Consider the following 72,089-nt stretch of genomic DNA (forward strand, 5'->3'; position numbering starts at 1 on the left):
ATTTTCAGAGATCCCTGCTTGAATGTTGTGTGGAGGGCATTTCAAGCGCAACACTGCGTCAGTTGGATGGGACGTTAAGCCGTGGTCCCCTTGGCGCCTTTCGATAAGAGCAGGCTAATGCCGACGCCGGGTTTCTCTCCAACCTTCCTTCCATACCCTTCCCTCATGGAGCAAATGACCTCAGCTGTCGGTCGCCTCCTCCAAGTACCATACTTTTCATAATCGAAAAAAATTCATTTTTTATAGAGATCTTTTGTAAATTCATAGTTTTTCAATATTTTGTTTTCTTTCATGAAGGAAAGTAATTGTTTTTATATTTTGGGGGGGTCCGGACCTCCTGGAATTCCCCCCTTGCTACACCACTTATTTATGGTTTATCTGAAGATTTTTCCTATTTTCATTTCCTAACCCAAGTGTAACAGTTTGGGTCCTGAGCACATACAGATGTTTTAAAAAAAAACAACTTGAAAGCCTGTAAAATGATTTACAATGCATAAAAATATTAAAATGTGTATGAAAATCTAAAAGGCATACCTTTGATTGTATGTACCCAGAAGAAACCTGAATAATTGCTTCGTTTTACAGCATGAATTTGAAAATGCATTTGGATCCGAAAATATCCGAAGATCCGGCTCCAAAAATCAAGGATCCGATCCGAATTCAGATCAAAAAATCCAGGATCTGTGCATCCCTATTAAATATTCTGAACAGAGAATATGAATACGTTGTATCAGGTGTGTTTTTTTTCTATACATTGACACTCAAAAGCAAGTAACAGTCTCATGTCTGTTGTAAAGGCCGCTTAGATTGGTGAATGATCTTGCGAATGAATTTGCTGAATGATCAAGCAAATGAAATCATTCACTGTGTATATGATCATTCAGTGAAGACCAGAACATGTTCTATTTTGTTCACACGTTCCCGTGAATGATGGCATGATCATTCACCATAAATAGCAACCTTAAGAGAGCCAAAATTCCCTTTCTCCGATGGACGTAAGCTGTGAGACAGGTGCCTTAAGAAAGATGGCCTTATTGGTACCTTGATTCTAAACATTTGTAAGTACCTTAATTTTGAGGAGAGCATCATTCAAAATTCACGAAAGAATAAAAAATAGCCGATTCTTAATATTAATCTTTTCAGTATTTCAAAGATTAACTATGTAACGTCCAGTCTGACAAACCATCCATAACCTATAATAAATTTGCTGTTGTTTCATTGTATACCCAATCATTTTGGATTCCTGTTTGGAGATGCAACACAATAATCTCGATGGCAGCAAAGTGATAATAAAAATATGCATGATAATGTTACCTAAATGATTAACTACCACCAGAATTATTTGGCAAAGTAAATTTTAAGATGAGTTAAGTAGAAAATGTCTCTGGCAACAATTAATGCAAATACATATTTTGACATATTGCCAACGCATGCATCTGTTAGGACTAATGCCCATGTTTTTTAAGCTTAGTTCTTTTTTCAATTTATTGCATATCTTTGGGCTAGCATTGAAAATTTGTCACTGATAAATCATAAATAGCTATATAAGCTTTCAAATTTCAATGCATACTCCTTGCCTGAGGGTGTATATTACACAACCTTTTTAATCAGCTAAAACACAAAAAAGGGATTTTTTTGATAATAGTTCCTCAATACCTTCCCATTCTTGAGTTGGACAGACTTTCCACTCCCTCCATACAGCGGTATATGATCGGCTGCAGCCCTGATTCGTGCCCAGATGTAGTTGACGTTGACTGAGATGATGACAATGTCAGACGAACAATCAACTCCTCTATATCATCCTGTGAATTATAACCATGTCAATGTCTTCCTCTACTTTCTAGGATTGCTCGACAGTTTTTCCTGTTCTCCGAAGTAATAGCATTAAAGCTTTTTGCTATAAGAATTTCCATCTCATTCTTCTTGAAAGTTGAATTCTTCATCCTGATATAATGTTATACTTGAGCCCAAACCATCTCCATTGGATTTAACTTGCAAAGATATAGTGATATCTTTAGTGCTGTACAGCCATATTTCATAGGTAATTCATCAATTAGAGATGTGCGAATAGTATCCGCGAATACTAGAAAGTGTTCGATATTCGAGGTCTCAAATAATTATGCTAAAGGTACGCTCTCGAATACTTTGAATCTCGCATCGTTCACTGTCGTTGGTGGTTGACTCGGAAAATAAGAGAATCGTGTTTCACCCTTCCCTCTTTCTCCCCCACTGACCTTTTTCTGCCTACCTGCTTCGAAGTTCCCCATTTCTGGAAGTCAACTGCTGCATTGGTACCGTGGGATCCCAGCCGGCACAGCCCATATTGCATCTATTTGAAGTGGATACAATGTGTGACATGATGCGCTAAGTACCAAACGTACCAAACCGCACCGCCGCCGCACGTAAAGAGATGCCGAGAGGATGCACGAATGTGCTGCCATCTACCGACCGAAAATTGAACTCGGTCGAAATAGCATTTCTGCATTGCTTGCTTGGTTCTCTTTGTGTCAGGATTGTTTTAAAGGTTTTAAACAACTCAGGATAAATCAGAGCACGTTTATTTCAAAAGTATAACTTAAATGACTCAGCATAAAACAAGAGACAGACGAACACTGGACTACATATGAGCAATACAGGCGTACAAAATACAACATGAGAACTTCAGTACAACATTAAAGTGTGGCTTGGATTTTTGGCGGACACGTTGTGAAACCCGATTGGCCGCTGTGAGCCAGCGGGAATGGAGCACTTTTCCCGGAGTTATTTTGGCCAAAAGTTTGGATAAAATTCCTAGAGACACAGCAATGCAAACTTCCAAAGTACACTGCCAATCTGTGTTCAGCGTATTCAAGGAAATTTCGGGAGACAATTTTGATCTCAAACCCCACGAAATCATCGTTGTGACAGTCTTGAAGTAAGGAGGAAATAGTTCCTCCATATAAATTTGGACCCCTATTTGACCCTTCCAATTTTTCTGTTGCAATTTTAAGTCAATCCATGTCTGTGGAAGTGACAAGTAGACCTATGTATTATGGAGAGATAGGTGCTTGTAGAAGGTGGATGATGCCTCCTTTCTGGCCGGTATTCACCTACAGGGGCGCAGCCAGGAATTGAGGCTGGGGGGGGGGGGGGGGGGGGGGGTTAGGTGCAACTAATACCGGGGTGTTTTGGGGTGTGGAATACTCACCAGGATAGGCGGTAGGTGCGTGATTAATTAATTGCGGATTTTTAAGATAAATGGTTCAAAATGGTGAGTTTTACGGCTTTCTGAGGGATATTTTGTTAATACTTACGCTATTATATTAGTAATATAAATCCAATTAAGTAAATGGATTAAAGTTAAGCATTTCTCTGAGCTCTGGAGGGGGGTTTTAACCCCCAAACCCCTCCCCCCCTCGCTGCGCCACTGTTCACCTAGGTACCATAGTATCCAACTCCTTTTGAATTTGCTGCATCCATTTTTTTTCCTTCGCAAAGAAATCAAGAATAACTGATTTGATGACTATTGCTGATCCTTCTGCAGTTGAGACCAGTAGTGGATACAGAAACAACTCTAGGGGTGGGCGCAAAAGATACCTTGAGTTACTTACCTTTACTTTTATCGTAATAAAAATAATCATGTCACATTCAAAGTTTAAGGAGGTTTTAATTAAAGTATGATTATGTAAAAATACAAGTCAATGCCATCTTATAATAAAAAGGAGTTAAAACTGTGTTTCTGCAATGTTATGCAATACGGGCGGTCCCGCAAGGGGAGGGCGCGCGATCCCTGAGCGATTCCCCCATCAGAATCCGCCACTGGGTGAGACAAACCCCAAATGGTGGAACACCGCAGTTCTTTTACGAACACCACATGTTCCTCTCTAACCTTTGATTGATAAGACCTCTTGCCAGTTTTTATCAGCATTAGTGTATAGTTCTTCCTCCCATCAAAATGGAGCCTTTTGATGATGCATTTTGATTCCTCTCTTTGTATTTTCACAGTAGGTATCTAAAATGTTCTTCTCCTTGCGCAAATAATGCCAATCCACTACCTTGGATATGTGTCTTCCGGGGTATTAAATTTTGCGCTTTCTATAGCTGCGCTGACGAAATTTGCTGCTTCTCTGTTCTTGTACATGCTCCTGCAACAGTTGGTATTGGCAGACACATTTTCCCCACAGAAGGTCCAGGCTGATTTGCGTGCCTAATATTCATTTGATGATGAGCGTAGAGATCCAAATCGGATGATTCCTCGTCTGCTGACTTTTCTTCGGATGTTGATGGAGAAAATTCCTGGTACTCACTATTTTCCCTATAAAAATTGCGGTAATAACTCAGCGCTCTACGAAGATTCACTTTTTGGTTTCTTCCTCATCATGAAAATTATTTCAGAGGTAGTTTCAGCGACGTTTAGGCAATGTTGCTCTTGGGTTTTGTTGTAGTTGATTCTTTTTGCTAATTAAAATTATCTCATAGATATCTGTAGCATACATTGATGACACATGCACCAGGTGACACGCTCCATCTTAATAATGGAATCTACCTGATTAGGATCTCACATACCAGTAGCGTGCTCCAAATAATAATTCAAAACATATGAAACAATTTTATTTTCATAACTTACAGTGATCGCTCAATCAATCAGTTTTCAATATTGAATCAACTATTGAAAATTTAACGGTTTAATATCGATATCTGTGTCCTTGGTTTCCACTGTGTGAATGTGTATGTGAAAACCGTCACCCTCCTTCCTGCAAACAATGCCGTCATCTTCGTAGCCATCCACGCACTGACAACTATATTCCCCGCTCTGCGTCTGCTTACACTCCATTGTTGGATCGTCGCACCCAATAGAAGGCGAGCATGGATTTCCTAGAACTTAAAATAGCCATTTCATACATTCATGCCCACGAAAAGTAATATATATGTTAATTATAATAACTGAAGTTTAAGAAGCTCTCTCATATCGCGTAATGATGTCATTTGCCATGTTTCTCACTCGTACCTTACATTTTGACGATGATTAGGATAAAAAATGTACATTTTGAATTTCCGAAGAAAATCATGATATTATGGAATAGGAAAAATGAATTTATATGTACATTTTTGGTGATACTCTCGTCTTGGGCGAACAGTCACGTAATATACAAGTACATATTTCCAAGAATCACGCATCTGTGGCTGCCCGATGGCGGCGAGATCACGGACCCAGGAAAGTGACTTGCAAGAATGCATCAAAATCAATGCGCGACGTCGGAAACTACAGGCACCACGCCACGCAGTTGAAACACGCACGAGTTGCCCGGGAGGCCACTGCTGCGCGATGCGACAGCGTCATCAATCGTGCCGTCGTGCATCGCGCAGCATCTCTAGGAACCGCAGGGATAATAGGGTAGTTTCCTTCATCAAAGAAAACGAAAGGCATTGATTGCGATTCGTTACCTACCATCAGTGTATTCATAGTTAACAAATTATTTGGTTTTAGAAATACCCGTTTAGACGAATGCATTGGTCAATTTTTATCCTCATTTGAAAAAGACCAGATTGGCGCCCATGCGATGCCACTCCACATGATGTCACAGGGACCTAGTTTCTATACGAATAGATAGGAGTTATACATCGTATGAGATTACCAATGCATGTATGAGATACAGAGCTCAGGGAAACATGTCTCAATAATCACTTATTAAAACTGGCTAAGGTCGGAAAGTTTTCTTCGTTTGATAAGGTATTAATAATCCTTATTTAAGCCAAGCGCTACCTGCTAACAGGGTACTCTGCTACCTGCTAGCAGCCTGCATCGTAGCAGCGCACATACCCTCGTCACAAGGTCACCTCACACGGCGACAGCGGGAACCAGAATGAAGTCACACAGGGTTTTCCCAGCATTCATACTTAGCCGTCGCGTTTTCGCGCGCTTGAATATGTTCACTTTTCATTTAATCGCGAAAAATAGATGTCGTCATTTAAAAATCTAAATTCGTGAAATACGTACTCCAGGAGTAATAATCCTTCGATTAAGGCAATAAAAAATAATAGGAAACCACCCTATCCAGAAGCTCAGAGCGTCAAGGCCGTTTCACACGGTACACGGAATTGCGCAATCTGGCGTAAGTGCGAAGGCGCAATCAAAATTGCCTCGTGTAAAGCGGTGAATTGCTAGAACACATGCGAGAATGCATGTATGCGAGACGGCAAAATAGCCCCTGTTCTAATTTCGTTCATGCATTCGCGAAATCCACGCCAATTTAGAAATTAATGCAGCTCTAACCTGCGCGATTCCGTGCCCCGTATAAAACGGCCTTCAGAGCTGAGAAGGATACATTTTCTTCAATTTCTGATAGAAATGAAAATAGGTATTGAAATCCTTTTCGTGAATTGGTTATCGAGTGTAGAGGGGAAACTTACTGGCTCGGCAAGTTTTACCGTCTTCATGGAATCCATCAGCACACTGGCATGTTGCGGTCACGTTTCCTTTGCAAAGCATGTGCGGCAAATACTGGCAGTCTTCCTGAGTACGGCAAGGATCTCCAAGTCCGCCTCCTAAAAAACAAATTCACAGTCAAGACTTTTATCGGGAACAACTCGGAATATTTGCTCATACCCGAAATAGACACTCCATTCCTAAATGTGATCTAAGGTTCCGCAATATCAGCAGTCAACAATCTGAAGATTGGATTGAAGTTGCTTCCCACTCACAAAGTTCTCCCAAGGTTAATGTTATATTTTAAGTTCGCAGAGACAAAAAGAATAATATTTTTGAATGAGTAATTAAGCGATTACTTTCTCGCGTAAAAGACTCAACGCATCTTTGATGACATTAGCACTAAAAGGTAAAGGAATAATTTCCGCAGAAATCTGTAAGTTTAATGTAGAGGCGTTTGTATTGAGAGTACAACAATGCACCAGTCACTATAATGGCTCACAAGTATGGCTATACACATGAAGAAACCTTCTTGATATACTTATTTTATGTGAGCTACCGAAGTTAAAATGAAAACGCATCTCTGAAGGCAGTCGCAGCGAGAATTTTTATTTTGAGCCAAAGAACTACCTAAGACTTAAACTAATCAGAAATAAAGATATTCTTAACATGAAAAGCAGCCGTTCTAACAGAACGATGACATTTGAATCGTAAATGATGAGAATGTAATAATAAATAGCTCGGCATAAAGTAAGGAAGCTCTAATGAAGGCCTTAAATATGTAAAGGGGTGTAGGTGAAGTATTTTTATGTCATATATTCGCAAAAAATTGTTTGTCATTATTTAATTTCAATGAGCTCGCTGACCCAGCGAACTTCTCACCGCATAATAATCAATGAACAATTTAGTTACTCCTATTGTTGTTCCGTTTCCACTCCATCTCACCTGAAACCTCAGATTATATTCGTAATGCCAGCATGGCAGAAAAGTCGGACCAATGTGTGTGTTAACTTCTTAATTAAGTTCCGTAATGCCTCCCTCAACATTACCTTCATCAGTCTTCCCGTCTTACCACCCCCATCCTGCTTTCCTATTTAACCTTTATTTAGCCTTTATTGTTATATGTACAATGTACAGTTGTAAGCATCTGATGATGCTGTAAGCGAAATCGGTCGTACAATAAATATAAAATTGTGGAAATTGCTCCTGCTTCTTTTTTTTCGCTCTTGGTGGCCAAAATCGCTCGTTCATCAACCATTAGTGATTATTGTGGTTATCAATCATTTTCGGGAACACATTTTGTTGATGAAATCATGTTATGATGAAACGAAATTGCAAAAATTCCGAGAAAGTTTCATCAGTCTTCTCGATTTGTCGACCGGAACACTTTCATTTTCGATAGTCAACAATTGGTCATAGATTTGTTTACAACACACGGTAGTGACGTTGTTGACGATTCAACTCGAGGTGGGGTTAGCTCGAATTAAATTATTTAAATATTTTAAGTATATTTAACTATGAAAATATTTTTGATTTTTTAAATGAAGTTAGGAATAAGAGAACAATAACATTATGAAATGACCTTTCATAAACCCACATCTTACTCAAACTAAAAGAAGAAAATAATTTTCGTGAGAACCTGGAAACAGCTCTGAATAAATTACTTCATATGCAACGAAAACCGTTATTTGGTATAAACTTATAGCTCTGTAAAGGAGTTTTGAGAATATATAATGAAATATGTACCATACTAAAACTACATGTGCCCTACATATTTCGTAGTATATGACGAAACTGAGTTCGTGTGAGGCTCAAATTAAAATTATTTTATACTTTTTTACGAGAAAAAAGTTGTTTTACAAATGTTTTTGGCGATAAATTGTTATAATTGGCGATACATTTATTTTTTGGTGTTTTTTTCAAGTTGATATGTTTTTATTCACGACAACGAATGTGATACTAGTTTGGTTCTTGAATTTCTAAATTGAATTCTTTTCATGGTATCAAGTTTCTTCTTTTTGCAACGTCTTCCCAATGCATTCGAGTATACCATTTAGCAACATTTGTAGTCCACACATGTTCTTTTCCACTTACTTTTCACGCAACGTTGATCTTCGAGGCGGAATCCATCTTTGCATTCACAAAATCCAGTTCCATTTTCCACATTGCAATATGCATTTTCAACTTCTTTGCAGTCCCCATTATTCGTGCAGGAATCTCCCCAACCCGCTGACAATAAACAAAAAAGCACATTAGTATGGTGATTCGAAAAACATAATTTTAGCATTGTAATTTGTGGTGGCTCAGCTAAAAATAAAAAATACGCACTTAAAGTTCATAAAAATTATGTGTTTCCCCAGTGTTTCAGGCCTTAACAATGGAAATTAACCCTAAAAAAATTGAAACACGATTTTTAGTTTTTTAAATCATATCTCTAGTTTTTATTAATGTAAAATCGTTTTCTTGGTTTTAAAATGTAAATAATATTACCTTCTACCATCTTGATTTTTTCAAACATTTTGACAGAAAACTAAACTCTTACATATGTTAGCAATTTTCAAAATCTAATTAAAAATTTTTAGGAACAATAGACGCGCCGAAAAAAATATGTTTCGTCGCCCCTGCATCAAAGCATAATTGTCATTTTTTTCAGATTTTTAAAATTGGCGAAACACAGTCAAAAACACGAATAACTGCTTTAATTTTAAAAATCTGAAAAAATTAGAATTATACATACACCCATGACTGCGCAATTTCGATACGGCGCAATATCGTTCATCGGGGAAACATCGTAACGCAGGGTAGCCTAATCAAATAACTTTAACGCTCTCATGATAAAACGTGAACTTGCGCTAAGTACCTACGAAATTGCTATCATTTTACGCATATAAATAGTATTGCTTGCCTCAAATCTTCCTCTTTGTTCGTGTTCTCGTTAATCGAAATCCTTTGCTGAGCAATCATTGCTCGTCATATGGTCCAGATAGCCGGCCTACCGAAGGAATTTATCTGTTCTCCTTAACAGAATGACATTAGTTTATTTAGATGATTAATTAAGCGTGGAGCTAGAGGAAATGAGTTGCTTTGAAATCAATGCGGTTTGAGACGTAATTTTTGCCGTCATAGATTATTGGGCGAATTGACTTCCACGTAGAGAATATACGCCGTCTACGCTAAAACCATGGCCCTTATATAGGGCCATGGCTAAAACCTTCAAGGTCATCGGTATTCACGGGGGAGAAATGGAGTGGTGGCCGAGTTGTGTATGAATAGTATCAACCCGTAATAGGATCCGCTAGACAGTCTCAAGCACAATGGCTTCATTCCCTCCCAGCTGTCGTAGACCTTCTGCATCTTAGGAATACAGGGCAGCAGTTGCTCATTAGGAGGAGGTGATTTCGATAGAGCCAAACCACCAAGAGGGCAATGGCAAAAAATAGGAATGCGGAGAGAAAAATCAATAAGTTATCACGAAAAAGCAGAAACCTAGAAGAGAAATTAAAAGTGATCAATTTCTTTGAAAATGGAGAGCGTCAAATCGATAATGCATGTTTATAAGTTTAAACTCAAAAGGTCTTACTCTGAATTAAGACGTAGTTAAAACGTCAGTGACCAACGTCAACCAAGCGGTCAACACATAGGGAAAGTTCATTGTGAATCTGTACAAAAAGACGAGGAGGGTAATCGCTCCGAGACATTTAGTGAAAGCTCCGGTTGGTTCCAGAATTTTAAATGGTAAGCAGGTATTTTCAGTGCGGCGATATCAGGTGAATCTGCAAGTGTTGATAGCGCAGTCACCGCAGCATTTTATGATTAACTCCCAAGCTGTGATTGAATGTGGCTCCTTTCCCCCTCAACTAGTTTTTAGTGTTTACGAGACGATAATTTTTTGGAAAAGAATGCAATCTCGTTCACTCATTTTCAGGGAAGGAAAACCTGAGTCAGGTTTCAAGGCATTTAAAGACTGTTTCACGTAGAAGCTCATGCCACGGAGGACCTCAGATTAAAATGATTTATCATTCATAAACTCCACTAGCTATGAAATGGGATTCAAAGTAGCATTTGCCTGTCATTTCGATGAGCGACAAAAGGGCCTGGGTGACACAATAGTTGTTATTAAACTGGTTTGAAAAATCGTCAACTGCCGGCAATGCATTACGAACCCCTGATAGGGATAGATGTTAGCCCACCCGCACGACCGAAGGGAATTTCAAAAGCACGTAGGAATTTTTTTAAACGTGAATTGAAGTCTTTGAATGCATGCCTACTTTATTTAAAGATATTTTAAACTATAAACGTTAATATAAGTAAGGTTTTCTAGGCTATTTATAGGAATATATATGGTTTATAGAAAATTCGATACTCAACACCTATGCTACAAGGAACACCAGGAACGCATCCCAATGCCAAAATGCTCTCATATAACGCAAATTCGTATAGGGCAAAGACCCCAAGGAACGCATCCCTTGCGCTAACCGAGGCATGGGTGTACTTTGATGTATGGGCAACAACAAATATTTCGGCGCGTCTATTGTTTCCTAAAATTTTTAATTTGATAGTGAAAATTTCAAACCTATGTAAACGTTTAGTTTTCGGTCAAAAATTTTTGAAAAAAAATCAGGATGGTTTGGTAATATTATATACATTTTAAAACCAAGAAAACGATTTCACAAATATAAAAACTGGAGGGAGATATGGTTATGGAACTAAAAATCGTGCTTCAATTTTTTTAGTGTTAATCTCCATTGTTAAGGCCTGAAACACTGGGGAAACACATAAATTTTTTAAGAACTTTAAGTGTATATTTTTTATTTTTCAAAATATCTGGGGGTACTTCTCACTATCTTCACCTGCTAGACCCTTTATGTGTATTTTCCATTACTCTATATAAAATTTCAACTTTAATCTAAAGCTCATTCTGTGTTTCGGAAAGAGTGAAACATATGTTTTTAAGATTTTGGTTATTATAAATTAGAACTCTTAAAAAAGCCTTTGATATATTCAGCGTTTCAATTCATTAAAAACTTTTATACGTTTCAACCAAGTCTGCAATTTTCATTGAATATATTTTTAAATTAACTTGGAAAAAAATTATAGTTGCCGTTTACCAGCAAAATAAGGCTCGTATATTCTTTTATATATCATTTACTCTTCAGATATAAAATGCAAGAAGATGAATGCTGTAGCAAATATCTAATGGTAGATTCATATTTCAATCTAATATTAACGTGTCTTGCTTCACTTACATTTCACGCAAAGTTGGTGTCTATTGTGGAATCCTTCTATGCACTCACAAATTGAGGTCCCATTGACTACCCTATGGCAATGTGCATTATCTATGAACTGGCAGTCTTCATCGTGCATGCAGTGGTCACCCAAGCCATCTTAAAAAGAAGGCAACCGTTGAGGCTATAAACTACATCATACACAATCTTTTACGGCATACCTCCATGAACTTCTCAGTACCTTCACCTGCTAGACCCTTTATGTGTATTTTCCATTACTCTATATAAAATTTCAACTTTAATCTAAAGCTCATTGTGTTTCGGAAAGAGTAAAACATGTTTTTAAGCTTTTGGTGATGATAAATTAGAACTCTGAAAAAAGCCTTTAATATATTCAGCATTTCAATTTATTAAAAACTTTTATACGTTTCAACCAAGTCAGCAATTTTCATTATATATATTTTTAAATTAACTTGGAAAAAAATTAGAGTTGCCGTTTAACTGCAAAATAAGGCTCGTATATTCTTTTATATATCATTTACTCTTCAGATATAAAGTGCAAGAAGATGAATGCTGTAGCAAATATCTAATGGTTGATTCATATTTCAATCTAATATTAACGTGTCTTGCTTCACTTACATTTCACGCAAACTTGGTGTCTATTGTGGAATCCTTCTATGCACTCACAAATTGAGTTCCCATTGACATCCCTATGGCAATGTGCATTATCTATGAACTGGCAGTCTTCATCGTGCATGCAGTGGTCACCCAAGCCATCTAAAAAAAGAAGGCAACCGTTGAGGCTATAAACAACATCATACACAATCTGGTACGGCATACCTCCATGACATTGAAAAACTAATACTACGTTTTCAGATGGATGCCTACCACAACACTTATCAACAGCTCGTTCCAACGGCAATCCGGATTTATAAAATATTTATTATATTTTTCATTTAAAACCTGTGGCAGAGGCGATTTCTTGCAAAATTCCTTCTAGAAATATAATAAAATTTTATTTAAGAAATTTTTAATAAAAGATGTGGCTAAATTTTCTCATAGATCCTGAACGGAATGATATCTTGCAGCGATTCATTTTCTTTATTCCTGTCATTTTTTATTTCTATTTTGTCTCTTTCGTTTTTATTGTAATAGTTAGGTGCATGATGATGTGTGAAACCTAACGACATTGCATCGTTGAATTTGTAATAGAATTTTTCAACTTTTACCAAGTTTTTTTTAGCGTTGTAAATGTCACACTTTATATACTAAAAGCAAACTCTCTGGATGCAAATGATTTGTAGTGTTTATCAGCAGATTTATCATTGTAATATTTTAGCAATATCCTTTTTTATTAGGGTGTTTTGTTTAATATTATTTGAAGGAATTAAAAACATATTCGTGTCGGTCAAGTTCAAAGTTTTCCAATAATTAAATAATGATTCGTAAAGAAGTTGGACCTGTGGTGAGGGCTCCCAGTATGTGCTGTCATCCGTCAGTACCAAATCTCACTTTGACTAGTACCAATTATTTCTAGGTAGATAGTGTATTTTGGAGTACGCTACCATGGATTTCTCAGAATTAACAAAAACTGACTTACAACAATATATTTCTCAGTCGTCAATATCGATGGCTAAGTTCTAACAACTTGTATATCAAAAATAGTAACTTTTCATGAAAGAAAAAGAAACGACTTATGTTTTTGAATGTACACTGAAATTAAAAACCAAAAGTTCACGAAACTGAAAAAGAAGCATTCATTTGCAAAAAAAGAGTTGTTTTTGGCTTGAATTTTATTTTTTCTAATTTTATTACACTTTGTTTAAGATCCCTGTCTCAAACCGGCTGAATTTTGAGATACGTGTCGTTAGAACTGAGCCATAGATGAGGACGAATGTGATACGCGTTTCATTGCTTCTTTATTTATAAATCATATTCTTCAGATCGTATCAAGTTCCTTTTTTGAAGCGTCATTTCAATGCATTCGAATATTCAATCTGACTATGTTTGTATTCGATTCTTGTTCTCAGACTTGTGCCACTTACTTTCCACGCAACGTTTATCTTCGTAATGGAATCTTCCGTCTTTGCATTCACAAATTCCAGTCCCATTTTCCACCTTGCAATATGCATTTTCCACTCCTTTGCAGTCGGCATCATCCGTGCAAGAATCGCCCCAACCTGCTGTATCAATAAAAAAAAGAGCACATTTATATTTTCATTCCAATAATACGATTTAAGGTAGATAGAGCGCTTCGGTAAAAGTAACAAGATTTTGATGAAACTTCAAAATGGTCACATATTCTTTCAATGACGCACTTTCATTGACACATGCAAAGAAAAAGGCATTCCCACATGCTGTTTTTGAGATATTTGACGGTGAAATTAGGATAATTTAACATGGGCTCTTAGGGAGAAAATCATTTTCTTCGAGCTAGAGAAGCTGTTTGAAACAAGACGATATTGAGACTGCATTCAATAGAATATTAATAAGAATTAGTTAATTAGAATTAGTTAATTACTGTCCGTAAAAAAAGCAAAATACTCGATTTTGAGGGGCTCTTGCTTCTAAAAGAAGGAATCAATTTCAATGCAACAAAAAGCACGAAAGAGAATTTATTTCCACGTTGTATCATGTACTTTAAAAAATCTTCGGCTCAATAAAAGTATTTCATGTACTTCGTTTCTTCTAAAAAAGTACCCGTTTTTTTGTGCGTAAAATCAAGTTGCCCAACTTTGAGCGCTTGGCATTCCCGTAGTGTTCGTTCTTACACCTTACAATTTTGATATAAAGAAGCCACATCTTTTATTAGCAGTTTTCCGAAAAACTTGTTTATACCGCTAAAATTAATGGAGTTGTGGTAAAAAACGCAAACCACTGCTAACTTTGAAACCAGTGGGTCAATTGAAAATTGACTGGTACTGTTGTCTTCCGTAGAATGTTAGTAATGCAAGTACATATAAAATGTATATAAAATATCAATAATAGCGTCAATATCACTTATTATTTATCTAGATGTTTCTATGCGCGTACCGGCAGCTCCGTCGTTGGAGGGGGAGGCGAAAAGAAGCGCGTGGCATTTTATATAAAGCAACCACTGAAAACGCCGAATTTGATACTTGAAAAAAAAATTTGATTCAGACAATGAATATGTTTTTTTATTACGCCTTTCATATACGCTTACTTAGTGTCCACGTTAAAAACAAAGGTAGGAGGAGGATGAGAGAAGACTGGATGCATTCGAGATGTGGGTGTGGAGAAGAATTACAAAGGTGAAGTGGACGGAGAGGAAGAGGAACGACGAAGTGCTGTGTATGGTGGGTGAGGAGAGGCAGCTTCTAGATGAGATGCGAAGGAGACAGAAGGTATGGATGGAGGGAGTACATAGCGGGGAGGGGATGTTGAACACATTGCTAGAGGGAAGAATGTTAGGTAAACGAGGGAGAGTAAGAAAAGAATAGGATTTTTAGATAGGATGAAAGGAGGTAGGCCTCATTGTGAATTAAAGAGATAGAAGGTCTTGATAGAAGGTGAGGCTCCCAAAATTCTTTTTAAGTAGGTACTCCATGGGAACCTACCTTAATAGGTAGAATACTTTAATAATAATATACGCTTTATGATCGACGCGAGCATTGTGGTAGGGACCCCAAAAGTCAGGGCCCTCGGCTGTTGCCGACCAGCCGACCTGGTCAGGCCGCCCGTGGTAGGTAGTGTACTTACTTGCCACGCAGACAAAGTCCTCTTCACGGAATCCACTGTCGCACTCGCAGAAGCTCTTGTCGTCGTTGCAATGCGCGTGCTCCACCGACATGCAGTCTACGTCACCAGTACAGTTTTCTCCGAGTCTGACTGAGAAAAAGAAAGAACTCCCTTTGAAGAGCCGGGGTGGTAGCCAGGAATTTCTTTCAGGGGGAGGGGTTCAAAAAACCAGGGGACTCTGTGATTCGTGCAGCTGTCGCTTTGTCGGTAAAATGCCCTCACCAAGACCCCACGCCTGGAACCACTATTTATCCATTAAATCAAGAGATTGAGTTTGTTGTGGTAGCAAGTGTTGGCTTCCCATCACGTTGGATGTGCTGTTCTTTCTCAAAGATAAAAAGCAAAGAATTGGCTTTAATAAAAGTCAAGCAATTAATACAAAAATAAAGTCTTATTATAGTAATATGATTGTACATATTTAAATGTTTTAAAAAGACATTTATCATAATATATGCTAACCAAATTTTAGGAATAAATTTTCTAATTTAAAATTATGTGCCTATGCTGCATATGATCATATCGATGAATAGTATTACCTGCGTGTTTTTCACTGCCTTTCTTCTTTCCCACAGAATACGCCATGCTCAAGACATCAAAAATATAAATAAAAAATCAAACTATCAAAAATTTTCGTACAAATTTTCACCGAGAAAGAATAGAAATATAAGCTACCTTAGCTAATTGTTTCATTCTGTTGTACAATTTGGCGTCGGGCTAATTTTTTGCTTGGCAATGCTTTCATACCTTCGGTGGCAAATTTTTTAAAATGCTGGTACAGCAATCAATTTATCTAAAACAGCTGCTTTAAAATAAAAGATGGGGTAAAAATAAATTTACATATAAATGCGATATTTCAGGGTGTTACCACCTTTGAAAGAATTGAAATGATCATTCTGCTAATGTGATCCATGAAAATTTAGATCGGTAAATAGCTGGCTGAGTTTTCACTCCCCTTTTTCCCTTTACTCTGAAATGTAAACTGAACTTTGGTGCGTCGTAGGTATGTAAACTTTATGCCAAAAAATCAATCGATTTTCTTTTCTCATAAGGTAATTAATTGTAAAATATTAACATTATTTTAATACCATGTCCCTAAACGATGTCAGATGTAAAGACGGTTTTCAGAACAGGTATCTGAGAACTTATAAGCCCGTCTGACTTAAAAGACACCTTACTCGTGGACACCGTGGGAAGGGTAGAAAACATATGGTGTGTCATAACATCGACATTTTCTGCTTTTGAATGATCAAATAGGGATAAGTGAGTAAGAACACCAATTAAAAACCAATTGCGCCGAATAATTTCCTCTTTTTGTGCACAGAACAATCTCAAATAGTAAAATTTGAAGAATTCCTGTCGTTGTTCGCCGCCTTGAGGTACTCACTTGCCACGCAATGTTTGTCCTCTTCTCGGAATCCATTTCCGCAAGCGCAAAAACTCCCATCATTCCACTTGCAAGATGCATTCGCTATTTCCCTGCAGTCATTATCAATGGAACAAGGATCACCCAATTCAGCTTGAAAGAGAAAAATTATTATAAGTTCGTTCACTTGTAACGGAAATTCCGATTTATTAAAATAATTCGGTGCATGAAAGGGAATGATAATTAAAGATATATAAGTATCTACCGATTGGCACTTACGTACATATTGTGGTCGGTTTTCATAGGGGGGGTGGGAAGAGGGGGCAGTTGAAACCCCCTAGATGCAAAAATTGCAAAATATTCACCAAACCAATATTAGGATTGCTGAATAATTTATGATGATGAGTATTTGGATTTGAATTTAATCTCATTGATCCAGTTTATTTTCTAAAGGAGATGATCGTGGTGGTATGGTGACTTAAGTTTTAAAAATAAGGACGTTTTGTCTCCACAACCAAGGCAAATATTCAACTCTCAAGGGAAGATCACGTACTTTGCTCCGCATTTTTCAATGCTGTATTTTTTATGGCACTCGGAATGGCGAACACATCTGTGAAATGGTAGTGGTTCTGCGGATGGTTCAGTTGGTGAAGTGGTAAGCGTTGTCGAGGAGGGCAGGGTTGTTTTCAGGAGGGTAGCAAGTGTAGTATTCATATCTCCGCGTTTGAAATGACACTTCTTAAATACATAAACGCCATCATGATGATAAAAAAATTCTCTCGCCTCCGCATGCTGAAATTAAAGTTTATATTTGACTTATCGCCGTATGATCAAAATGAAGACCACGGAACATATTGCCGAGAGGGAGTCCCGAATCCTGGGCCCCGAGGTGAGAGTCGACATCGCCAACCACTACACCAACTGACCCATCTGAGGAAGTACGGTCCATTTTGGAATTATGTAAGGTTTGTTAAAAGTAGCGCTTGAAAATTTATTGATTACAGCCCAACTTGGGCCCATTAAATGTAACCACTATCAGTTCCGAGATGTGTTCGTCATTCCGGATGCCATAAAAAAATACGGCATTGAAAAAGCCGGATCAAGGTACGTGCGGGCTCCTTTTGTCAGTGAAAAATTGTTGTTATCCACGTACTTGGCACGCAGGCTTTGTTCTCGTCTGCATGATATCCCGCTTTGCACACACATCGACTCTCGATTGCCCCATTGCAGTATGAATTTGCTATGAACTTGCAGTCCTCTTTCCTGTAGCAGCGGTCCCCCAGTGCAACTGGAAAGAAATGATGCAAACGTTAGCAACGGGTACATTCAAAGACGGACATTGAAGAGTGTTCTAATTTGGACGGAAAAAGCCACGAATCAGAGGATAAAAATGCGGCCTGACTGGGACGGAGAAATCGTCCGGCGAGCACAAGGTTCTGAGTTCGTATCCGAGTGAGACCACATTTTTAATCTCTGATTATTGGCTTTTACCATGTACCACTGTATCGTTGTCCATGCCCATTTATAGTCATGTGGCATAATCCATTTCTTTCAACTTCTGTTTATTCACATGTGTGTATGTATTATACAGGGTGGAGAAAAATTATTTCCTCGAAATTTTAACACTGGATAGCTGATGCGTATAGGAACCAAAAATACAAGTGATGTTTATGTCGGAAATGCACCATTTTTAAACAAAAGAAAATTTAAACCAAGCGCTCCAATGTGCCGCGAGTTTGCCCTGTTGCCAGATGCTCTCGACAACTCACGACTTCGAATGCTTTTCCAGCATTTGCCTTTGTCCAAAACATCCGGCAACAGGGAAAACTCTCGGCCATTCAAAACGCTTGGCTCATAGTTTCTGTACTTGAAAAATGGTGCGTTTTCGACGTAAACATCATCGGTACTTTTGGATTCCAATGGCATCCCCTATCCAACACAATGATCTTTGGATTTTTCTTCTCGTAGAAAAATCTGCCAATGTCGTTGGTAAATCAAGTAATGGTTTCGCTCGTAAAGGGCCATGTTGTACGGTTGTGTCCATGGCGACGTGGGTGTTTCCCTATCCCTCCCTCCCTTCCATCCCTATCCCTTCCGCGGAGGCGTCGACGGGCTTCTATCGCGGCGGCGCCTCTATCCTTTTTCCTTCAAATTCAACCCCTCCCCGGGTGTCCGGGCGTATCAATTGAATTATTGGGTCCCAACCCCAGTGTGTTGTATCCTTCAAAGGGCCCCCCTTGGGCCCTCATGCTCCCTGGCATCATCTATTCAGAGTTAAAAGTTCTTGACATGATTTTTCTCCACCCTGTATAGAAATATCATGAAAGAATGGTGCGGTCTTGAGCATGATTTAAATGAAAACAGAATTACTTAGAGTTTATGTTTTTCTTATTTTTCGAATTTGTCCTCTCATATACTTTTGTATGTAATTTTTCAATTTCAACATCTGTGTTTGCTTAGTCGCTCGACGAATGTTTAAACGAAATTCTATCCTAAAATTTGTTAACATTTCTTCTTTTGCATACATATATTTTTTGTACCCTCTTATTGGGGCTGGTGTGACAAAGTACAGTTGCCCTAATCCATTTTATTGCGTTGTTAGAATGGATGTATTTTACCTGTATATTACATCAGGGTCGCAGTTAAGAATTAAGGCTAGGGGGATTTTAGGCGCAACTAACACTAAGGGGAGTGGGGGTATTGCATACCCGCCAGGGTAAGCGTGATTTGCACTTGATTGGAGGCACTCCTCCCGAAAATTTTTAAGTTAAATGGTTCAGAATGGCGATTTTTACGGCTATCCAATAATGTATCCAATTTATTAAATTGGATTAAACTTAAATATTTCTCAGAGCTCTGGGGGGCGGTTTATCCCCAAAACCCCTCCTCGCTGCGCCAGTGTATTATATAGCGGTCAATCGGCAGCCAATGTATGTATGTTTTCCATTTGTCTCAGATTTCTTTGTCGCGTCTTCTCCAATTTTGTTCTCCACAGTTTCCTGAAATGTCAGATGATTCGGGGCCCTCGGCTGGGGCTCATCATACCCCCTCTTACCGCGGGAATCGGGGGTCCTCCCCCATAAAATAACAGGAAAGTTCATGCCCGGAAATGGATTTTTTACGCTATTTTAGCTCTTAAAAACTAGATAGAAGTTAATAAAAAAATAGCAATTTCGTAAATAAAAACATACTAAGAAATGTGAAAATTTCACAATTTAATGTTGTACAATCAAATATAATACAGTTTCGAATTTTTTTCCATATTTTTTTCATATAGTTTTAACCATACCTCCAGTTTTTATTTTTGTAAAATCGTTTTCTTTGTTTTAAAATGTATGACTATCACGTTCTACCATCCTGATTTAAAAAAAAGTTTTTTGACCGAAAACTAAACTTTTGCATAAGTTTGAAAATTTCAAAATTAAATTAAAAATTTTAGGAAACAATAGACACGCCGAAAAATATATTTATTGTAATAAAGTGAGAATTTCACAGCTTTTACAATTTAATATTGTATGTACGTATTATGGGTCAATTCTCTATTTAGTGAATTTTCTTCTTGAAACTGCACTGAAATCTAAAAAAAAACCTCTAAAATAACCTTTTGAAACAAACATTTAAAAAAAAGCATCAGGTTCTCTTTTATATTCTCACAACGTTATTTTATTTATTTTTTTAATAATCATGTACAAACCGAGGATTTTGTAAATAAAGCAACTATGGAGAACCTATAATTTTACAACAGCAAAAAAACTTTTGTTCAATTAGAGTTTTTTATTACACCTCTCACATACCCTACACGATAGACACGCGCGTTTTGGGGCCCCATTAAGGTCGGGGCCCTCGGTGATCGCCGACCAGCCGACTTAGACCACTCAGACCACTCCTGGTTGTGAAGTGCTAGGTTTGATAAGGTTTCCGCTTGCTAGAAGTCGTAAACCAATTGAAACCTATCGCCAGATTGGGCAAAAAATTAACTCAGATGATATTAAGAAATACTTAGAAAATCAGGTCGCAAGAAGTAGGTAATTCTCATTAGGCGTGGAATTTCAATCTATATGATCTATCTGAACGAGTGGATGAATTCTTATGTGCTCAATGATTTGGATTACAAAGCAGAATGGAAAAAAGGGACTCCCGTGCGATCTGTCGTTAATTGTGCCTAATGAAGAATTTGGAGTATGCGTGAGAGAGATTAGATAATTTTAACTCGACAACCCAGCTTTTTATACCGTCAGCGTCACACTTACTTTCTACGCACATTTCGCCTTCTTTGTGTAATTCATTCCTGCAGTCAGTTAAGATATTCTGCTTTATGTAAGGGAAAAACCGAATATATTCATTCCAAGGGCGTGTTTAATTCATTATATCACTCTCAAATTTATTTATAGGCAGAATCATATTTTAATACATTGCATTGATCCCGATCTGATTCTTAATAATAACTTGATATTTATGATCAGTAGAAAGGCGAATAGGGTAGTTTCCTTCAATAAAGAAAACGAAAGGCATTGATTGCGATTCGTTACCCACCATTAGTGTACTCATAATATACAAATAATTTTGTTTTAGAAATCACAGTTTAGACGAATGGCAATGGTCAATTTTAACCGCATTTGAAAAAGGCCAGATTGGCGCCTATTAAATAAGGTCGGAAAGTTGTCTTCGTTTGATAAGGCATTAATAATCCTTATTTAAGCCAAGCGTTACCTGCTAGCGGGTTACTCTGCTACCTACTAGCAGCATGTATCGTATCAGCGCTCAAAGCCTCGCCCCAAGGTCACCTCACACGGCGACAGCGGGAACCAGAATGACGTCACACGGGGTTTTCCCAGCATTCATACTTAGCCGTCGCTTTTTCGCGCGCTTGAAAATTTTCACTTTTCATTTAATCGCGAAAAATAGATATCGTTATTTAAAAATTTATAAGCGTGAAAAGCTAACTCCAGGAGTAATAATCTTTCGATTTAGGCAATAAAAAATAAAAGGAAACCACCCTATTCGTCCGACAAGATATAGGTTCTGGGTTCGTATCCCACTGAGGCCACATTTTCAATCTCTGATTATTGACTTTTACTATGTACCACGGTATCTTTGTCCGTGCCCGTTAATAGTGATGTGGTATTATACCTTTCTTTCAACTTCTGTTAATTCACATATGTGTGTGTATTATACAGGGTGGAGAAAAATTATTTCCCCGAAATTTTAACCTTGGATAGCTGCTGCCAATAGGAACCAAAAATACAAGCGATGTTAAGGTCGGAAACGCACCGTTTTGAACTACAAAAATTCTAAACCAAGCGCTTCAATGATCAATAAATACCAAACGACGACTAAATTTCTGCATCGACACTTCAGTAGACCTGAAGAAGCCATTAGGAACGTTGGCGAAATATTGTCCAGTAAAATGGATAAACGTGGAAGGAAACCAGGAAAGTTCTACTTACCGAAGAATTTGGAGTATGCATGAGATAGGTGAGATAATTTTAATCCAAAGACCCAGATGTTTATACCCTCAGTGTCACACTTACTTTCTGCGCACAGTTCGCCTTCTTTGTGGAATCCATCCCTGCATTCACAAACGCTCCGATTCCCCAACTTGCAGTATGAATTTCCAACTGCTCTGCAATCCACATCCTCCGTGCAGTGATCCCCAAGACCCGCTATAAAAATAGGAGATATCAGTTGACTCAGCAGTCGAAATGTTTTATTTAATATTTTATAATACCAATTCTAGTGGAAAGCTCACTCCATATTCTCCTACCATCAACGCGGATTCTCTTAATTTAAGAGCCGGATTTTCGCAACATTTGAATCAAATATTATATATAATTATTTTTTATATAATTCCTCCATATAACTTCTTAATTAAAACATCCAAATAAAATTCTACGGCTAAGTTTTCTATTCCTTATGCAACTGATAATTACTTATTACGACAAAACTCATGAAGCGATTGCGTGCAGATTGATGCAATTGTAAGTAATTTTCTACGAAATTTTCCTATATTTGGAGCTAAACTGAGCTATGATACAATCAATCAGTGACGAATGACAGCTAATGGCACATACATATATACATTGTTGAATTTTTTAATCGACTTATAATCGTATTGGTAATTTCATTGGCTTTTTCAGTCTTTTGAGAATCAATGTCTTTCAGAGTGACAAGGAGAATATAACCTTGAAACCGCTTCTTTGTTTTTTTAAAATATGTTTTGGGAAATGGCTAATTAACTGTCACCAAAACTCCCACATGTCTACATAAGCGACTTCATTTATTGTTGGAGATCTTATTTTCTGTAATTTCTCAACTTTATCCCCATCCGTCTCCGCAGGTACAGTTAGTGATGGAAAAATGTCGATCGAAATAGATTTCTTGAGCTATCGATTTTAAATCGAAATTAAAATTTATCTTTTTTAATAAAAATCGAAATTTGAACCAATATATCGATTAATCGAAGGTTATTAAAAATCAGTTTGTGCAAAAACATGTTAATAGTCATTCGAAAAGCACTCAAAATGCACATTTGAGGAACAGACTAAAAATTTACTCATGAAACGAGAAAACTGTAAATTTTTCATCTGCACTCGTAATGTGTAAAGAGCCGTGGTGGCCTCCAAACATTACAGAATCTCATATATTTTATATGTATGGAAATGCATAGAATTCTATCGGGAAGAATTTTGTGGCGAAAAGCTATAATGTGGGCTCCAAGCTGCAATTCCATCCAAATAATGCGACCTAAGGGGGACAAATTCAAAATTGCGCGATTTCCCATTAATTGAAGTGGAGCGCCATTTTAGTGGTACTTCTCAAGATGGCCAAGTGCGCAATTTCTTGGATTCACTCAGTAAAGGAGTAGCAGCATTCCAAACTTTCGTTCTGTTTCGATTGCCATCCCTGTTTGCCACACGCCTCGCATTTAAAGGGTTTGCAAAAGTCGCCACTCGCGTCGCTGACGGACAAAGTGATCCGACTTTCACGGGGAAATATGATATAATTAGGGGTGTTAGCCGAAATTCATATGCATGATGATGTGACCTATCAAACTCATAACTTTTCAATATAATTTCTCATCCCATCATCGCAAGCATTAAAATACAAAATATTGGATAAAACAGGATCTCATTGCACTCATTACAACGAGGCGGACATTTTTTAAGCAGATTAAAATGCGCCCGAAGTGGCAACAGAATTCAACCTTCTATGGGATGGAATTGGGCCTCCTCTATTCAGTACTTTTTTAGACGCCATCAGCTTTAAATTATTGCCTTTGTACTTATAATAATGTAATAAATGTGTGTATATCGTGCTTTTGGGACTTTTCCCCCTTACCTTCCACGCATAGGCCGTCTTTGTTGTGAAATCCATTTCTGCAGTCGCAAACGTACCCATTTTCCCTATTGCAATATGCATCCTCGATGGATTTGCAGTTCTTATCGTCCGTGCAGTGATCACCCAGATTCACTAAAAGGAGAGAAAATGAAATTTCAAGTGAGGTTCATTTGTAATATAATTAATATACCGACTGTAACGAAAACAGTACAAATGGGCCATTATTCGAGGAATCCCGTCTACTACCTACCGCGTGATTACAAACATTTTTGGTGACTGGAAAAATGGTATTTAACGGAGATTTATAATACGAAGTAAATTGGAGAGTTGATATCGACAAAGAATCTTATTCACAAACACGCCAGGACTTAAAAAGCAGGAATCATGATATTATGGCCGTTATTCCTTCTCTTCCAACGGAATTCAGTGTATTCGCTTACCGTCAACCAGTATGAAGTCAGAAAATTTCGAAATTATTTTTATCTTGTTTACATCTACAAGGTACTATGCAAGCCACCACCACGGTGTGTGGCACGGGGTGATTCCACGCCAGAAATTGCCAGTTGCCGCACTCATCCTAGCATCCATCAGAAACACAAATTTTCGCCGAATGTAGGCCAAGCACCTAGGACAATGAAACCCGATCAGACCAGAAACTAGGAGAGGACCAAGGAATCGGACATGCTAACAGGCAAAAAAAACTTCTAGTTAGTAATAAAAAACAGAAAATTTAGCGTAGGAAGTTATTCATGCATGCGAGCTAAAACATGTCAAAAATTCATGCAGATAGTTATCATTTAAAAATAATATGCTTTAACTACATTCGAAGAGACTATCTTACCTAATGTACTTTTTATTAAGGAACACTAATAGTGTTTTTATGTAAGGCTTAAAATGAGTGCATAGTTTTTTAATAGGTGACTAATTCCACCCATTTATCCGATTTTGAGTTACGACAGTGATTAAAATTCTGACCACATGATTATTATGTGCATCAATGGACGAATTCGGAAAATTAACTTGATGCAAAAATCCTAATACATAGAGAAAAGGTCTATTGGTAGGTTGAGGGAATTTTTAGACACAGGGAGTTAAAACTCAGCTTCAGTGCAACAAATTCAAAATGAAGTATCAAAAATACTATTTAAAACAGGTTAATATTCCATTTATACTTATTTCATCTGTTGGATACAGGTTCCAAAAACTTTGAATCGAGTCAACAAAACACTTTTGAACCCTCGAGAGTTTCATCACTTACTTTTCACGCAGAGATGATCCTTGACGTGGAATCCGTCTTTGCAGTCGCAATAGCTTTCGTTTCCCAACTTGCAATACGCATTCTGAACCGCCTTGCAGTCCTCATCTTCTTTGCATACATCCCCCAGTCCCGCTGCAAGTAAAAATGAGAACCAACATGTAATTCGGTTCTTCTTAATTCTGCTTACAATTAGTGATGTTCTTGACCGCGGCCACCTAAATACTCAAGGGGGCCTATTTTGTTTTCACCGAATTTGGACTCAAATTCTGATGACGACGCAGAGACATCCAAACGCTATCTATTTGAATCTGTATTCTTTTCCTTCTTGATGCACGGAACTATTTTCAATTGCTAAGAGTTATTAAGGACGTAATAGAGAAGTAAAACGTCGCTATGAAATGACAAGCGGATAAGAGGGAGGAATCTTCATTAACATAATACCCTACGAGCCACCTCCAGGGCGTTTGGCAGGGGGTGATCAATCACCAGCATGCAGCATGCAATAGAATTTCCGCATGCACACCACGCTGTCCAAAAAACGTTAGGAATACCAACAAATTATACTACCGCATTCATTCATAGGCAAAACTTGCAAACTACTCGTTAAAGTTTTTTGCCAATAATGCTAGAACACTCAAAACATGCTGTTAGAAATAATAAGCAAATTCAGAAACATGCAATAAAGTATGAAAAAGTTAGTAAGATACAAAAAAATTCATCTGATGTATTTGTTAGTTCTAAAGCTGCCGTTATAGTCTCTTATATTGATCGTGGAAAAAAGACATTCTGAATCTGTCTGTTCTACAGGAACGGAGAACTGCATCAAACAAATCTTAGGATTGCTGCTTAATGATTAGTATGAAGTGTTATGTAAAGTTAATTTCTCATGGGCCAGTGGTTCACGAAAATAAATGAATTATTTTATTTATTATCTATTGTAGTAGATGTGAAAGATAAGAAGTTCGTAGGTGTGAAAAGATTAGCCGAGAGGAGAATTGAATGGAGAGCTGCGTGAAGCCCATGTCAGGATTGTTGACTAGTGATGTTGATGATCATCACCATGGTTATTGTAAGCGTGTTGTGACTCACTTTCTGCACACCGTTTGTGGTATTCATGGTATCCAACTTCACATTCGCAGAGACTGCCGCTGTTTCCGTCACAAATTGCATTCGCCACCAGAACGCAGTCTTCATTGCTAGAGCAGCGATCTCCAAGTCCGACTGCGAAAAAAAGCACAGATTAAGGCGTTGGATTACACAGCCACGGACGAGTTCCCCGAAGAAGGTTGGTAACGCATTATTGACCACAGAATTTTTTTGGAGAATTTTCATCAAATATCAGAATATTTCTCTCCATACGTACCTTACTTCGGGGAAAATAATTTTTAAAAATATGATGGAAGTGGAATGATGTTCTGTTTGCTGGCAACTTAAGTTGTCAAATAAATTCAACAGTTTATAGATGACAAGTACAATACACGAACAGCAAAACTTTTTCACAATGGCACCAAACGTATTATGTTGCGCATGAGCATGCTATAAAGATATTGAGAAATATGCATGCGTGAACACTTCAATGTCAAGAATATAATCTGAGGTTTCAGGCGAGATGGAGTGGAAACGCAACATAATGAAGAAGCAGGAGCAAATTCCACAATTTTATATTTATTGGTACTACCGGTTTCGCTTATAGCATCATCAACTGATGATGCTATAATCGTAGTAGTACCAACCGGCTGTACCAATGGATTTAAAATTGTGGAAATTGCCCCTGCTTCTTCATTATTATTCAATGTCAAGGTTGGGAATGACCACTTGTGTACCCTTCACGGACTCTTCTTCATAATGCTTATGTTAATGCTTAATGGCAGGGTAAAATGCAGACCTTGCTCGCCAAAGGAGAAAGTAGAGAGCATAGAAAAGAAACAATAGGGTAGAGTCCTTCATGGAAGAAAACGAAAGGCATTGATTGCGATTCGTTACCCTCATTAGGGTGTTCATAATAAGCAGATTATTCGATTTCAAAAATCCCAGTTTAGGCGAATGTTAACGGTCAACTTAAACCTCATTCGAAAAAGGCCAGATTGGCGCCCATGCGATGCCAACCCACGTGACATCACAGGGACCTAGATGCTATAGGAGAAGATAGGAGGTTTACATCGTCTGAGATTACCGAAGCATGCATGAGGCACAGAGCTTAGGGAAACATCTCTTTATAACCACCTATTAAAATAGCCTAAGGTCGGAAAGTTTTCTTCGTTTCATAGGGTATTAATAATCCTTATTTAAGCCAAGCGCTACCTGATAGCAGGGTACTCTGCGCTACCGCCATGCTCGGCAGCAAGCAGCCTGCATCGTAAAATTAGGAATAGGAAACCTTCTTATCGGTTGTGGAAGACGCACATTGGGGGAGAAAGGAATTTTCAAAAACGAGCATAATGGTGGCAACTCGGTGGCCAATGGGATAAGGGGCCAAGGTTCATCCTCTGAATTTTCGTTTAGCTCTGTCACTTGCTAATTTGACGGCAATCATGAAAATCTTTGATACTTACTGGCCACGCATTGGTTTCCCTCTTCTTGGAATCCATATTTGCACACACAAAAACTCTTGGCGCTATCCATGCACATTGAATTCGCGACCGCCTTGCAGTCCAGGTCGCTAGTGCAAGGATCACCCAATTCCGCTGGAAAAGAATACGAATTATCAATTGTTAATGATGGTACCATGGTATCCTTGTTTTTGAGCAAGCGAAATGCTATTCGCAAATATAAGTAAATATACGTGTAGGAAAAGTAAGGTCTCCAAATTTTCTTTTCATAGTTGCATACATGTATTAGTTCATACGTATTTTTTGTTATCTTTTATTTTCTTTTATTCACATAATTCATCAAGCGATGAAACTATGCCACAATTGACGGATTAAAAACTAGAAGAAGGAATGGCATCGGAAAGATTCATAAAATAGGAACTCGATGAGGCAGTATGTATGTTTTAGGATCAAAATTCCAAATATCTTTAAGTAAAGAGTTGCCCCGACCCTGGAATTGAAATTATCAAATAACACCGAGATGAAGTGGTTGACTCTGGAGATTTTATGGGTAGAAATGATGTCGTGAATGATGGTTAATTTTGTAAGGTTCAGGAGGAAAAGGAGAATTTATTTTGGTAAATTTCTAGTTTCTTTCGATTTTAAGTAGTATGGAAAAAAAATTCGCATACTATTACACACACTCTTTGACATAAACTTTCGAATACAAAAAGCAGCCTCTCACTAATTCCTCGGTGTGTATAACGACAAAGAATTAACTTTCCATCATCACTTTAAAAATTGCTCTACCAAAGCATTCGCAGTGAGGCAAGCAGTCTCTTCATTATCATCCCCCTTATTTTCACTCTCTCATAGCTCATGAATTAAATACAGATACCACCACTTTCAAATCAATTCTCCTCTAAGGCTGCGAACTTTTTCCTAAAATTTGTAACGTCACGTCAAACAGCCAGGTACTCTCTTGGAAACATAGAAGGGGGAAAATGTAATAGCTATGCTAAGGAGCTTAGGATGGAAGCCTCTAAAAGTGAGGAGAACCATAAATAGGCTATGCGAGGGGTACAAAGCCTTTACAAATGAGCAGGGTTGGAAAGAAGTATGTCTGAAGCTGGACTCACCCTGCTACATAGGAAGGAAATACCATAAATCTAAAATCAAGTTAAATAAACAGAAAACTGACATTCCCAAAAAAATCCTTCCTACATAGAGGAATAAAGGAGTGGAACGACCTACCTGAAGTTATTTTTAAGATCTTCCCTGCAAATGCGAAAATTTTTAGGAATAAGTGTTCATCACTAATTGACTAATTACATAGTGGTTTAATAGGGAGAGTGTGAAATGGGGTTAATTGGGTCAATGTTCATATGTGAGTTGTATTATATTAGAATTAATGTATTTAATGGATTGTTTGCAATTGGTTTATTGGGAAAATATTAAATTCTTAGTATTATGACATTAGAATTGATGTATTATTTTTTTCCATAGGTGTCTTTTCTGTTCCTAAACTTTGAATTCGATAGGTTGATAATGCTGCCGCCAGGCAATAGCCTACTTGCAGCAATGTGTAATAATAATAATAAACAACTTCAGCGGTTGTACATCCTGCCGGGTAGGCACACCGCTCGACACGCTCAAGGAAAACAATATCCTGTCATTTTATCATGAATTCCAAGTTTCCCAATCCTCTGGGTACTATGCTTCCCGGGCAACTCCGAGTGGTCTGTTAATATTCAATAAACCCGGTTAGAGAACCCGGAAGCGAGCAATCATCATTGCAATGCCTTTTGATAACTTATTTGTAGGTATCCAGTCAAACCTCGCGTGAACTGTATAAGTGAGAAACAAGAGTAAGACTCATCTTCAGATTCCGTAATTTTTACCCTTGGAAGCCTCAATATGGGAGAATCTAGCAACCTCTCTAAGTGAGAGATTTTTTGGCCGACTTCAGACGAGGAAGTATGTGCAAACAATACAGTTAACTTTGACTTGAATGGAACACATTCTTCATGACTCTATCAAATCCTAACACACACTTGAACGGATGTTTATGGAGAAAGACAGTGATTTTTTTCGAAGAAAATTTCTAAAGATTATACTTTTTTATCTTCGAATCTAGGGAATTAAGACATGCTGTTGAAGAGTCGTTTTAAAAGTTAACAGTCTATTTTTGATAAGAGAAATGATATCAAAAACATATTAATAGTATGTTAAGAAAATCTCAAAAGGCATCAACTGATTTATTTTAATAAACATAAATAATTTAAACTTATAGAAAATAACATGCATAATAAGTATATGTATACTAGTCTGTAAAAAAAAGACACCCTACTTTTAGGAGCTCTGGCGTCTGAACAAAGCAATTAATTTCAATAAATAAAAGCATAAGAGAGAGAATCTACGTTGGATTATATGCCTTTAAAACTCTTTGGCTCAATAGTATTTCGTGTACTTAATTTTTTTCTCAAAAAAGCACCCGTTTTTCGCTCGTAAAATCAATTCGTCCAACTTTGAGCGCTTGGTATTCCGGTATTTTTCGTTAAATTTCAATTAAAATAAACATCAGTGACATAAAAAATTTGTTTTCCACAGACTGTGATTAATAGATCAGGCCTTTTTTAAATCGAGATTGCAAGTTCCTGGAACTGGTAATTTTTTTTTAGAAAAAATGAAATACAGAAACACTATGGAGCTGAAGATTTTAAAAGTATATGATCCAACTTATAAATAAATTTCCTTTTGCATGCTTTTTGTTGCATTGACATTAATTGCTTCGTTTATTCGATAGAGCTCCTCAAACTCAGGTGTCTTCCTTTTTTTTACAGACAGTAATTGTGGGTTCCTTCCACTCTTCCCCCCCCCCACTTGCTTATTTTTGCCTCTATAAGTGAGAGATGCCATTCTGGAACCTTTGTAAATGCGAAACTTGGTATGTGAGAAACCTCTATAAACGAGAAAAAATGTCGGTGCCTTAGCCCTTCTTGGTCCAATTTGTTTATGGGAGTATTTTTTTTTCAAAATAGTTTTTAGAAAAAAAGAAATAATGAAAAGGATTGATTGTTTCCCTCTAAATGTTCTTAGTTTATTGTTTTAAGTAAAAATCCACTGGTTTTAATATTATCCGTGTCAAAGAATTTAATCTTGGAAAATTTTCGATGGGTGATATCCCTTAAAATATTGTATAATCCCTTGACCCTTAATATAATCGCAGCGTCTGGCGATGTCGTGCTAAACTCGTCTTAATACAAACATGTAGGAATATGTGAACCACATTACAACAGGTTACATTTCATGCACAAGCATTCGCACAAGTTGGGTGGTTACTAGGGCTGTGCGAGACTCTCGACCACTCGAGAGTCTCGACGGTCGAGACGAGAATTTCATTTCTCGGCATTGTCGGGACGAGACTCTCGGGAAAGGCGAGAGTCTCGCCTGGGTCGAGAGTCTTGACGAGAGTCTAGAAGTCTCGCCCCTTCGAGATTTCTCGATACCCGTCGAGACTCCGGGCTCCTCGAAAAAAATAAAACTATTTCTATTTTAGACATTGAAGATAATTTAACAAAAAGATTATTTTAAAATATCTTATATATTTCCAAAACTAAAAAAAGTTGTAATATAAGATCGACATTGACAACTTAAGCATATTTTATTATTTAATTAATCGAAATTGACAGGTAACAATGAACCTTATAGTTTCCATAAATAAATATTGCAAAAATATGTATAAAATTCTATAGAATTAGGCTATGATCTCTTCTTTTTTGTTAATTTACAAGTGAATGTTTCTTTTTTATTATATTTCTATAATAAGAAACATTGATGTAACCCTTTAAAAAGCCTATGTATCAAAATTTTTCGCTCAATTTCATTTTAAGCCCTGATAATGGTTTGTAAATGAAACGAAACGTCGGCAAAATTTAAATTTAAATTTAAAGACCTACACGCCAAGATTCAAAACGCATTTCACGCATTCATACATTTAGACATCAAATCGTGCGTGATAACGCACCGTGCGGTAGACTAGGCGTCGACATTATACCGCAAAGGGTTAAGCTCTCACTTTTCAAGTTTCGGCTTTATTTCTTCATTCCATCTATTCAACCCAAGTTGCTTCACTTCAGCTCATCTTTGCGACTTACTTTTCACGCAGAGTTCGCCCTCTTCGTGGAATCCCTCGCCGCACATGCAGTAGAAATCCTTGTTTTTCAACCTGCATTGTGCATTTGCAACCGCCCTGCAGTCCGCGTTGCTGGCGCATGGATCTCCGAGTCCCGCTATAAAACAAAATAGACGAGAATTGTAACTGATGCGGAAAGTCCCTCAAGTGTCTCGTCCAAAGTTTGCTAGATGATGGGAAATAGATACCCATGAGGTCAGTGGAGTAACTACGGGGGGAGGGGGGATGAGGGAGAGGATAGATACCCCCAAAGCCTCGGAGAAATAAAAAAAATATTCAAAACCATTGTCTAGTTTTGACATATAAGAACTGTATCTGCTTAAAGTAAAATTTTTAGGACCAAAATGATGTAAAATGTATATCAAGGAATGTCATTTTTTTTAATTTTCCCGGACGGGGGACGGTGGTTGCCGGGGGGGGGGGGGCTCGCCATCCCATCTCCCCCCAAGGCATCCTAGTAACGCCACTGCATGAGGTGTAGTTTGTGTTTCAATCGCCAATGCTCAGTACTTTTCGAGATATTTGCGACGGAAAGTACCAGGAAAGCGCCTAATTTTATGCAACTCGCAGAAAAACAACAGACCCTTAAGGCCTTGTTCACACGTTGCATTAACACGCACTAGTTAAAATCTGTTTGCATGAACGATTTTTGTGGACCGGAACGGAACATGTACGAATACACGAACCAAATTAGAACGGGTTCCATTTTCTGTACAAGCATTCGCACAAGTTGCGTGGCTACACGGTGCACATTCACGTTCATTCACGCGGTCACACATTTAGATATTAACTCGTACGTGTTAATGTATCGTGTAATCAGACCTATTATACTCCGTGCAATGATGAAGACCTTTGACGGTGTATTCTTGCGATGCGGTTTGCATACTTTTAGGCGGTTTCCTGATGATTTCCGTCGCTAATATATCGTAAAGTAATGAGCGTTGGCGAAACAAAAACTACACCTCATGAATATCTATTTCCAATGACCTATCAAAATGTGAACGAGATCTCATGGTGACACTTGAAGGACTTCCCTTTTGAGGACAAATCTTGACTCTTGACCATGCACTAAACGGAGGAGGCTAGCGAGTTCAGGATTTCCATTGCCGTGAGATTCAGGGCCGTATTCCAGAACTTTACTCAAATGTTGATCCTTACTGAAACTAGAATCCGTTGCCACGTTGGTTGCACAAGAAGTTACTCGAATCCCAAAGCTAGCTCAGACTGTACTCCACAATTGATAAGTTGAGTCCAAACTGACATTGAGTCGTCAAATTTCAAGATGTCCACCTCTGTCGTCTCACATGTTTAAAATGAAATATCTCTTGTAAGTTACTTCAATTTGTAATACTATTTTACACAAGTAATGCTAGTATGCGATGAGCAGGATGCCATGGGCGACAATAGTTTTGGAAAATGTATTACTTTAGAAATTTTACGACTGAACCTGCCCATAGTTATTTTGGTTCAAATGAATTGAGTCAAAGTTAGTTCCTGAAGTAGTCTTCGCTCCCAGAATTAACTTGAGGGACTTTTTACCGAGTCTGACTCAATCGTGAGCCTCCTTTCAACGACAACTGTGAGTGAAGATGTTAGGAAGATAGTGATTAAAGGAAAAATTGAAATATTTGTTAATCCTAATGATTGACATTAACATGATTCTAGGAATTAGTAGGCGAGGAATGAGGCATGAGAGTAGTACCACGAAGAAGTAAAACAATTGGCTTCGATGAATGAAAAAAGGATTGATTCCGTGTAATCATCTCACGATTTTTTCCATATCCTTAACCTGTTGTTCTCAGAGTCAAAAAGTTCCCCTACAAATAGAGGGGTGCCGCAGGAGATAATGGATGATATTTAATTTCCTCTTTTGTTCTATACAATTCCTCGCCACACTCTGGAACATCGAAATTCGAACCCCGCAATATCATACGTCTGAACAGAGATCACTGAAGTCCACCTCTCTCGGACGTGTATACAATAAAATGTAGGTAAAACGTGAAGATGTTCATTCTCAGTATGTTCCAACACTGGAGTTTTTAGTGAAAAATATGCAAATGCATTTGTTACAGTGCCAACCCGCTATGTAAACAAACTAAATTGAAAACCGATCGTGGGATGATCTAAAAGGAACTGTAGAGTGTGTTTTGGAGGAAAAAATGCTGTCATACACGAGTTTTGGTAATTTGATTAGCTAGATCAGGGGTCTCCAAAATACGGCGCGCGGAGGGCTTTCATCCGGCCCGCGCACTCGTTTCAAGTAGCGCACGATTCTCGCTCGTTTAACTCTGTGAAACGCCGCTAGGAGCATTACAGCGCTCTACTGCACGTCAAAGTTGCCGTAAACTGTTCGTAAATAAGAAACAATAAGAAATACGCCACCGGATGTTTCAGTAGACGTTGGTATCGAATATTTTAGTCATCGGAAAATTTGCTATCCGGCCCGCGGGGCGATTTTGCCAAAATACCTGTGGCCACCCATGACTCACACGTTTTCAGTGACAAAGTAGGGCGGCTACGTACATTTGGCAACGTTAAGTTCGCTCCTCATCTCTCTCTCGGTACTACCCCTCGCCTATCAGCGAAGCCATCCGTGAGTGTCCGGGCTCTCACGAAAGCTCATAAGCAAACACAAGGTGAATAGATTATAACATATCCGCATAGCGCGGTCAGTTAGGGAAGTCGCGAAGGGGGGCGTAAGGCAATGAGGGGCGCAGGACCTATCAGCTGATCCTGAATGCGGCCTGCGAGTGACCAGCTCGACGTAAGGGCTGTGACTCGCGGCTGTAACTCGCCAAAACTATAGTATTCCTGGAAAATTGCTGAGCGGTCGTAAAACTGGAGCGAACATTGGTCCTACAGAACAGTGAAATAGTGCGTAAAGTGATGTTATTTCCTAAAATCGGGAAAATTGTGGAATGCTATTGCATCTATGTTCTTTGAGCGACCTAAAAACGTCAAAAAATCGGGCAGAAATTTTTTAGGATATCCATTCTGCATCTCATAGCATATTTTAAGAGGTAGAAATAAAAAGTCCGGGGGAAAAAAATAGCAAAACCTTAGCGGTCGGCCATCTAAAGTCAATGCTGTCATGCGAGACGAAGTGGGGATGTTTGAAAACCCAAGAAATGTCCATTTTTAACCAAAATTTGCCATGGAAAAAAATTGTGTTGCATTTCTTATTGAACTCACGTGGTACATATATTGATACATAGTACCACATTGTTAGACTTACTCTCCGCGCAGATTTGATTTTGATTTTCTTCGTGGTATCCTGGTAGGCACTGGCATATAAAATCTTTTCCATTCCTTTCGCAAGAAGAATTTGGGATATGCTTGCAATCTGCTCCTACCAATCTGCAAGGATCCCCAAGGTTGACTGAAAACCATAGAAGCAATCAAATTAGTGTAGTCTTTAAGAATATGATTGTTGTTACTCGTCATTGTTTAGATTTTCTAAAAACGAAACTGTCAAGAAATTCGTTCAAATTCCTTTTTCCGGCGACTACGTTTTTTCCCTTTTCTCTCCTTCTAAGGGAAATCGGTTCCAGTAAAGTTAGGGATGAAATAACGAACGATCTCGTTGCTATCCAAGCGTGATTCGTGGCAGTTAGAATTAAATTTGCAAAATGTGTGGTAATGAATTACTGGAGAAGAAATAACTTCCCACAAAATAGCTATATCATTCGGGGTACCCAATATGAGACTGTCGAATTCATGAAATATCAAGTAATCACACTATATTATGATCTATCGTGGAATAAACATATTCGTGAAATAATAGGTCAAGTTAAATCGAAAATTGGGTTTTGTTGGAAGAATATAAAGGAAAGTGCGACGACAAAGTGAGAGAAATTAGCCACTTCACCCTCGTTAGACCACACCTAGAATACGCTGCTAGTGTTCGGGACCCTCACGAAATAGGCTAAAAAAGTTAGAACGCGTGCAGAGAAGATCTGCCACGTACGTGAATATTCCTCACGATAGTCTTGTTAGTGACATGATGCGAAAAGCGACGGCGGTAGGGACCGTGTGATTCAGAAAAATGATCACTCGAGCGATCACTTTTCCGGTCGCGAAAAGCGAATGATCTCCGAGAGTGACGGGACAAATGATGGTGTGATTCACGCTTAGGATGACGGCAAGGAATTTGCGTGCGGAAGCTGTTGATTTTCAACCCTTCACTGCATTTTGTATCGTAAATGAAACACTACACTTTTTGCCGTTTATTTCCGATTATTTTTATTATTATTCTTCCTCTTCAACGCATGGTGCACCAGATACGATACACATCGTCAAGTATGTGGTTCTCGAAGCAGTCAGTTGATGCCAAAGGTGATCAGCTTCTAATTATGCTGAAGGAAGTCAGCTCCTTGCACAGTGGCGCCGACTCCATGGGGCCAGAGCCCCCTCAAAAATTCGTTATGGGTGAGAGGAAAAAGTGTGTCAGGCTTGTCGATTTTTCCTGGAGTGTCCAGATATCGAGATTCGAGTTATCAGGGTTCTAATGTTGATCAAATGACTCTTCTAAAATGCTTAAAAAACTTGAAACTGACTACTCATAAAATTTCCCGGGACAAGATCCTCTATTTGGGCCCCGAAATATTTTTTGTAAATCGGCATCTCGGTCCCCGCATGATAAACGAGGAAGAGGATTTACCCGAGTGATATCTACATGTGTAATCGCTAAAGGTACGGGCGCCAACGAGAAGTTTTCACTGACTACGTGAAATGAAAACCTTTTGTGGAAAATTTATAAATCTGTGATCAATATCTATTTAATGTAAAAGTTGTCTATAACCACAATATGTCATATGTGATACATGTAACAATGTTTCCTCAAAAATAAAAAAATAGCCGCACAAAATATTAAAATGTGGTAATTGAAGCGTTACTGGATGTATTTAAAAAAGAAAAGTTTTTGGCACGCATTTAGAAATTCATGCAGTTAAGGATTAAGGTTTAGTTATAGCATTGGAAGAACGGAAGGTATCATTTTGGCGTATTCACAAGCGTGAGACTTACCTGTCAAGCAGGTCATATCAACGTCATGGTATCCGTCATCGCATTCACAGAAAAACCCAATGCCACTTTGACAGTGGGAATGTTCAATAGCCTTGCAGTCTTCATCCCCGTTATTACACTGGATCCCTAGACCCCCTGTAAATGAGCAAAAGTGGGAAACTTCAGATATTAAGGTAGTTAAAGTTGGAGTCTAGAGATGTACTCGGGCAGGGACGCTGCTAGGAATTAAGGCTGGGCGGGATTTAGGTGCAACTAATACCGGGGTGTGTGAGGGTACGGAATACTCTCCAGGATAAGCGGTAGGTGCGAGATTAATAAATTGCGGAATCTTTAGACAAATGGTTCAAAATGATGAATTTTACTGCTTGCTGAGGGATATTTTATTAGTCCTTACACTATTCTATTAGTAATATCAATCCAATTAAGTAAAATGGATTAAAATTTACAATTTCTCTGAGCTCTGGGCTCTGGAGGAGATTGTTTTATCCGCCAAAACCACCCCTCGCTGTGCCACTGACTCGGGCTGCCTATTACCAACACAAAAAAATAGCAAAAAAATTGAAACAAGAAAAAATCATAAGGAATTAAATATGAGTGCAATTTTGCACCTCAGCACAAGGCAAAGGTCAAAGATGATTTTTAAAAAGGTATTCGCAATAGTCAACTTAAGTTGGGTCAACACAGCTTCGAACCTTTGCGCACTGAACTGTTTACGTCAAGCTTAGGGGCCAACTAGTTAGAGCCAAGGATCCCTGTGGCCTCGCAACTCCCGAAATATACCAGATTCCCTGTGAATGTGGAGAAGTTTACGTGGGTGAAACTGGCCGGGCAATTGCCACGAGAATAAAGGAACATCAAAGTCATTTCAAGGGTATGTCAACCTGAAAAATCTGCAGTGGCCGAACACGACATCAACCAAAACCATGCGATTCATTGGGAAGACGTGAAGATCATCTCTCGAGAGGAGAAATATTTGGAAAGGATCACGAAGGAGGCCATAGGGAAGCGGCTAACGGACAATAGCTTCAATAGAGATGGCGGTTAATCCCTCAGTAACGTCTGGAAACCCGTATTGTATAGAATCCGATTGGCTAATACCAAGGATCAATCAGGGGGAACCTGAGATCCCGGCTCCGATATATGAGACGAACACTTTCCGAGAAACGCCATTCAGCCCCGAGAATGGAGTACGACTCGTACCCCGAAACGTCGGGAGCCTTGAAGGAGATTACCCGATGGAGCACCCGAACAGCAGGTTTTTCGCAGGTTTTTCACGCCCCCCTTCTTGTGCGGGCGTTTTCCTGCAGTGGGATTTTTCGCTGAAGGATATTACAACCTTATCCTCATGTTTTTTCCCACAAACAGAAATCTTTTTTGCACAAAATTTTCACGTATAGTTGTTTATATTTTTGACTTTTCACAAACAGTGTATATTGAATATACTTTGCATTGTAAACGTTTGTCTACCATTTTTTAATATGCTTGCATCGACGCTATCGAGGGGTTAGGTGGAAGAGGGGACTTTTTAGTCTCAACCTCGCCCGAACAAAGACATTTTATTATTATTATTATTAACAGCCTTCAATACCAATATACGCCGGAAAAAAATCAGATCTTTTTCCAGTTGTTTCAATGTTTTTTACAGTTGTTATTTGTAAGTATGATATAGCAAAAATCCAGCATAATTACTTGGCTTAACGATGACGCTGCCGTTTCCTGAAGTCAAAACCTCGACCAACAGCAACAGGAAAAGAAATGCCGAGGAAGCCATCATGGGTTTGCTGTCCTTCCAGGGTAACAGTCCACTCTGCGCATAGTAAGAGAAATGTGGAAGGCTAGTGCATTTTGAACATTATAATTCAAGAAAAAACCGAAGATATTTGTGAAATCGCCCCAGTGAGATTTCGATAACAAAACCTTTAGTTATATAATCCAAGGATGAAATTTGCCATGAAATAAGCATGTGGCTTAGCCAGGAGTCGAACCCAACCACTACGCTATCACTTAACTGGCAGCATCAAATTTATGACATAAAATAGCATAATAAATCGGTACATTAGATATCATATTTGTTTTGACATTCCACAGAACCATTTTTAAAATCACAATCACCGGTGTCCCACTAACCTGCATTGGTTCCGCAGTGTTGGTCTCTTGGGAAAGGCTGACTAACTTCGATTGAAAAGTGAAGAAGTATTCAAAGGCTTATATACTCCGAGATATCACAATACATTTAAGGCCTCAGAATACGTATCTATTCCAATTAACGGATGCGTCACTGCCGTAGAAAATACAAGTGAATGTTATCAGGACACGTCATTTCAGAATTATTGGAATCGAGCAGCTGTAAAATGTTCCACGATTCGGATACAATAAGATAGTGCGAAGAGCTATAAAAGGAGACAAAAACTTCAGTTATCACTTTCTTGGGAATTAATAGATTAGCAAATGCAACCGAACTGAAGAGTAGGTTACTGGAGGTATAATTCTCTCTGTGACAGATGTATTTCTTCATTGACGACGGCTTCGTTTGATCTGGACCCTGTGTTGCTAAAGCGTCTTTCACGTCACGTTCAGTATCATTGAAACGTTCCAACGGGAAACAAATGAACTTTCATTTTCGAGGAAATTCTACAATCGTAATCTTAAGTCAACAATCCGGAGATTGGTTTTTGACGCAGCTTTCCCCCCCTACCCTCCAATCTGCTAAGCTTTTTCATATTTGTGTATTTTGTCTCTTTACCATCCCAAGTAAAATATCCTATATAATTCATTCGGGGCCGTCCTTTGCCTTTCTTCCCAAAAACTCGCCCGTCGACGATAGGCTTCCGCCTGTTGGTGGGACCACTTCCGGAAACTAATAATTTCAATATTACATTGGTCTAAGGATTGAGGAACTATGGCTATTTAAATATTGAGTTCATATATAAAGTCACCAGAAGCCGTTAAAAATGAGAAAAAAATAATAGAAAAAACTCCAATCGGAATTTACGCAAAAATCGAGTCTTTACTTTCGCTCGTGAGTCGATAAGCTTGTTTTTTTATTGATTTGTAAGCATAATTTCTGAAGGAACTAACGTTCCCTAAGAATAATACGTAAGAATATATTAATTTTAATAACTTTTTCATATAATAAATAATTAAACATCGAAAGGTTTACTATTTTTTTCATGAAGTGGAAAAAAATCTTTATGAGGGCGACGAGGCACGATCGAAAAATACGTGTCTGAATCTTTACTGTACGTTTCAGAATAAAAATCTTTCGCGAGCTTGCACCTTTTCCTTTATGGATGGGAGATGTATATATATATATTGGCAGCCGCGCGACCCGATAATAAGCCACGAAAGTTTCCCAATGTGGTTCTTGCTTCAATTTAAAGCAAATAAACTTTCCACCGATTTGATTTTCATTCCGATTATTAGGAAAGGTGCTGAATTTAAAAGTAAAGGCTAATATTTGGCCACTAGTGCAATAACACTCAACAAAATTTACTAACTCTTGATTAACTTTTTGCTATTCCGTTATAATTTTTCCTGGATATTAAACAATTTCTTTATTACAGAGCGCGACCCGGGTTTCGATGAGTTATCATATCATCTTCAGGCGCAAATTATGATTTGTTTATCCTATTCTTGTTACCGAGTTACGTGATGAATTTTATAACGGACGCCAGATTAGGGAAAAAGGATGGGTAATTATATTCATTTATAAGAGTACTGTCCTGAATTTAAATAATTTTTAATGTTTCTAACTACTCTGTGTAGCGTCCAATTCGTGGCGGTCATTGCAAAATTTTAAAATATTCATATTGAAATCGTTCCTATGGCAGTTTCAAATTAAATGTTAAGCAAAATTAATTTTTTAATCTTTGTTGTTTTTGTAAGCACTTAAATGTTCTTTCTTCCTGATTTCAAAACTTATTCCTGCCTGCAACACGTATAAACCCATACAAGCGCTGTTTTTCAATGAATACACTCCACAATATCTATCCAATTGGTCCATCTGTTCCTTACATTTAACAATAAATCAGTCCCGGTTCGCGCTCTGTAAAAATGAAGTGTTATTAGTAATTGTGTGATATCCAAGAGAACCAATAACACTTTTTATGGCAATTTTGAAAGTGGAAAGTTCGTCGTGGCGCAGCTAAGAGTTAAATTTTACGGATGCTCTCGCGGTGATTAAATTGATGAAGGTTTTTTATGGTTAATGTAATTAAACATTAAAAAGTTTTTTTTCCTCCAAAAAATGAGTCTACTCGGAATTATCGTGAAAAAAATCGTCAATAAATTTACGATTGAAATGGAGGCTACTGATGTTCGCAGGTGAAAATTTATTATTTCGGGATTTCTTTCGGAGAGATTTTATTTTCTTACCATTCTTATTGTTTTCTTACGAAAGCCTGATTGAAACTATCATTTTTTCCATCCTATTCGAGGGACAGGCTAAAATGATGGCATAAGTGATAGTGGAAAAATGACCATTTCGCTTATATCACCATTTTCCGCCTATGCTCTATAGGGATGGCAATTCCATCCCTTATCCCTTCATTGGGCATACCCCTTTTCCCATCGCTGGCACGGCCTTTCAGTCAATCAGGAAAGCACGGCTGCTCACATCGATCGTAACGCCACGCTCGGATTTAAATTGAATGACAGGGCTAAATTCAGAAACAGACGGAATAAGCGATTTAAAAAAAACTGCAGTCAATGTGAATGACCGAATGATGATACAGAAAGTGTTAGGTCAATGAGCAATCACATTCAATGTCCCTGAAAACCTATCACAGGAGATATCAGTCAATACCGCTACATACTACCACGGAATTAGCCGCCACAAAAAGGCGTGTGGAAGGGGGTGTTAAGGCAAGAGCCGATTACAGATGAAAAAGGCAACACTCCAATGAAATTACGACTAGCATTAATGATAAATAACATTAAGTTATAGCATCATTAATTTTACTATAAGCTTTATTTATAGTTTTCTTTTAGTCCTGTTTGTTCAATTTAAACGCAGTTGCCATTGCGCAATGTTTTTGTTTGTTAATTGATTGCACTTATTGTCAACACACGAATCACCCGTTGCTATGCTTAGTTGAGGAAAAACGAATTCCCATATATATCCGTTCAGCTAAATATCTTTCTTATATTACCGTTTCTTTCGGACCTATAAATATCATACGGCTATTTATGTCGCTATGAAAGATATCCATTCTCAATTGTTCAGGCAATCCAAGCATTTAATTATATAAAAAGGAAATGCTCGAGAAAAATAATTTACGACCAGCATTCATTAAAGTCTTTTATGGTTCGGGGTAAGAGCGAATTCCCACATTTTTCCTCTATGACGAAATCTGTCGAAAAAGTCTTGTTACTGTAAGATCCGCGGTGATTAAATTGATGAAGGTTTTTATGGTTAACGAATCGGCCGATTGATAAATAATCATTCTCCCTTGGGGACATGCAATCCCCTTTTAAAAACTATTTGGCAGTGCGTTCAATGGGAAATATTTCTCTGGATTCCGTACACGAAGACATCGTGAATAATCGCTAGCATTCACACGAGCGGTTATAACACGATGCATCACTGCAGTTCAACTCGCTCCGTCCTCGCAGAAAAATCTTATCGCTTTGGATTTTCTCTGCGTGAAAGCGGCAGTGCGCCTGGGATTTCGAATTTGTGTTTGTTTATGGGAAGCTTATAGGTGTGCAAATATGCAGGAGTGGTTCTAATGGGAGTATCGAATGCTATTTATTCCATTATTTACTATTATTTCGAAGTTTTAAGCATGGATATTTCGAATCTTCACCAAACATGAGATAAATGTTAACCCTACATATTATACCACAATCACTGAGGTGCGTAGATTAGCATTACACATACCCAAAGAATCACTGTATATCCCGTACGAAGTCATCGTGAATGATCGCTAATATTTTCAGTCGCGCGGTTAACATGGCGAATAACTGCCGTTCGGCTGGCCGCATTTTCGTCAATGTTTGCTTAAAATGCAGTGAACTGTGGTCACGTACGAACCGTAGGAAGAGATCGTTTGTGTATAGGCCTTCGGCATGACGCAATTCAGAGTTGAGGGTGGAGAAAAAATATCGCATCGACTATGCGAAGCGACTCTGAACATCGTTCAGTTGCTGGGTAACCGTGTGACGAGAGTGTTGAGTTCTATTCCTGAGTGTGCCTTTTCTGTTTAGTGAAGAAATTATTCCTGTGTTCTCATAACATGAAGGAAGTGTTTTACAGTTTTATAAGATGTTAATCTTTCGCGGTGCAAAGTGAAGTTGGATTAATAAAATAATCCGTATTTGGAAATCTCTGGTTTAGCGCATGGTGCATATAGTGTCAAGTGTGTTCGTGGTGTACCTGTGGAAGCACCTTTTGGTGATTGTGTTGTATTGTGTAGCTTGTTGGGTTAACATTTAATAAGTTAAGGAAGTAAAGTATCAAACGATTATCGGAACTTACGAGATGGCTTCTTTCTTGTGGAAAGCGTCTAATGGCTCCAAATATACATAAATAAGCAAGTAAGGATAATTTTCATCTTTTAAAACTAATTACATTATATTTATGTATACTCTTGCTTGTGGGAATAAAATTTTATTAACCACAATGAGTGTACTTAGAATTCTTTATCGCCAAGGTGTAGAATAATTATACTATAAAATCCATTTCTTACCACTGACTTACTGATTTATACTAATGTTTGGTGTGAACGGGACTAGATACGAAGAAAATCATGGTATCTACCCCTTCTGAAATTCTATGAAAATTTTTAGGGACTATATTTTCCATCTAATTTTAATAAAGCGAAAGTAAGGTTTTATTAACCAATATGAGTGTATTTAGAATTCTTTATCGCCAAGGTGTTGTGGCATTAGTCGTGAGGTTTGGGAGGGCGATCAGTCGTCTTGGAGACAGGGAGGGGATGGAACCCGTACAAAGATTGCAGTTTCACTTGTAACTACGCGGAATCTAATTTTTTCACTTACGTAATCACGAATATTCGTGTTGATTTCAGCAAATAGTGAAACATGCGAATGAAAAGAATTAACATGGATGTGAAAGATAAAAATTTCTGCTCCGCGGGCATTCACATATACCTATAACTACGCTTTTAATTTTAATAATATGCAAAGAATGCTGTTAGAAATAATAATAATAATATTCAGAAGCATGTATTAAGAAGTAAAATACGTTAGTAGTCTACAATATAAGTTAATTAAACCTATTTCTATGTAAAACCAAACTCTGCCTTTATAGTCTCGTGTTATCTATCGTGGAAAAACCGATATTCTGAATCAATGTGTCCCGCAGTCTATAACTCTTATTTTATTTTTATTATCTGATCTACCTTAGTATGTTGGCGTTCGTAATATAGCTAAGTAACTCCCTCTATGAACAATCTCAATACTTCTTTACAAGGATACAAAAATTGTGGGACCAATAAAAATAAATTTTTTTAGATAAATTTTGGGGGGTTATGACCCCTGTTACCGACACCCGTGGTTGGTCGCATCTGTTTTCGCATCTGATTGCGTCGTCAGAGAGGGTGAGTTGTAGTACTGCTATGGGGTTGGGGGAGTTGGCACCCCTGTGTAGATTGCAATTTCAAATGCAATTTCCCGAGAATTTCTGCTCCGATGGCATACTCGTACCAAATGTGGACTCAATGATTTCTCCCTACCTATTTCTCATATCCGTTATAGCAGCCCAGACGAACACCAGGATCAATGCCCAGGAAATACGATGGGTACAGCATCACTGTAAAATTACACCAAAGAATATATACAGCATTAGAAAGGTTTTTGGATGCAGATATAAGTATTAGACCTTGCACGAAACGGATAGCTGGATTAATTTTTATATAATTATCGTTATCTACATCAATTGCTAGAAATATATTCATAAGATGATTAAACAAAGCAATGGTAATCTCAAATGTCAATAAGTGACCACATTTTTTACGTGGTCACTTACGTTTTTTACGTTTACAGGTAGTATATCCGAGAAACTGAATAAAGTACTTGTAATATATTATGGGACTGAATTGTGAAAAACAATGTCGATAATCTATCCAACGCAACTCGATAAGTTTATGGAATATTAACGAGGGATGACCATTGACATAGCAGCTCACAGTTTGGCATTGAATTGTTGCGGAGGGGCATAGAAATGTATTTGAGGGGATTTACGCGAATATAATTATAATGCCATCGATCTCTCAATGGCTGCCTCAAACGGAAGGTTGCTATGGATAGACGTAAACATGGAGAGGATATAACACTTCAACAGCTCATTCCGTACCCCAAATTCTCTGCAAGCAGTAAAGCAGATTAACCTAAGGATCATTTCCCGGAAAAACGGCGATGACGAATTTATACCTGTAAAAATACACACAAGAGACCGACAATTACATCCTGTTTTCACGGAACATCTACCATTACGACTAAACGTCTTAATGTTTTTTTAACGCCTGAATGAGCACGAAAATGCACCGTGTAAAATACTTAACTTAAGCGAATGCAACAACAGAAAATAGAACCTGTAATAATTACGTTCACTCATTCATGAATGTTCCGTTCATATCGACCGAATTCGTCCAAGCATTCACGCATTAACTCGTACGTGTTAATGTACCGTTTAAATATACGTTAAGAAAGACAAACCGTTAGAACGGAAACCGATTATCCCGCTGATAAAACGCAGGGCGGCCAGATATTTATGATGTGTTGTCAAGTCAAAAAGTTAGATCCCAACAGTTGGCCATATTATTGTATTTTGATGGTCATTAGCCAAACAACGACGAATCAAGCAATGAAATGCATATTATACGATGGCAATTACAATGATCATACACATTAATAATAATATTTTACTCACGTTCCCAAATACTGCCAATCACGTTAATGTCGTCCCAGCAAGCCGCTGTTTGCACCAGCTTTTCTTCCAACTCTGACCTCTCATGCACACGTTATTTCACTGTTTTTAAATTTCTCCAGCAAACTCTGCGTGTTAGTGTAATAATCACGTTTCTGCATGAATGCGTGTATCCATTGGGTCGTCATACAGACGTCAATGGAGTTAGAAACAGTTGTCCGTTGATGTAGAAAATATTACGCCATAGCAGTGTGCAAGCAGTTTGAAATGACACAACGAGTCATATGGTGTGATGACGGTTATGAAGACCGTTGAGTTGTGGGTGGGGGAGGAAAGTCAGGAGGTGGGGAGGAATCGAAATAGAATGAAGAGACCCTTAGTTGAATAGAGCATTTATAATCGTAGGAGAGTAAAAAGGGCCTAGACACTAAGACAGCCGAACTTGTTCCGTATCACAAGGAAAGGAGACGTGACGTCAGGAAAACAAAAGCCAATCGGTGTTCGAAAGCGTTGATATAAAAGTGGCGTAACAGTTTTTCAGCTTATACTAAATAAATTTACTAAAAAATAGTACATTTAAAAATTAATTTAAATTTTTTAGTACTTATTATCTGAACACTGATACTCTATTTTTATTTTTTTACGAAATAAATGAGACTCAAATTTTCGTGACGTCATAAACGTCCTTCACTCCTGTGACGAATCGCATCCATGGAGCTCCTATCCTTCTCAGTTTCCTGCTAACCGCCGTGTAGTGAAGACGTAAGTAAGCAAGCCATTCATAAGCTTTTAGTTTCCCCGTGTTTTGCATATGTCATTGCTATATCATTTTAGTGTTTAATATATGAGTGAATCTGCTTTTATAAGTGCTTATAATAATTCGCGAATTTTTCTGCTTTATTGTGATTTATCCCGCCTTTGATTGTTTTTATTACCCAATGCAAAGAACCTCAAAGGTTTGAAGGTAGCGTAATTGTGATATATTAGCCAGTGATTACTGTGTTTCCATTGTTCCTGCCAAACTATAGGTCTTTATTGGGGACATACTTTCTTTTTTTTCGATTTCCAATTTTTCCCTTACATTCACCGTTTATTTGCTTTCATAAGTTCGATTGTTATTTCGAAAGGATATACGTCTAAACTGTTCATCAGTTGAGTTCGATGTCTAGTGATCTAGTTTCAGTAATGTCGTCAGAATGTCTCGCATATCAGATGTTCGTAAATTGTCCGTTGCAGCGATCCATTGGTCATATTGCGATCTTATTTTCTCTAAGGAGGATTCTGATGTGAATTGCTTAGGAAGTGCTTTCCCCTAAGGTCATACGAACTAACTCCTCCGGTGATTTCTTAATAGGTGGTGAGAATAGCTTACATGAAGGAATTCGTCCCCCATCGTATGGTGGAAGAAATTGTTATTATCTAGCATTCTCGTCTTCGTAGCTATTGCCGCAAGAATATTCCGAGTTTTATGGGGCTTGTCACCGAGGTGATGGAATTCTCGCAAGGCTGCCCCATTTGACCGCCGACTGCTACACTTAGATGCTTTCAGTCGCGAGAGGTTATGAGGAGATCTCACTTCATTCATTACAAAATATATTTCGCGTTGATATTTGAAGTAGACGTCTCTCTCCTTTGTGTCTTCGGTAAGCAGTAGTGATCGATTAAATTTATCGTAGTTATTCGAATATTTCGTCTGAATGCAACCGACAAAAGACTTTTCATTTTTCTTCGCTAACTTTCTCTTCTTTACCGTTGAATCACACGACTGCTGCAATTAATAAGAATTGAGTTGAATAAATAAGTGGATAAACTATCATTCTCACTAATTTTTAATTTCCATCATAAACTTTTCCGTCTTCACAATAGCCTGTCAATACTTCGATAATAGATAATTATTCAGATTTTGTGCATACTGTACTCTTTTTTCGTGCGTTATGATAGCATTATGTTAATATGTGTCTATTTGTTATTATTTCCAGTAAATTGTTTCCGCGTGAAAATAGTGCTGGTCAGTTATACAAGTGGGATTTCTGGGAATTATATTACGTCGGAGAGAGATCCTGAGGGGAGAAATGGTAAGTACATTTCATTTTTTTCTACTATTACACAATGTTTCATTATGTTGTGTGCCAAAAAGTTGCCATTGGTATGTTAATATTTACTTGAAATTGAAGCAATTGTTTTTTTTACATATACGGGATTATATGCTTTTAGGCTACGAACTGAAGATTTTATTTTTCTTTGTCTTGTTCCTCCGTGAATGGAATTATTAGAAACAATTACAGGGAAAATTACTAAATGAGATCGATAGAACTGTGTGCGTTTAGGTTTTTTCTGTAGATCTCAAGATGGAGGTGGCGGATTTTTTTAAACTTCCCCTAGCTTATTTAACTAGTTTCAAAATAAATCATTTTAGACCATAGTGTCTTCTAAAACTTGATCTACACTTGAGTATTCGTCGTGGATATTAGCGTCTTATGAATGGGGTTTTTGAGCGATCTTCTGGGTGTGTTTACACTTGGTGAAGGATTGACCATATTCATTTCGCTGTTGTTATTATTTGGGGACAGTGGATTGTTTCCTTGGTGACATTTAACACGTTTATGCCTCAATGCTACTTATTGATTCGCCTGCTGTTATTCGATGAAATGTTAACGTGATAAAGTAATTTAAATAGTCTTTTCTAGTTGGCATTTACTGAAAACCTACTCATTAGCCTCTAATGAACTGCCTTCTTTGCAACGGATATACATTTTGATAAGATCTTGCGTCTATCTCTACTGAATGTTTGAAAGCATGGCGAAGGCTCCTAACATAAATTTTACTTCTTCCGAATGCATTTTCTTATTAAATAAGCTAAGGATTCTTTGTCATTAGGAAATCCTTGCTATAGATATACAAGCTTAACTCCCAAACAACCTATTCAGCTGTTTTCATTTACACTGCGAGACACCTACCGTCACTTTATATTTTTACGAAATCATTCTAACGGGCATTCTTCCGTCGCATATTCCAGATTTGGAGTTAATTGCCTCCGCAATAAAAAAGTCAACATAGTGTTAAGCAAAATAGATGGTTGAGAGTACGATGGAATGAAGATACCTTGTCTGCCTATTCCTATACGAAAGAGAGACGTTGACCTTCAGATTTCTTGGCTTGAATTTTAGTCTTTCGCAAAGCTTCGCCGATTGAAAACACTGCTTGGTTTAAGTTCTTCTTCTCATGAAGGTCGACCTTGTTGCTGTAGACATGACTTCAAACTTAACTGCATTTTCAAATATTTCTTTCGTTTTTTGAATCATTGTTGGGTTTGAATCTCATTTCTATCGCAAAAACTTTTACGTATGGAATTATCGATCGTCATTTTTTTATTTTTCTACGAATTATTTCTTCTTTAGTACCTTTTCTAAATGAAGAGATTGGGCCTGAGTAAGTGACAGATGAATTTTTCTTTCTCTTGAACTATTATTTTCTCTGTTTTTATACTAAAAGTGGACTATTATTCTTTCTTTTCTTATGGAAAACGCGTGTGGCAGGAGGTGTTAGGACACCAACCGTTTACACAAACAAAGAAAATGCTGTAGCAAAATTACGACTAGCCTTAATTTAAATCATTAATGGTCCTTGAGAAAAACGAATTCCCATATCTATCCGTTCGGCAAATCATCTCTCATAATTTATTGATTCTATCGGAGCTGGAAATATAGTTTGGCTCTAATATTATGTTCTCCGTATCGCTCTTAAAGATATCCATTCTCAATCGTTCAAGCAATTTAAGCCTAGCGCGCAGCCTCCGAGTCTCCAGCGGTTCCCAGCCTAATTCGCTTAACATCTGAATAACGCTGTCTGTACGCTCGTTGCAGTTTTTGACGAAACGCGCAGCCTTCCTTTGTATTTTATTCAGTTCGCGGGTTAAGACTTTCAGCACTGGATCCCATATTATATTTCTGCATATTCAAGGTGCGGTCGGACGAGTGCGAAATAGCACCTTTCTTTTACTTTCTCATCCGAAAATATTCCCACAATACGCTTTACAAATCCTAACTTCGTCAGAGCTCTGATTCAAGTATTCCTTGTATAAATTCCACACGACTTGCCCCTTTGATTGTCTGCGTAATAAGAAAAGAAAACACAACGTTCTGCAAAATATGGTTGAAAATACGATTCAAATAATTCTAACTTGGTTGATTACACCCATGTGATATGGAAACGCTGACCTTCACAGTTAATCGACTGGATTTTTGTCTTTCGCGAAGCTTTGCTGGTTCCAAAGACTGGTGAGTTTAGGTCTTTGAGTGTTCTTGAGAGGTTGTTTTGGTGTAGATGCCATGACTACAAACATAACTTCATTTCCAAACATTTCTTCATTTTTCTTTCTATAGTTCGTAGCGTACCTTTGCTTTGGTTACTATCGTAATGAAAACGGTTTTGTCATTTTAAGTTTCCTCCACTTTCTTAGGCGGTGATTGCGTTAAATCAAATACATTCTCATTTTCATATTTTTTTATAAATTATTTTACAAATTGGACGTCATTTGGTATTTCCTCCGTTAGTTTTCTTTAGGTCCACCTTGTTCTTGTACTTATACAAAATTAAATTCCTGAAAGTTTAATTTTGGTTACTTATGTCATCCATATCGTTCTTAGTGTCCACAATTATATCCATGCATCATCACGCAACACACAAAACTATTCAGGAATTTCTTCATAGAAACGGGACTAATCATAGTGATATGTTTTATTTGCGAGGAGATAAGTATTATATGTGCATAGATTATACGTGGCACGTCAAAAATTATATAGGTAAATATTATGATGGAGGCAACGTTACCTACTTAGAAATCTGGTTAATATTTTACCGTGAGCGTTTTCTATTTTTTTTAAATCCATACTTTTATATTGAAATTATTTTTTATTCTCGACTTATTTCATGCGCGGGAATTTTGTATCAATAATGAGGTCATAAAATAATGATGCTAAGTTGCGTGTAAATTTATTACATTTACCTTTGTGATGTACATTTTGTGCCGTTTTAAGTTCGATAGACTTAACTACGAACCAATATTTTACGCAATAAAAATGAGTAACGCTTTACATATATCTATATTTTGTGTCTTTTTGTGTGAATTTTGTGTCATTTTAATTTCAAAAGACGTAGTTACGAATCAACATCTTGCGAATAGAAAATGAGTGACGTAATACACAGTATATCTATCGGAGAGTAGAATTTGTTATATTTTTTCGATCCGATGAATGATCTTCCATGGCGGGTATTTATCTATTTTTTTTAGTTTGAGTTTATAGTGATCCCAATCCAATGAAGAAGTTTGCTTTATATTCTTAATTATTCCGTGAATAGTGTTTATTGGAGTCTTTCCTATGCCTTTGCAGAAGAAAATCTATCCAGAAAGCCGCCGAATATATATAAAAGTAAAAAAGGTCGTCATATTTGAGAGAATACTTGTCATACTATCCCTTCCAAGGCATTGCGTGCTATTGCACCTGCTGCTATTACTATATAAGTACTAATTTGGTCACCTGGCTTGAGTCTCGTGTACTTAGGGCCTTTTGGAGGCCCACTAAAGTACCTTGAAATTTACCACGACCACATCCTTGTCCCTTGTGGACATCACACCTTGTGAATTAGCGCAATCGAACGCCTTTTGTCAAAATGCCGCGTAATTCCTTCTGGATTACCCTCAGAACTTTGCTAAGAACTTCGCATAGTGCCTCGCGTGGTGGACTTTTGTATCCTTGGCCATGAAATCGATCAGCAGGACACACTTTCTGACCCGGAATACGTAAACCAATGATCTTTCCCGATGATATGAGAATTAGGTAGTTTCCTTTCATTCCTTCATGAAAGAAAACGAAAGGCATTTATTGCGATTCGTTACCCACCATTAGTGTATTCATAGTATACAAATTATTTGGTTTTAGAAATCCCGGTTTAGACGAATGTTAACTGTCAATTTTAACCTCATTTGAAAAAGACCAGATTGGCCCCCATGCGATGCCGCTCCACGTGACGTCACATAGACCTAGTTTCTATACGAGTAGATAGGAGTTTTACATCGTCTGAGATTACCAATGCATGCATGAGGCACAGAGCTCAGGGAAACATCTCTTAATAATCACCTATTAAAACTGCCTCAGGTCGGAAATTTTCCTTCGTTTGATAGGGTATTAATAATCCTTATCTGCTATCAGGGTACTCTGCTACCTGCTAACAGCCTACATCGCAGCGTCGCACATATCCTCGCCCCAAAGTTGTCTCACAATGCGGCATCGGGAACCAGAAATACGTCAACAGGAGCTTTTCCCATCATAGGAGTTTTACATCATCTGAGATTACCAATGCATGCATGTGGCATAAATATCAGGGAAACATGTCTTAATAATCACCTATTAAAACTGCTTACAGTCGGAAAGTTTCCTTCGTTTCATAAGGTATTAGTAATCTTTATTAAGCCAAGCGCTACCTGCTAGAGGGGTACTCCACGCTACCGCCGTGCTCGGCAGCAAGCAACCTGCATCGTAGCGGCGCCCATAGCCTCGCACCCAGGTGGCCTCACACAGCACACGGGCTTTTCCCAGCATTCATACTTAGCCGTCGCGTTTTTTCGCGCGCTTGAAATTTTTCACTTTTCATTCAATCACGAAAAATAGATGTTGTCATAAAAAAACTTAAAAGCGTGAAATGCGTATTCCAGGAGTATTAATCTTTCGATTTAGGCATGTAAAAAAATAATAGGAAACCACCCTATTCCAATGAATTTCGTGAACGTTGAGACGGCGAGCATTAAATTTCCTGCACCGCTTCCGAACATTTTTCAAGCGTATGCACTTTGGGCAGTAAACTTCTTTCAAATTGATGATGAATTTCGATCAAAGGTAGCACTTTCGCTTGCAGAAACTTAATGACAGACAGCTCTTCACACGACAATCGTGACCCACATCGCCAATGGATACCGTGCCGATTATTATCTTGCCAATGAGTAACATAACCCATTAGTGCACAGCGTCCGACATATTGGATGAGCGTATTTAATTTTTTCTGGGCTCCAATTGACATGTGCTACTTTTTGTTGCTATATTAATTTCAAATGGATGTCTGTCTTCACCGCTCCGGTAATATTTTAGTTGACTCGTTGAATTTATCGACTTGAGAAGCATTTATGTATAGACATGACATTGAAAGAATTTTCAGTCACCCGCACGGGGGTAAGTAAATTATTTTTTTCTGCAGTATTTTGCTTAGTATGTTGATAGCTTTCATCTCCTTTTTCTTCCATAGGTTGATCTTTTAATATTTTCTATATTATGAAGTTTTTCCGTACTATTTTGAATCTGTAATCAACACTGAAAACTGACAGTCCGATACAGTGGAGGAGCGAGGGGGGGGGGGTTATGGTGGATAAACCCCCCCCCCCCCCAGAGCTCACAGAAATTTTCAAGTTAAATCTATTTTACTTAATTGGATTAATATTGCTAATAGAATAGTGTGAGGATTAATAAAATATCCCTCAGAAGACCGTAAAAGTAACCATTTTAAACCATTTATCTTAATTTTTTCCGGCGGAAGGCCTCCGCACCTCCCGCTTACCCTGGCGGGTATACAATACCCCCAATCCCCCCAGTATTAGTTGCGCCTTAAACCCCCCCACCCCCCTAGCATTAACTCTTAGCTGCACCCCTGGTCCGATATATCGGAGGGGCTGCATTAGAGCAATTCCACGTAAATGTCATACTGACTGGTTAAATAAAAAAAGTGGTTGGAGGCTCTGATATGGATCAAAATTTGTGCTATATAGTCTAGACTTTCGTTATTAAGTGCTGACACTAACATGAGTCGAGTGTGTCTCAGATAAGAGAAATTTTTTATGTGCTCACCACAGTTTTTAGCCACATACTAAATTTAATGAGTCTTCTACACGCAAAAAAACACCTGTTTCGCTCATTGATTTTTACGGCCACTGTATTAATAATTTTTTCTATTTTGAAGTTCGTTCATTATTTTGAATAATTTTAAGGGTTTTCGCACACATTTTTTTTGTTTATTTTGAATTAAAGAAGTTATTATGTAAAATGTTTTGGCAATGAATAAATATATACTAGAAGGGAATCACAAAAGTCAGTCCGTGACATTTCTGGTCAGTCCGTGACGATACTTTTCAAGAGGAATTACCCCTCTGTAAAATCAGTTATTGTAATGGGCTTTGCAGCATTATGAAATTTTCATTTGGTGTTCTGAGATGTATTTTACTGAAACTCTGATCGCTCTTTGTTTCAGAGCAAACCTTAGAGGTTTTACTCTGAGCTGAAAGTTCGTTTCATTTTTGTCAGTCCGTGACAGTGAATTTTAAGCCACGTAAGTCCTGTATTTTCAAGACAAAGTAGTGTATCAGCCAAAGTTAAACTTCACACCGTTGTGCAGCAATTTGGATGTTGAAAAGGTTTTGTATGTCAGTCCGTTCGCGTTACGTGTGTTCTTAAAAGTTCAAAAACCTATTGTGACGGTCAGTCCGTGACGCGTGGACTCGCCCATTATTTAAACTATTGATTTTAAAAATTACAGAAATAAGTTAAAATGAACCTTATTTACCGGAATAATTACTTTTGAAATAAGGTATTAATAATCCTTATTTAAGCCAAGCGCTACATGGGAGCTGGGTGCTCTGCTATCTGCTATAGCATCCTACGTCGTATCAGCGCTCAGAATCTCGACCCAAGGTCACCTCACAATGCGGCATCGGGAACCAGAACGACGTCATACGGGCTTTTCCCATCCTTCATACTTAGACGTCGCGTTTTCGCGCGATTGAAAATTTTCACTTTTTATTTAATCACGAAAAATAGATATCGTCATTAAAAAATCTAAAAGCGTGAAATACGTTCTCCAGGAGTAATAATCTTTCGATTTAGGCAATAAAAAAATAATGAGAAACCACCCTATTATATGCTAAGATATTTTGTCTCGTTTTACGGACTTCAGAAATCAGATCGAAGTGGAGGATGCTGACCGAAGATGTTTGGTATCTCTTTATTTCACTCCTCTTTATTGTACTCCAAGGCCGTGGGCAGAAAAAAATTTCTAGGGGAGGGGGGCCATTGGAATAGTAGAAAACATGAAATTATTTTTATAAGATAATAGCGTATACGGTTAAATATACATATTTATTATAATCCCTTTAAAGAAAAACATAAAAATATTATTATAAAATTGAACTTAACCTTCTAGCTTTTTTTTGCAACGACCAAATGAATTAACTCCTCGGTGTCGATGTCAATTCTGCGGTCCCTCAGGAGGCTCATAAGTCACTCACCTCTCTACTAATTCACAGCACTATTATTTTACACACTGCACTACATTTAAGCACAATGCACCTACAAATTCGCTTATATAATTATTGACTTGAGTCGTATTGGAATACTAGATGTCCATACGCCGCTATATAACATCGTCGTGTGAGCACCAAGCGAGCATAAAGTATCTATTTAATTTTTTCATTTCGGGGGGAGATCGATCCCCCTTGACTCCCCCCTGGCTACGGCCATGTTGTAATCCTTATTCGAGTGGAGTTTGGTAGACATTCTAAATGGAAAAAATACGCTACATTTGAAATTCTCCTCGCGTTTAGATATCGCATCGTACGTAAAACGATGTTTTAACGCTATTTTTCCATATTCCCCTCGTATGCATCCGCCGCAACATAACTGCAAATGATGCCACTGTGTGTTTAAAATCAGTTTTCTTCATAAACAAGAGAGAACTGGTTCGTTCCCTTGCATGAATTAGGAAAGCTCGTAATGAGACACTATATGAATCAGTTAGTATTTTGGCTTGGCGGTTAAGTAGATGATGTAGCAATATAAATTCGGATGATTCCAACCTCTACGAAGAATTTTTTTCTGGGTCATAAGATGGCAGGAACATATTTTTCTTACCCTTTTTAACGAATATTGACCACTGCTGTCCAGGGCAGCTTCATCAATTAGGCACAGTAGGCACTGTGCCTATAGGGCCTAGAAAAGCCAGAACATAAAGTGAAAACAAGTTCAGAATGCCAGTGAAATTCAATAATGTTTCTATCAAAGTAACTATGTATATATTGCCGTGTGATATGAGCACCTGAGCAAGTAAAGCTGCAGTGCTGAAGATCTGTAAATTACAGTATGTTTCAGCTTTTCGGCTCTTTGTCTTAGCAAAGTCACACATGGCGTCCTTCAATGTCATTTCCCTCATCAAATCCTTTTCAATTGAAAGTAATGCCAGGGAGGATAGTCGTGTTTGTCCCATCGTTGACCGAAGATGCGTTTTTATCAATTTGAGTTTAGAAAAGGAAACTTACTTTAAAGTTTTTGAGAAGAAGAAGCACACGATGAACAATAAACAACGAACGCGAAGCGCATGATGTATCACCGGAATCACTACATCATAACTGCATAGAGTCTGCATAGAATATTTAACAATGCGGAAAGTTTATTTAGATGTCAAATCGCAAAAGACGTGTGGTAGCATTTTTGAAAAATATTAAAAATGAAGTCGGGGAGGGCCTAAGACTATAAAGGGCCTACGATGACCTTAAAACGGCCCTGCTGCTCTCGTTATAAAAATTTTCATGACTAAAATTCATTTTGCATTCCACGGATTTCGTCATTCGAAAAAATCTCATTTCAAGAATAATTAGGGAAATATTCGATACAGTTATTCATGTCCATCATGTTATTTTTCGTATTACCCGAGTGTTCAATTGTTTTAAGTAATATGTAGACACCGACGAGACTTACTTAACTGATGGGGCCGGGTCGGTGAAAAATTGGAAGTATGGTACATGAAGCAACCTGCATCCTTAGCCTTCACGGCAGAAAGACACTTGGGAAAGTTCGTAATGAAACACTATTGAAAGCTGTGAGTGAGTTGGCTTAGTGGCAAGGCAGATGATTTTTCACGGCAGCAATTTGAAGTGGAGATCTAAGTTTCTCCGAAAAAAACTTTTTTCCGAAGCATATGATGGCAGTACCATATTTTTCTTATCCACTCTAGCGCATATTAATCACTGCTGTCGTTTATAAATTTTGAATAGCGTAAATGTATTTTGTTTTCCACTGATATCGTCATTCGAAACAAAATCTCATTTCAAGAAGAATTTGGAAAAATATTCCGGACAGTTATTCATGTCCATCACGTTCTTTTTCGTTTTACTCGAGTATTCTTTTGTCTTCAATAATATGTATACAGCAATGACTCCCACTTAACTGCTGTAGTCGAGTCGGTGAAAACGTGGGAGGTTGGCACATGAAGCAACCTGCATCGTTAGCCTTCGCGGCACCAAGAGCCGACGAGGACGGACGCGACAGAGCTACCGAAGCTGGAGTTAAACTCCAAAGTCGAATGCCCAATCGAAATTAATATTATTGGATGGAATGCACTGAGGAAAGTAACGTCCCTGCAGCCATTTGGGCCGTCGGAGTGTTTTATTTCGGGCTCCGTGGCGAGGATTTTTTCCTATCGTTAGATTCACATTACTTCTTTCTGTTTATGTCTCAATGATACTTAGTTCCGTAGCCGATTGGGTCTATGCTATGAGTAGTAGTTACGGAAGTGTTCTGGGAGTGGTCGAGTCCGAAGTAATTACACGTTTTCCAATTTTTAAAAGAGACATTTTTAAATATGAACATATTATATATGCACATTGCTCAAGAGGATGTAAATGGCGAATGCATTTAAACGACGAAAGTTATTAAAGCAATCATTCCATGTAGTACAGTTGGTGGATTGGGTTAATAAACATGCTATGAAGGAAAGGTTATAGGGTTCATGTCACGGCCATTATACCATGCAAATAAACATTCTAGTTTGTAATAGGAAAACGAAATATTAGCGTAGTGAGAGATTCATGCAAGAGTTATAACATGCCAAAAGAAGCATGCAAATATATCGAGCATTAACTAAGCATAAGCTACTAGTTTATAATAATAGCTATAGTTAGTATCGAAAAATGCAGTAAGTTATTAAGTGTAAATGTAGAGCCTGTTCTACTTAGTTCGTGCCAACTTATTCTAGAGCTAAACTATTAAGCCGCGTGAGGTGTTTGTGGATGTGGAATGACTACTGAATTCCCAAGCTCTTAATTCTTTATTAAAATGTTAAACTCCTACATTGCATAACCTTTTGGACAGTTGACTGTGTAGTGAATTTCGGCCACCTTTTCTGTATCTTCAAGCCCTATAAAGGTCTCACTAACGGTTCATATGCGATGCATCACGGCCTCTGCTTCCTCCACCATTTGAAGGACAATTTCTTCGAAGTTCGGCGGAAAACAGAGGATCACGATGACATAAAACCTTATTTTTCAATTTTCAAACACCAGGGTGTGCACTGTGCATGGCTCATTGCATATATTAGGGTGGTTTACTATTATTTTTATTTGCCTAAGTCGGAAGATTATTACTCTTGGAGTACGTGTTTCACGCTTTTAGAATTTTAAATGACGATGTCTATATTTTGCGATTCAATGATAAGTGAAAAATTTCAAGCGCGCGAAAACGCGACGGCTAAGTATGAATGCTGGGAAAAGCCCGTGTGACTCATTTCTGGTTCCCGCTGTCACCGTGTGAGGTGACCTTGAGGCGAGGATATGTGCGCCGCTACGATGTGGGCTGCTAGCAAGTAGCATAGTACCCTGCTAGCAGGTAGCGCTTGGCTTCCTTTAATAGGGTATGTGTTATTAATACCCTATTAAACGAAGGAAACTCTCCGACCTTAGCCACTTTTAATAGGTGATTATTAAGACATGTTTCCCTGAACTCTGTGCCTCATGCATGCATTGGTAATCTCAGACGATGAAAAACTCCTATCTACACGTAAAGCATGTAGGTCCATGTGACGTCACTTGGTGTGGCATCGCATTGGCGCCAATCTGGCCTTTTTCAAATGCGGTTAAAATTAACCATCAACATTCGTCTGAACTAGGATTTCTAAAACCAAATAATTTGTATATTGTGAATACACTAATGATGGGTAACGAATCGTAATCAATGCCTTTCGTTTTCTTTGATGAAGGAAACTACCCTATTCCTATAGATATAGGGTGTGTCATTAATATGAAAACAGTTCTATTTGATATGCCTAAAAATAAAAACATTAATTGTCTGATGTCAGAGGTTAGTTTAAATTGAAAATATTAGTTTTGGAGACTAATGATGAATACAATTATTTAAATTTCGTTATATCAAAGCTTATTTTTCTGAGAAAAAAGATATTTGTGATGCATTAGCGTGACACGATGAATAGCTTACTTAACTTACAGCCTTTTAAATAAGCCTATTCATCTTGTAACCTCCCACTGCGACCTAGGTGTGATCTTTGATGACAAATTAAAATTTCAGGATCATATTTCGAGGATCGTGAAAAGAGCAATGGCCATTGTTATGGTATGCTATATCGACTAACAGACCTTCACGACCCTACCGCTTTAAGAACAGTTTTTTTCGGATGTTTTCTCCCCATACTAGATTACTGTTCATCAGTTTGGTCTACCGCCTGCCCCACTAATCTAAACTTGCTCAACCGTCCTGTAAACTTCTTTCTTGCTGTTGCCCGCCATCGAATACTGAGATATTACGCTCGTGACGCTATCCTTTCCTCCCTCAGGATATCTCAAATAACAAGCCGCCGTGTCTTATCTGACCTCATGTTTCTACATAGAATGTTTAGCGGTTTTCTACGGACAAACGAAATTCTCCCTCTTTCCTTTTGCCATCTCAATAATTCACCATTGTCTAATCAATAGTGCCCCTTCTTATGTTTAAAAATTTTGTTTTCTGTTATTTTTTATTTGTTTGTGCTATTGTTTGTTATCTTTTAGATATTATTGATTTAGGAACAGCCAATTTAGAGGCCTTTGTGCCGTTTTTGGTGATGAAATAAATAAATGCTTCCCAGAAATACATCTCGCATCTCGTTTGACGCAGATTCTCGGAATGAAGAATAACAGTTTAGATATTGTCCTTACTCTGTGGCTCGACTTTTCGTAAAGTTGTGGGCATAAAAAACACGTAAAAAGCTGACCGAAGACAGCCTGATCACAAGACGTAAGACGATATATTGGCAAGCCACAATTAATTCCAGTTCTCTCTCCATTGCAGTGGTTCTCATACACAAAACTATAGTAAATGAAAGACATGCGCGAGCATACCACAAATTCCATGTCGCCCAAGACCTCCTGTTATCTTTAATATCCGTCTATCTTTAATCTTTAATCACCGTGAGCTAAGAAAGATTTAATCAAGAAATTACCGGAGGCAATTTATAATAGTCGACGTGTAATTCATCTCTCCATTGCAAAAAATTATGAATCCTTATTATCATACCATTTTCAAAGCTTTGACGACACGTAATAATTGAAACATAAATAGTATACTATCTTGTATGCTATGTAATAATAATGAATACAATTTTTTTCACTGTGTTTGTGGAAGATTTATTAGGGAAAATCAAGGCTATTTCTATGGTCTGCAATACAATAACATTGCTGTAATTAATTTCTTAAATTCTAGTAGATTTGCTGTAGAAGATTTTTCCGAACAACGTTTATTTGTGGAGTGAAGAGTGGGGACTCGAACTTAATCTGAGCAAATGCATGGCGGTACATTTCTTGCGAAATTCGTCCAACGATAAACATGTGCATAATGTGGATGGTATTGACATAAAAGCTAGAGACGAAATGAAGTACCTAGAAGTTAAGATAACCTCGAACCTCTCGTGGGGAACACATAGAAAGAATATTTGCGGCATAGCCCTGAAGAAATCAGGATTCGTCAAGTGTATTGTGGGAAGATTTTTGGATGAGAAAGTAAAAGGAAGGTGCTATTTCGCTCTCGTCCGACCGCACCTTGAATATGCAGCGATATCACATGGGATCCTGTGCAGAAAGATATAATCCACGAACTGAATAAAATACAAAGGAAGGCTGGGCGGTTATTAAAAAAAACTGCTACGGGCGTACAGACAGTGTTACTCAGATGTTAATTAAATTAATTAATTGAAATGACGAATGATGAAAAATCTTTTAAAACCCTTCAAATGGGAGGTGAAGGAGTGTTAATTAAGATGGTATAACAGCTTTTTTCAATATCACTATTAACGAAACCACTGCATGAGGATGAATTTAGCTATATTTACACTCAATTTACACTCACTTCAAAACAATCGATTTTGAGGTTTTGGCCATATATTTTATCGATTCTAGCATACTGTGCGTTTGGGCCATTTATCATTACATCACGCGGCATATATCCGTATGTCTCTCTTTAAATACTTACGGTAATATCTTTTTTACAAATCCTAGAGTAAACCTTTATTTTCCCTAAGAAACCTTTCACAACAATTGTAAAAATGTGAGCTAAAAATCTTTTATCACCTCATTTCATTAAAAGTTTTGTTGAAAATTTAATTTTAATCAGAAACAGATGAAATATTTATGCAAAGGGGCGTTGAACACATCCTTCATTGTCCTGACTTTTTCCGTCATTTGATGGATTACAGCAATCTATTTAGTTGATTAAAATTACGAGAACACATGACAAATATTGAAAACAAATTGATATGTGAATAGCTAGCATGAAATGGCAATAAAAATTTGGCATCTAACTCAAATGTATTGATTAATATTGATATTCACCGACAGGTTAAAAATAAACTTCAAAATTACAATATCACTTTTTATTTATTTCAGGGTGAACAAAGACAGCCTTTTACCAGGAGTAAAAATATCGTGCTGTTATCAATGCAATAAGAAAGCTGACACAATCAAGATGACACAAGATGTTTCTATGACAACGGAAGGAGTGTTTGCAGCTGATGGATCTCCTATGAAGAAGTGGTTTTCAGTGATGAGCAGAAGGCTGCATATTGCTGAGGTTTTTGTTACAATTCAGTGATTTCTGATTCATGCTGTTAATATGTTGCTTCTTTCCCAACAGCATTCATCGGAAGAAAAACTAATTAGCAATGATATATATATCGCAGTATGATGGTAAAATGAAGTCTATCTCTTTGATGATTGTATTTCAAGAGGGACGACTTGGTATTATGAGGTATGAGTTGAGCTCAGCTCTTGGTTGAAATCGGATCCGATGAGGTTATCATAAGGTTATCATATAGTGAATGGGTCTTATTATGAAAATTCTCGTGAACGGAAAGTTCACAAAAACACATGGTGAAAAGAGTGAAATATTAAAAAGGCGCCATAAATACAAAAGGTATCAAATTTGCAAATAAAATAGGCCTAAAATACAATACTTAAGTTGGGACGGATAAAGGTACCATGTTGAGTATATTTTTGTGTGTGATTATGATTTATTTGTTTTGTGGTGCATTTTTTGGGTGACATTGAATTTGACTTTTACATATCTGTGCTGCACTAACCAGCTCCATTACAGAATGATGTACATAAGAAGACATATAGGTTACAAATATGGCCTCTCTTTAATATTTGTAATAAGAGTTACGAACTGGTGTAAATGGGTATGAGTTGAATTCAGGTCTTGGTAAAATCGCATCAAATGAGGTTATGTGGTGTAGACTCGTAAAGAAAATGGGTCTTGTAGTGAGAATTCTCGTGGACGGAAAGATCGCAAATGGACATGGTAAAAAAATTTACAATTACAAAAGGCGCAACAAATACCAAAAGGTCCCAGAGTGTAAAAAAACGAGGCCTAAAATGAAAAATTATAACATGGTATAATATAAAATAGTTGGTATATACCATGGTATGGTGGTAAAATGAAGTCTCTCCCTCAGATATTAATTATAAGAGGAACGACTTGGTATTATGTGGTATGAGTTGAATTCAGCTCTTCGTAAAATCAGAGCAGATGAGGTTATTATATGGTTATAGACCCATATAGTAAATGGGCTTATGAGAATTCTCGTGAACGGAAAGTTCACAAAACGGCATGGTAAAAAATTTCACATTTACAAAAGGCGCCAAAAATACCAAAAGGTACCAAAGTGTAAAAAAAACGAGGCCTAAAATACAAAACTCATGTTGACACGGATAAAGATACCATGTTGAGTAATTTTTAGTGTGTGAATATGTTTTTTTTTTTTTTGCGATTTTTGGGTGACATGTTTATTTGTATTTCATGTTGATGTGCACTAATCGGCTCTGTTACAGGATGGAAGAGAGAATACAACGATGAGATCTCGAAGAAAAAAAGCGATACGAAATGCGTGCGTACATTGCGTTTTATCCGAATGCGTTGCGCGATAGAGCGAAAATTGCGTTTTGATCGAACGAACGGCGAAAGGATTGGAGTGATTCGTGTGTCCTCCAAATTTAGGAGGAGAAAAAAGAAGACATCAAAAGAAGAGGACATCGCGAAGAAGAAAACGAAGAAATTAGATTGGATTTTGAGCCTTTAGGGCCATGACCATTGCGTCGAGTAAGGCTAGGATTCTTTTGTATCGAACCAAGGTTTTGCATGCGCTGTAAACCATTCCAGTGTTCGGGGATGAAACTGTGTCACTTGGATGGAAAAGTGGTCACTTCCTCCTTGTGTCACGGTGATTTCCCGTGCATTGTAGTGGGGCGTCTGCGATTCCTTGGGGGAAGGGTAATTTATTTTCCCTGTATGTATTCTCTCCCTCTCTCCCCAGGCTCTAGGTCATCAGAACTTCACGTGAAGAGGACCCCAGCTTCAAAACTAGGTTAGCTTTTGGGCCATTATGGCTATGTATCATTGCGTAGAGTAAGGCTAGGATATTTAGCTTGCGTTAATTTTAGTTTTTTTTTGTGTCGAACCAAGGTTTTGCATGCGCTGTAAACCAATGCAGTGTTCGGGGATGAAACTGTCACTTGGATGGAAAAGTGGTCGCTTCCTCCTTGTGTCACGGTGATTTCCCGTGCATTGTAGTGGGGCGTGTGCGATTCCTTGGGGGAAGGGTAATTTATTTTCCTTGTATGTATTCTCTCCCTCTCTCCCCAGGCTCTAGGTCATCAGAACTTCACGTGAAGAGGACCCCAGCTTCAAAACTAGGTTAGCTTTTGGGCCATTATGGCTATGAATCATATGGTCGAGTAAGGCTAGGATATTTAGCTTGCGTTAGTTTTAGTTTTTTTTGTGTCGAACCAAGGTTTTGCATGCGCTGTAAACCAATGCAGTGTTCGGGGATGAAACTGTGTCACTTTGATGGAAAAGTGGTCGCTTCCTCCTTGTGTCACGGTGATTTCCCGTGCATTGTAGTGGGCCGTGTGCGATTCCTTGGGGGAAGGGTCATATTTTCCTTGTATGTATTCTCTCCCTCTCCCCAGGCTCTAGGTGATCAGAACTTCACGTGAAGAGGACCCCAGCTTCAAAACTAGGTTAGCTTTTGGGCCATTATGGCTATGTATCATTGCGTAGAGTAAGGCTAGGATATTTAGCTTGCGTTAATTTTAGTTTTTTTTGTGTCGAACCAAGGTTTTGCATGCGCTGTAAACCATTGCAGTGTTCGGGGATGAAACTGTGTTACTTGGATGGAAAAGTGGTCATTTCCTCCTTGTGTCACGGTGATTTCCCGTGCATTGTAGTGGGGCGTATGTAATTTCTTGGGTTAAGGGTTTTTTTATTATACTTGTATGTACTAACCCGCTCTCTTCATAGACTGAAAATATTCCCTTGGCCGAATATATGAAGACTGCTGAAGATTGAGACAATCAGTTAACTGAAAATTGATCTGAAGATAAATTAACCAGGAATTTCTTCTCATAGAAATCGGTAAGAATAAATGTCTCTATTTGTTGTAAATGTTTCTCTATTTCTCTGTTAGATGGTGTTTTGGTTTTATATTTTATTTCATCGTCAGTTTAATATTATAATGTTTTGTGTCCCAGTAATATTTATAATTTCTCCCATGAACTATTAAGATCCTCAATTTGTTTAGCAAATCCCTTGTGATTTAACTCTATTTTCTCAATTGAGTGCCAAATAAACATGATTGCACCAAAAATCGATGCTACCATTACAAAATGTTATGCGGATGTATTCTATATGATTTTTCGACAGCCTTTTACAAATTGCAATTTTTATGCTTTTTTTAATGTATCCAATTGAGTTTATATATTTTTAAAAACTCGTAATACATGTTATACCATTTTGAATATCGTATTCATCCCTAGCTTTTGCTGCGTCTATGATATGTCACATCTTATTTTTTCTGATCTTAGTAATGAATTTAAATGAATTCCTTTTGTTTAGAGATCTTTTTTCCTCGGGTCACACGTATTCGTCATGATCAGTTAAAAAAAAGTTTTTTGAAGCCTTTTTTGAATGCTCAACCTCTGCATTATGTGCAATCATTTATTCATATTCGTGATTTATTTCCATTCCTTATTTATAAAATCGACTCTTTCCTTAAGAAATTCCAAAAGTTTATTTTGGAAGATAAATTTTTTATTTTTGTAGATATATTTGAATACCTTTGTATTCGTAGATAACACTTATCCTGTTGGCTACTCAAACTAGCTATTCATTGGAAATTACTTTAAATCACTTTTACGTACACCTTTTCAATTTTCAATTTTCAATTTTTACACGGATATTTAATCAATTCCCGTTTATCTCTCATCAGCTACAAGTCATCGTAGATGATTATGGAGTGAACTGGTGGAAAAATGGCGCTAATCTGGATTGTTATACTGGACTGACATCACGCCAAAAGGTAAGAAAATCATTCTATTACGCTTTTTCTGTGTGTCCGTTCATTATTTTAAAAGTGTGCTATGTGAATACCTTTCACAAAGTGAAACAAGATACTTTTATTCTCGTATAATGCAGTAATATTATTTTTCTTACACTTGCTCGTGGTAGTATATTGCAATTGATCTGCTGCCTTTGGAACGAGACTTTAAGTGCTGCTGGCAACAACGGATTTTTATTCGGAGACCTAATCATTTCCTCAATTTTTGTCGTTTCTTTTAGAGTGCATGGAAAGGAGAATTAATTAATGAAGTATCAATATTAAAAAACTTAATCATTATTCCGATCTCTCCAACTCCTTTGCAGTATCCCTTACCGTTAATTTCAGTATTTTTCATTCAGCCAGGGTGGATGTCCGAAATTCAGCCCAACAAAAGTTTGGTAATAACTCTGTCAGCTGAATCAATTGCTGATGAAAATTAGCATTGAACCATGAAACGTACGAATTTTCATTGAAATGCTCTGTTTTTTCTCAGTTTTTTTCCAATCTTTTCAAAAATTAGATCGGCAGCATTTACAAATAGCTCATCCAGTTCGCTGCATGCTCTTCTGATTTCTTTACATTTTTTCCTTCTATGTTTCATAAATTTAAAAAAAGAATAATTTTCATTAAACATTGTCGCAAGTGATGTTATAGCCGTTCCTCCTCCGTTTTTGGCAGAAAGTTATCAAATGTTGTCCAGTCGTACGAGTATTACTTCCAGCTTTGTGAAATAAGAATCACAAAAAATGTATACGTGATTGTAATTTGATCTGGAGAATTGAATTCTTTGGAGTGCCTGGCCGAAAAGTCTAGTTGTTATCGGAATAGATAATTTGAGGTGCTCATATTTAGATTTTTGCTGTGGTTGAGAAAACATTTCGTTGTAGCCATAAATGGACATAATTTCATGTATAAAAATGAGATGTCTCTATAAATTTTTGAAACCACATTACGGGAGCAGATAAGATGTAACTCTAAATAACTTATAAAATTTAATATTATTTCGCAAAATACTGGACAGGAAAATATCTAAAAACGCCTGTCACACCATCTAATTTTTGGCAAAATCTAAATTTTTTACGTACATTGACAATGGTATTCAGAGATTTTTAACTAACAATATTAATGATTACGCAGTATTTGGACAATAAAAATTAATGTTAATTTCCATAAAAGTCGTATCTTTCATATCCGTTTCATCCAAGATGATGATTTATGACTTGTGTGCTAAGGAAGAAATGATTTTTCGTGCACAAAATCTTATTTGCTTCAATTGACTACTGGGCAATCTACGTGACTATAGGTGAATTTGGAAGTATCGCGATGCTCGCATTCTTTTGTTTTGTACGTTTTTTGGTGCACTTTAATTTTTTTGGTAATATTATCATAAGAATGCATTGATTATCATATTTTACCACTGTGTACCAATGAATCTTAATTTTTCAAATCGGTACGCTTCATTTTTGTTTGGGTAGTACTTTGAAAATTGCAAATTATTTATTTTTATCAAACTTTAAAAATGTCAGTTAATCCTTGCATGCGTCAATTTTTTTTCTAGTTCACTATATGAACCCTAAAGTCTGGGCGAATCTATGAAGATTATAGCTGAATTTTCCCCTACCATTGTACAATCCATTTCTATTTAATCCTGAGAATATTTCTTCTACGTTTCCTAAAAGATATCCTGCAAGCCCCATTAGTTGAAAAGTAGTTTCTTGAAATGATTTTCGTTAATTTTTTTAACCTTGTCTCCGTTTTGCTTGTTTTTAAGGATCATGAAATTAATATTTTTAGATATCATAAACTTTATGCAGAAACCTAATATTCAGCAACTACCCGGAATAAGTTTTTTTTCAATTTTGACATCCAATTCCGTTATTTATAGAACTTAATCATTTGAGTCAAATCCTTTTTTATTTACAATTATGTTCTTATTCTTTACCATTTGGTTATTACCAGAATAATAACTTTTGCGCCGTACTAGGTGACCTTTCTTTCTCATGGATGAGTACATTGGATAATTTGTTTTATCACCAGGGGGAGAAAGGGAGGCAGCTTGCAATGTTGGACATTGAAGAAGCAGCTTTAGGATTGAAAAAAAACGTGGAATGCCTCTACATTAACCAATTGAAGTGATTCAGGAACTCAGCAATTATGAAGAAGGAAACGAATTGTGTAGATCGAGAACTGAAGAACTGAAGAGTCAAGAGATGAAGAATGGCGATCCGAAGTCTGAAGATTTAGATTATATTTTGTTTCGTGTTTCGATTGTATATGTGCCTTTTGTATTTCTTGATGAATTTGATTTAATTTGTGTTTCAATGAGTGAATGAGATACAGTTTGTGTATGAGAATGAGATCAAGTGTGAATGTGAGAATGGTATTTAGTATATTTGTATGAGAGTAATTGAGTCAGTGTTCGTTAGAGAACGTGCTTAATGGAGAATGAGTGTGTGTTATTAATTGTGAATGGCGTTGTTACTTTGAGTGAAGTGCATTACTTCGTGTGAATGAGGTATGCTCTTTCGTGTGAATTCGAGGTATGCTATTTGGTGTGAATGTTGAATATTATGAGAAGTGAATTAGGTACCTATGCTATTTCGTATGAATGATGTATGCTAATTCTAGTGAATGAGGCGTGTTATTACGTGTGAATGTGAAATATTATTTGATGTGTATTAGGTATGCTACTTCGTGTGAATGACTTATGATTCATTCCTGTGATTGAGGTATTTTTTCGTGTGAATGAGCTATGTTTTTTGTGTGAATGAAGTATGTTTTTCGCTTGAATGTGAAATGTTATATGATGTGAATGGTGTATGCTATTTCGTGTGAATGAGGGTAGTCTGAATGAGTATGTTATTTCGTGTGAATGACGGATCTTATTATATGTGTGAATGAGGTATGATTTTCGCGTGAATGTGGAATGTTATATGATGTGAATGGTGTATGCTATTTCGTGTGAATGAGGGTATATTATTTAGTCTGAATTAGTATGTTATTTCGTGTGAATGACGGATCTTATTATATGTGTGAATGAGATATGATATTCGCGTGAATGTGGAATGTTATATGATGTGAATGGTGTATGCTATTTCGTGTGAATGACGGATCTTATTATATGTGTGAATGAGATATGATATTCGCGTGAATGTGGAATGTTATATGATGTGAATGGTGTATGCTATTTCGTGTGAATGAGGGTATATTATTTAGTCTGAATGAGTATGTTATTTCGTGTGAATGACGGATCCTATTATATGTGTGAATGAGGTATGATATTCGCGTGAATGTGGAATGTTATATGATGTGAATGGTGTATGCTATTTCGTGTGAATGAGGGTATATTATTTAGTCTGAATTAGTATGTTATTTCGTGTGGATGATGTATATTTTTTCGAGTGTATAAGGATATATTATGTAGTCTGAATGCGGTATTTTATTCGTGTGGATGATGGTATGATATTTAGAGTGAATGAGGTATTTTATTCGTGCGGATGATGGTATGATATTTGGTGTGAATGAGATATTAATGTAAGTGCGATTTTAGTTCGTAACTTAAGTGTGAGTGAGGTTGTGTTATTGAGTGTGAATGGGGATAATTTATTATAATTAAGCGTTTATTATCGATGTATGTGTGTGAATGATGGTCTGGTGTTTATATTGCGAGTGACCTTGTGTCACGTAATGTGTGAATGAAGGTATGATATATTTGGTGTGAATGAAAGTGCCATTTATTTTTCATTGGAGGAAGCCATGTTATGGGATGGCTGAAGTAGTGCTTGTTTTTTTTATCGTAGATCTTGGGTAGCATAGACAGTAGATAGTAGAGTAGTGCATGTCCCCCTCAAATCCAACTGCGTCCTCAACGTGGAGAGGGGGTGTAACAGCGGACAGTCATGTTACAACGAGGTTACCATGGTGATTCAAAACAAACTTTCGAAATTTTGCTCGGCAGTTTTTCCTGCTAATTTTTATTTCACAGAACTTGCCAAATTCTTTGATTTCTTGCAAACTACATTTATGGTTTCAAAATGTAAAACCGGTGAACTAGTTTTTATACGCATGGCTTTCCGCTGGCTAATGCAGTTGGTGACTTTTGTATCGGAGTGTGTACCCATTTACTTCTATTATTCACAATTCTAAGTGGTTCAGTTTTTTTCATTTCAATTTAATTTCTTTCTGTTAATGATTTCATATTCCACTTGTTAAATTAGCCCGTCACTTAATGTACTTCAATTCAATGTCCAACCAATTTTTTTATGTAAACCTTGAAAATTCCAATAAAATTATATAATTTACTGTAACATTTCACTTGGAGAGTTTCTTTACTTCATTCTCTTCGGCGAAAAAAATGTAAAACTACCCATTTATACTATGTAAGGCTCACCGAAGCTTTGCTTGGTTATTTTTCTGTTTGATTTTGCATCATATTATCTTCAATTAAACATAATAAAAGAGCCATAATTTATTGTAGTAATCATCCACTTAAATCATGGTTTTAATTGAGTAATAAATAATTAAAAATAGTCTACTTTAAATTGATTATGTTCGTCGAAAAAAATCTGGGGACTTGGTATCATTCAATAGTCAGTTTTTCCTTGGTTTTATTAATATGATTCAATGGATGGCCAATATCTGATTTCAAAATTTGTATTTATGCATGTATAGCAAGGGAGACAATAATTTTTAAAATCAATTTTCTAAATCTGCTCGGCTGAAAAATTGTATTTTTATTTTTCTGTTAATGATTAGGTCTTGCTATTTCCAATATTTAATTTATATAAAATATTCTTCCACGTATAACTTTCAAAATCTGCCTATTTTATTTGTTTGAGTGATAAATAAGAATTCTACAGTACACATTATATTTTATAGTTCAAGGAAACGTTTTTTCATTGTTTAATTTGTAGACATTGTAAATTTCATTGTATTTTACTTTTTTACCGAATAAATGGTTTTGCGTTTCTCTTTGAATTAAATTTCAAAATTCGTATTTTTATTTAGCACATTAGCCTCAACTAATGTAGATTTTTCTTAAGGGTTTGCTATGAATGTAAATATGTAATGTAGTGTGAATGTGAATGTATGAAAGTTTGCAACGTGACTTTGTATTTTTTATTACGAATTAGAGCGATTAATTTATGGTGATGATAGTGTTGCCATGTATGAATTAGAATGTATGGTTAATTGTGAATCACTGCATTTAAATGATTGACATGATATTTTATATTTTAATGTATGTAATCTAGGGCGATGCGTTCTATTATTTAGTGTGAATGAGATTAAATTAAGTGTGAATGAGTTAATGAATAGGTTAGTGTGATCAGAGTATTTATATATTTAGTGTGAAGGCGAGCACGTAATATAGTGCGATGATACTGTTTTTATTATGATATATAGTGTACATTAAAGTGTGAATGCAATTTTATATTTATTTTATTGGTTTGAAAGAGTGTACTTAATTTAGTGTGATGTGAGGATGTAGTTTAGTGTGGTTGATGGTATGTGGTATTTAAATGATAGGCGTAATTTTTTGTGTGTCTGAGAGTATTTAATTTAGTGTCATGAGTGCTTTTTAGTACGAACGAAACGCCATAATTAAGTGTGAACGAGTTTGCATAAGATGGTGACTATTTTTGTGTGAATCATGGCATGTGTAATTTAGTGTGAACGAGGGAGTTGTCGTCGCTATCAATAAATGTAAGTGTTTTGGTCTGGAGTACTCATATCAATGGACAGAATTATGGAGGTAAGGGAAAGAAGCTAAGATTATTTCTCAAAATCTTGGAAATCGTCCCATGATGCAGGTGATCTGAAACTAGCCTACCATCATAAAAGTTGAAAAAAATTAATAGTCTTTATTTGACATGTGGTTTATTTTACCTTGCCCAGCTAAGCCAATTATCCGGACTCCTCTTACCCTGCTACACGGATATTATACAAAGTATCAGTCACTTAAATCAGTTATTAGCATTCATCAGCTTCAGTATTTAGAACGCAGTTTTCAATTTCAGTTAACTTTGTAGATGTCATAGTAGAGGTATGAGGACATCCAATTGAATTACTCAATCCTACGTCCAACAATAGGGTAGTTTTCTTCATCAAAGGAAACGAAATAAAGGCATTGATTGCGATTCGTTACCCACCATAATTGTGTTCATTATGTACTAATCATTTGGTTTTAGAAATCCCATTTTAGGCGAATGGCAATGGTCAATTTTAACCACATTTGAAAAAGGCCATATTGGCGCCCATGCGATGCCACTCCACGTGAGGTCACAGGGACCTAGTTGCTATACGAGAAGATAGGAGTTATACATCGTCTGAGGTTACCAATGCATGGATGAGGTGCAGAGCTCAGAGAAACGTCT

The 72,089-nt window shown here is 37.3% G+C and overlaps 1 protein-coding gene across 3 annotated transcripts; it reads right to left on the reverse strand.

Annotated features, from left to right (window-relative positions):
• Positions 1–4,575: 4,575 nt before the first annotated feature.
• LOC124163962 (neurogenic locus notch homolog protein 1-like) lies at positions 4,576–39,293 on the reverse strand. Of its 3 annotated transcripts, XM_046541095.1 has the most exons (19): positions 39,225–39,293; positions 38,787–38,904; positions 37,098–37,232; positions 35,308–35,451; positions 32,035–32,169; positions 27,902–28,033; positions 26,439–26,570; positions 25,350–25,481; positions 24,092–24,223; positions 22,285–22,416; positions 17,907–18,041; positions 16,775–16,906; positions 15,352–15,480; positions 13,677–13,814; positions 12,271–12,408; positions 11,653–11,790; positions 8,501–8,635; positions 6,391–6,525; positions 4,576–4,860 (listed from the first exon to the last, which is right to left on the reverse strand). In XM_046541095.1, exons 1-19 carry the CDS (start codon positions 39,228–39,230, stop codon positions 4,646–4,648), a joined length of 2,493 nt encoding a protein of 830 aa, XP_046397051.1. In that variant the 5' UTR covers positions 39,231–39,293; the 3' UTR covers positions 4,576–4,645. The 3 variants fall into 3 exon arrangements, with proteins under 3 accessions (XP_046397051.1, XP_046397052.1, XP_046397053.1); XM_046541096.1 differs by lacking the exon at positions 35,308–35,451; XM_046541097.1 differs by lacking the exons at positions 11,653–11,790; positions 12,271–12,408; positions 13,677–13,814.
• Positions 39,294–72,089: the final 32,796 nt, after the last annotated feature.

The sequence above is a fragment of the Ischnura elegans genome, chromosome 8, assembly GCF_921293095.1.
Source record: "Ischnura elegans chromosome 8, ioIscEleg1.1, whole genome shotgun sequence".
Classification (NCBI taxonomy): domain Eukaryota; kingdom Metazoa; phylum Arthropoda; class Insecta; order Odonata; family Coenagrionidae; genus Ischnura; species Ischnura elegans.

Bases quoted from the DNA above. Each gene is read 5' to 3' on its own strand.
- LOC124163962 (XM_046541095.1), bottom strand. The intron at 13,815-15,351 runs GTAAGTACACTA...TTATTGATACAG, and splicing joins GGACTTTGTCTGCGTGGCAA to CAGGTTGGGGCGATTCTTGC. The intron at 4,861-6,390 runs GTAAGTTTCCCC...GGCTATTTTAAG, and splicing joins CGGTAAAACTTGCCGAGCCA to TTCTAGGAAATCCATGCTCG.